Source organism: Sinohyriopsis cumingii, chromosome 18 (genome assembly GCF_028554795.1).
Source record: "Sinohyriopsis cumingii isolate HCF-2022 chromosome 18, ASM2855479v2, whole genome shotgun sequence".
NCBI classification, from domain to species: Eukaryota; Metazoa; Mollusca; class Bivalvia; order Unionida; family Unionidae; genus Sinohyriopsis; species Sinohyriopsis cumingii.
Genome location: NC_142978.1, coordinates 21,061,361 through 21,133,449, shown reverse-complemented (window position 1 = coordinate 21,133,449; position 72,089 = coordinate 21,061,361). Strand labels below are relative to the sequence as shown.

Sequence of the window (72,089 nt, the reverse complement as noted above, 5' to 3'; positions counted from 1 at the left end):
TTTCATGTCTCTACATTGGATCAGGCAACCTAAGGTCAGGTCTCTTTAGATATAATAATAATAATAATAATAATAATAATAATGAGGACTTTGTATAGAGCCTAATCTTTAGAAGCTCTAAGCGTTTTACAACATTAGACGACACCTATAAGATAAAAAACATACATAATGATATGATTACAAAAACAAAGACCATGAAATTAGAAAACATAAAAAACATGCTGAGAATATTTAAGATAGGAAACATTATTAGGTCTTTAAGTTTGTTCTTGCAGTCGAAATAAGTGAGTTTTGAGAGCACTCTTTAATAGGATCACTGTGTCTTTGTGTCTAAGTTCAGTGGGCAATTCATTCCACGTTGCTGGGCCCTGGTATGCAAAAGCACGCTGTCCATATGACTTTGTTTTCATAGTGGGAATAATGAGTATACGATTGTCAGAAGAGGAGCGTAAGTATCTTGCTGGTGTGTACACATGGGTGAGGTCAGATAGGTATGTTGGACTAGAGTCCGTCAGTGAAACGTAGCACAGAGAACAAATTTTGTGTTTGATTCTGGATCGAATGGATAGCCAGTGTAGGGTACAGAACAGCGGGGAGGTGTGCTCTGATCGTGTTACTCTAAGTATGATCCGAGCAGCTGTATTTTGAACATTTTGAAGTTTCTGGAGTAGATATTGAGATGAACCAGACAGAATTGAGTTACAATGTTCCAGTCTTGAAAGCACTAATGAAGACACAAGTGTATTAGTGACATCAACTGAAAGATATTTGCGAATGGAGCTGATGCGTCTCTGATCAAGATATGCAGCCTTGCATATGTTCATGACATGTTGGTGCAATGAGAGAGAACTGTCCAGAGTAACACCTAGGTTTCGTACTGATTGTGTGAATTTAATGTTGGTGTTGCTGATATTTATTGTTTGAGGTAAAGGATGTGAATGAGAAAGTCTTTGTATTGTGATCAGAATGGCCTCAGTTTTACCATCATTCATCTGCAGCTTGTTACATGTCATCCATGATTTCACATCAGAAATGTACCTCTCTACACCTTGGATGGTAGCATCAACTTCAGTTGGGTGGCTAGATTTGTATATTTGGGTCTCGCCAGCGTACAATTGGTGAGACACTGGATGATGATCTATGACACATGAGAACGGCTGAGTGTATAGAATGAAGAGAACAGGTCCAAGAACAGACCCCTGTGGAACACCACAACATAGTTCATCTGGGTTGGAGTGTATTCCATTTGCAGACACAATTTGTGTCCTGTTGACCAAGTAGGACTTCAATCACAGTAAGGCTGTATCATGAATGCCAAATTCATGCTGGAGACGGTGAAGTAATATATCATGGTCTATTGTGTCAAATGCTGCAGACAAATCAAGGAGGGTGAGGACTGTAATCTTTCCGCTATCCAACGCAGAGAGAATGTCATTAACTACTTTTAGAAGAGTAGTTTCAGTACTGTGGCAAGGGCGATATGCAGATTGTACATTGCTAAAAAGACTGTTTAAATTCAGATGAGATACAAGCTGGGATAGAACAACACTTTCTAAGATTTTTTTATATGAATGGGAGATTAGAAACTGGGCGGTAGTTCTTTAAATCGTTATGGTCTAGTGTTGGTTTCTTCAGCACAGACTTTACAATGGCAGGTTTGAAAAATGATGGGAATTCTCCGGATGAGAGAGAGGTATTAATAACATCAGTTAGTGAAGGCAATACTGGATCTAAGTACTCAAGCAGCAGTGATGTTGGAATTAGATCAGGTTCACATGACTTTGGTGCACTCTTCATCAGGATTGTACGTACTAAATCAATAGAGATAGGTTCAAATGCTGTTAATGGTTGCCGCTCAAATTCTGTATCCCAACTGTATGGTGACGACGAGTCAATTGAAATTGTGGTGTCAAGCTTATCTCTGATGGTTTGTACTTTGTCACGGAAGAAATTTGCAAACAAGTCCGGAAGGTCGACTGGAGAGAAGGTAGCTGGAAGTGGTGTAGATTTGTTCCTTGACATTAGCTTGTTAGTAATCTTGAAGAGCTCTTTGCAGCTGGAAATTTCCATGATCTTAGTAGTGTAGTGGGCTGATTTCGCTGCATGGACTATATTTGTGACATTCTTCTTAACGGCTTCATACATTTGCTTATGAATAGTGAGTCTGGTGGAAAGCCAAATCCTCTCAGCTTTACGGCGGTCTCTTTTAGCAGTGCGACGCTGGTCTCTAACACTGCTATACCATGGAGAGCACTTTTGAATTGATACTCTGCACTTGGTAGCTGGGTCATGTTTGTCGAGCAATGAACGCAGGCAGTTATCGAGTTGTTCTGCTGTAGGAGGTAAGCAAGTTGTTAGGTTTGCTTGGATGTCATGCATTAGTTTGGTTCTATTTATTATACGGAGGTTTCTCTTAGTAGCTGATAAAGGTGGAGGGTTAGGGACTGATACGTCAAGATGGCATATAATGCAGAGGTGATCTGATGCAAGTTCATGGGATACCAGGGAGGAACGTAGAATATTATCATCAGGTCTATGAAGAATCCAGTCTAAAATGTGACCATGTCTATGGGTGGGTTGGTTAACTGACTGTTTGAGTTTGAAACCATAGATGGAATCTAGGAGTTTTGATGTGTTTGGGTTTCCGGGACAGTCAAAGTGAAAGTTGAAATCTCCAAGCAGAATCAGGTTGCCACCTATCGAATTTCCATACTCCAGGAGATTCGGAAACTGCTCCAAAAAGAGAGATTCAGTCAGCTTGTTTTTTCTTCTAAGAGGAGTGCGGTATAGGCAGAAAAAATGGACTGACATTTGTTCCAGTGTGAGTGTGGTTTGGACTAGTTCAAACGATGTGTGCTCGAAATTGAATGTTGTGGTGTGGTTAAGACGTTTGATCATAGAGTTCTTTGTGATGACAGCAATTCCACCTCCGCGAGAGTTACGGGGGAACGACTTGATGGAGTAATCAGTGGTTGTCAGATCTGCACACTTGGGCTCATCGCCTGATGTTTTTAGCCATGTTTCTGTCAGGAAAAAGACGTCAATATTCTGGTCGTTGCTAAAATTAACTATTTCTGTGCGCTTTTCCGGTGGTCCTACTGGCTGGGCATTGAATAATGCAATACGCAGAAGTATGTCTTGGATAGTTGACACAAAGGATGAAGAATTAATAGGGATTTGAATTAGGTTATCTAAATTAACGGTCGAATTTTTAAATTAAGGGAGATAACTGGAATTCTTCTTCCTGTTCTACGCCGGCCAGCTTTGAAACAGCGTTTCTTTTTTCGCTTCTGTTTACATTTAGGTAATGATGAATGTAGCCCCGTTTCTTTTAGTCTAGAGCACAATGTAGTGTGGAGAGCCAAGGAGTGGTCATTTAAAGCAATTAATGAGGGTCCATCATAGCATAAACGGGTTGACTGGCGAGTATCACGTGATGGCGGTTTGTTAAATAACAAGTGAAGTTGTAGCAGTAGAGCAAGACAGCTGAGAAAAAGTCTAATTGTTCTCGTTTCCAAAACAAGGACATGAAGAAACACATACGAACTGAACAGCCAATACAGAATGAACACAATAACGTAGACGAAGACAGACAACAAGCACAAATATCATGAAAACGGCACAAACATCGGAACAGCTGCTTCAAGCCGGTTAAGCGATAGCGGTCATCTTGATCCATATATCAATATCTACCTCGGTTCATGTATTTTCAGTGTCCACCTTTGATCAAGCAACATTTTGAGTTTATCAAGGATCAGACACTTCCAGGTATCCACCCAATATCAGACATTTTCACGTGTCAACAGAGAACGAGACATCTTCAGCTGCCTACCTAGAATCAGGCCTGTTCAACAATTTGCATACGACCAGACATCCTCGGGTCTCTACCTATAATAGGCCTATTCGGGCATCTACCCAAGTTTAGGTATCTTCAGATGGTTCCCTATGATCAGTTATCTTCAGGTGTATACCTAAGATACAAGTATTTTATGTACTTACATAGGATCAGACACCATCACATGTCTATTTAAGATTAGGCATTTTCATGTGTCTTCATAGGATTAGACATCTTCATGTTTCTATCTAGTGTGACGTGCTTAGGCTCTAATAAACAGTAGGAGTGAAAACAACATTCTTTTTTAAAATTTAACAAATAATTTATATCCCTGAAATAAGTCTGTAAAAATTAAAAAAAGGAGAAGAACTTACGATTTAAAGAATCAAATCCAAAAATAATCCAAGAATAATCCACGAATTAAATTGCAAATGTCCTAGTAACAAATGTTCTAACAATTTCAAGTTCGAATCCTGATGGATAATCCAAGATTGATGACGATGACGTATACTGTAATCTGTACTGTGTTGTTTTGTACAGTTCCTTGTAGAAATACAAATAATGACAATCCGGTGTTGGAAATCCAAATTAAATCTGTAAGCAATGTCTTTCCAAAATTTCTGTGTGAGCACTCCTCAAAATATTTCCAGAGAAAAAAAGAATTAATCCTTTTAAAATCCAACTTATCTGAAGAAAATTATAATTCAAAATCTGGCTACAACAAAATAACTTGACATCAGTGTAAAAAGCCCAAACTCAGAAATCTTTCTATACTCATCTCTATTAAAACTAACAAATGCGCAATAATGGAAAAACCGGAATTGTGAAACACAGGGCCACGTGACCGTGTTTACATATAAAAAATAACGTACACAGAATATGGCCTTGATTAGACCAATGATTTTACTCCGAGAATAAAAATTTTAAAAAATTGGTTACATTTTAAATCATTACCTCGACAACAACCAGTCATTTTAAAATAAAAATAGAACTTATTTCCGTGGTTGCTACTAATTTTGAATAAGGTCAGGATCTAGGTCAACACCTGATGTTAACTTAAGAATGATTCAGGTCAACTGATTTTCTGGAAATATAACATCTCCAGTGAACAAAGTTACATTATAATAGCAAATAATAGAATAAAAAATGTAAACCTCACAAACGAACACTAGAAGTAGACCTCTTCATGTGTAAGCTGATGATCAGACATTTCCAAGTGACTGCCTATGATCATTCATTGTCGCGTTTCTGTTTAGTATCCGGTATCTTTGTGTGTCTATATAGGATCATATTCAGCCATTTTTTCAATATGACAACATAACAAAAGCAACATGTGTATCACACTTCAGGGCCATTCAGCAATAATAATAGCTATGTAGTCATTTGTTATTTGTCATATGCTTTACGCAGCACAAAGATATTAAAACCGCCTCATTAATGCACTAATAACATGAAATATATAATAAGAGCACACACATACAAATGTCAAACCAATTATTCAGATCTATTAGATGCTAACGATCGGCAAGAAGGAAAATTCACCTCCTTTCTTTAGGAGCTAGAATGAAATTAAATTTGATATATAGGTGAGCTAGAGTCGAAATAAATGATAACTTAGTAAATGATAACACAATAAATGATAACTCATTTGGGTCTCCTGTTGATCAATGACATTAATTATTTATCTAGTTTGTATAGTAAACTTTGTTCAAAGCATCGTCCAGAGATCTGCCCACTTTCTGAAACCGATAGAATGTATTGTTGTCGTAATAATTGACGTTTTGCCCTGCAGCATGTATTTAAAAGCTTCTGCACCTGTCAAGTCTCCAATTATAGTCGTATTGAAACCAACAAACATCAGAATCTTGATGAAAGCTTTGATACAGAAATAAACTGATGGCAGCAAAGGAGAGAGGTTCAAGATTTCTTTACGTACTAATCGATGCATACAGTATAGTGTCAACTTCCAATGCAAATATTATAGTGTCAACTTCAGAATTTATATTCGTAAATATCGAAATGAGACTTTTACACCTTTTTGTAAGCATTATCTTGTTGAAAAGAAAGGTCAGCTTTTGCAGAATTCATAGAGTGTGAACGATTGACGTTAGTACACGATGTTTACATGAACTCCAGGGCCAATACGTGGTCACATACGGCTTGGATATTACAACTGGAAAGTGATGTGTTTAACTTTTTTTATATTTTCTTTATAGATACAAACGGAGGGTTGAGTTTTAATGTCAAAGCTGGTAACATATCTATTATGTGCGCGTGCAAATCGAGTTCGCTAGATCTACTACCGGCTTGAAGACCAGGCTATAAGGACAAAACAGGTTTATATAGCGGCAAGGGTTGCACTTGTATAAGTGATAATTACACGTCATACCAAACAATACTTAGAGCGAGCTTTTTTTGTTTCTTCTCTTGAGACGTGTGAAATTTTTAATTAGTTAAATCATTCATTATTTTGTTATATCATGTTCGTTTTGATGTATTCCTGGTCCATTATAAAATAGCACATTTCTTATCGATTTATCTCGTTCGAGATGTGTTCAGTATGGAATTACTTCAAGAACGTATGTGTTGTTTGTAGTATATTTCATGGTAAATTCTGCAAGCTTCTGCCAGAGATAAAACCAGTGTACTGACCCATATCCATTGACCAAACATCGGTCACCTAAGAAAGTGACCTTAGAAAGTAAATTTTGTTGGTGCACGGTTCGTTAAGCAAGATTTCTCTCTCTCTCTCTCTCTCTCTCTCTCTCTCCAATATTTAAGCAAATGCTACTCCTCCTGGGATTGATATCAGGGATATATATACACACACACACAAGTCTGATGAAGCAATAAAGCTTAACCGGTCACACAATCTACGTACTGGTGTTGTTTATTTTATAATAACATAGTCTCTCTACCACTTCTCGAATATTATGTGAGCGATAATTTACCTGCTTAGGGAGGAACCCTCTCTGTACTGAGGACCACCATGAAAGGTCTTCATGCGACAGCTTGACATTGGTGAACATCCTAGCCGCAAATGGTTCTAAATGATGGCGCTTTTCTTCCGTTTTATTATGCGAGAGGTTCTAGGCATGCAAGAACCTAGAATTAAAACTACGTTATTTTCATTAGTACAAACACTGTCATCTCCAGGATTCAAAATTGTTAAAATAAATTTTGACAGAGAGAGAGAATATTCAAGAGTCAAATTGTATTTTGCGATAGCACCAATGAAGAAAATAAATGTCATGTTGTTTGTAGTTTGTCATAGATCTACTAAACTAACAAAATCATTTTGGATCCCACTGACATTTCTAAAATCGGTTGGAGAGAAGGTTTGGAGGTAAGAAGCAAAAATTGTTTGAACCTTACAAAGAGTAGCAAAGATTGTTTGAACCTTACAAAGAGTATCTATAAATGAATTTCGATTTCGACTAAAGTTTAAAATTATTTCTTGCCAACCCACCCTCCACGTCCCCATTCACCAATTCTTCCGTACTTGACTTTATTTTGAAATGATATAAAATCATTGCCAATATTATTTGATGAGAAAGTATATGGATTTCATCAATGTGGGAAACAATATTGGTAGATTTTACCTAAGCTTAAGTGATCATGTGCGAGGCATTTCGTCTGTTGTTTGTCTTTCAGTCTTCGCTATTCGCAGTAAGTCAAATATTCCTCAAATATTTCTCGACTCAATTTTGCAAAGTTTACGAAGAATATTGGGGAATCATGGACTCATCCGGTTTGGATAACACAGTGTTTAAAAGGGTGTGTTTCTTTTCGAAAGCGCTATCCAAATGTAGTATAAGACATCTTTTTAGAAAGCTATAGACTATTGTTCACAATAATTATGACCACGATTTTATACATAATGAATTAAAGTCATGTTCATGCATTTATGTCAATGTGCAGTCTCACATAGGAAAACAACAATTCTTCCATTAAAAATTCCAATAAAAATATTTTTAAACGTATTGTAACACGCTATTGGTCTCACAATATCTCACTACCGAACGTAACAAGCAATGGCGAACACTTGTGTGAGCCTGCCTTGACCTCAATGTTTCCGCTATTTTCAGAGATCTCAAGCCAGTATTATTTATTCACTGAAAGGTCACTAAGCGCTCATAATATCATAAATAATTTTTCTCTAATCTACAGACGATCTCACATTCACGAGTCTCTAATTTCACACATGCATTATTTTTCTTGCTTCAGATTGGTATATTTTTTCAGTATGTTTTTCAAGCCTCACACTGATATCGCATGCAACGCATTACGAATCACGACCCAAACACCTAGTTCACAGAATTATTTCTACCTTAAATGACATTCGAATATCCCAGGAATTCTTTACATTAAGAGAGTACAGACGGCACTTGTATTGAAACCATGAATTTATTTGTTTAAATCCGTAAATAAATATGCTCGATATGAATTTAACGGTAAGTCCATCTATCTTAATTCGTACAATGATCTTCTTTATATAAGTTTTACGAAATGTTTGAATTTGTCGTCTTGATTGTTATAGGAATCTAAGAATTTCATGCATTACTTTAGTTGATATGAGTTACGAGAATCCTGTTTGAATTCACCGATTTTTGATGATTTCATATATGCTAAAGACTTAAATGTGTGTATTCGCTGAAAATAACGTACTTAAATCATATAATGAATTTCATTCATTCATTTGTGTAACTGAGACGAGAACGGAACTGTTATGTCTCGTGTAATGTTAATGGGAATCAGTGATGAAATAGCCATTAGGAAGTACGTTAATCTCGTGAAACTATGTTTGTTTATGGTCTGCCATGTTTAGCTTGACCAGATAGCCTTTGGTCTGTTTGAATTCAGATAGAACGATATCTGACATAACGAGAGGGAAGTAATGACCTGTTCCCAGTAGGACAACTGGCATATGATGTAGGTTGGTTCTGTTTATTTTGAGAGGGGAAATAGCTCCACTGACGTATCCACTAAAGTAACAACTGACGTATCCACTGACCTACTTATCCAAGTATATACGTATCTACGTACTTACGTATCCACCTACCCATACAAAGTTTGAGGGCCGAAAAGAGGCGAGACAGAAGGGAAGTTGGAAAATGGGGAAAAAAGGCGGAAGGACCGAGAACAATCACCATAGTGAAGTTGAAGTGGACCGGAATAAGCGTTTTTTCGATTATATGATGAAATAATTATATCATTTAAAACAGATCGGCTATTTAGATAAATATACTTGTGATTTGTGTTTGAAATTCGGTGAAAGATTTGTTTAAAAAAGAAGTGAATCTTCCTAATGTATTATCACAGTTGTTTATGTAATTGATTAAATTTTTGTTTTTCCACATCATTCTTTTCTATATATTAGCTCACATCTCTATTTATTCCATCTATAATTTCCCACTTTATTTTAATATTTACTCGATCCAGGCAACAATACCGAGGGCGATCACCTTCTAGATAACGATAGTTAAATAAAGCGGACACATTGTAAGAAGGTACAACCTCATTATACCATACCACCAGTAGCACCGCTACCACGTATCGTGAGTACTGCACGTTATGATGTCCGCTCTTAATAACTGACTAATTACTCGGTTGGAAAAATAGTTTCCACATGGTCGATAACCCACAGTTTCAAAACTTTTACCTAAAATATTTGCATCAGCATGAGTGTTTATTAACTTTATTTACATTATCCGTAATTAGTAGTTAATATTCGTCAAATAATAGAGAGTGCCAATTTTCGTCGACATACCCTTCAAGACATCAACTGCTGCATACTCAATAAATCTCCTGGAATATTTCAGATTTCATTCTACAACGTTAATTTCCGATATTATGTTGGACCTTATGCCAACAAGTATTTATCACACATATGCAACATATACTCATTGTAAATAGGAACCTTTCAATGGAAACTGATCTTCGATACAGTGTTGGATGCCCTAAAATTAGACATGTAAAATGACAGAGTGGAAAATACATTGTCCTAAAATTAGACATGCAAATAACAAAGTGGAAAATACATTGTTCTAAAATTAGATATGTAAATGACACAGTGGAAAATACACGATTTATTGAAATACGGATCGTACGAAGAATAATACTCTGATATCAAAAACTTCATAAAAAGAATGAATACGGATAACAGCCCGAAGATTCTGTGATCTGTATATATGGTCTACTAAGATCTGGATTACAACATGCTTTGTCTTCTATCAAGTCACTTTCGTAAGCATTCTCTATAAAGAATACACCAATGAATGTTGCTTTCGATCCAATTACATCAGTGCTAGTTACTATTGATCTAAAGTACGTAAGTGTTTGTAGCTGTGGTGTAAATTACGCCAATGCTCGTTGTTGTGGAATTACACCAGTGCTTGTTGCTGTGGATCTAAATTACACCAATAATTGCTATTGTGGATCAAAATTACACCAGTGTTTGCTGCTGATTCTTGCATTTTCTCTTCGACACAAATCACTATTTTGTTGCTTTTCATTAAGTATGCTGAAAAGAATTATTAGGATCACCTCCTCCAAAAATAAGTAATTTAGTTGTGATGAGATAATGCATCCCTTTTTATTCTGTTAGGATGCTTACACATCGGATAGTATTTATATAAAATGGTACAAGATTTTCAAAAGGCAATAAAATTGGATAAGCCTAATCGTGGTTAGGGTGGAGGAGGTGGGTCCCTGGAATGATGTGATTAATGTAAACAGTTCTACATGAATGTAATAACTGTATTAAAACAGTAAAATATGAAGCGCTGTTTCTTAATCGTATATTTATATAGACGTGGCATGGGAGCAATATGGGAATCTGTAGTTATATCACCTCTTTTGACGGCAATTAAATCTGATTTTTCTCAAAAACATTTGGCGAATATGGGGACAGTGTTCTCTCATAGAAGTGTGACGACCACTAAGCCAGGTTTCTCTCAAAAGAATCTGACTACCACTTAGAAAGGTTTCTCTCATAAACATTTAAAGTGTTTCCCAATACATACCTGTCTGTAGTTCAGGCCCTATGGACTGTGTGATAATAATGACAACACAGTTTTCACGAGCTTACTGCTTCGTGTTGGCATTCCAGAAAATGGAAGCAAGTATTTGTTGATCAATTTACAATGGTTCAACATTTGCGCGTATACCTTCATGATTTTGCAGACATCGTGCTATAAAAACAAGGTTAATAATTAAAATTGTAAGATTATTCTAACTGTCCCTATTACATTTGACAATAATTGATCAACACTTCTCTGGTGGCAGAAGTAATTTGGAACATTCAATGATTTCTAACTTCTCACAATCAAGTTTGACTATTTTATTCTGAATATGATCTATTTTATGTAAGTATTGCGGAAGAAGCGTATCCAGCAAAACCTCTTAGAGAGAATCAAAGAAGCAAGAGAATCTTCCACTTGATAGGCATTCAACGTAAAGTGGAAGTCGTATTTATGACGATATGGAGACAAGGACAGGTCACGTCCCCTCTATATGCGTTGGTTCAACAATTAACATAGTCTTTCATATAAAAAAGATCGGCACCTATACTTATGAAAGGTTATTGTTTCATGTTCTCCAAATAAATCAGGACTCATGGCAAGGAAGAATATCAAACACCCAGCGTATATTTGTGCAGACCTAGAAATTACATCATGACCCTCAAAAAGGTTTTACTGTCGGTATTTATGTGGCACAATTTATTCTAAGTCGAGCTCCTGCCAAGGGCTTGGTGGAAACTCATATTAGCATGTTTTCATGTTTGCTGATTGTTTATTATAACTGCCTTCACTGTTGGTCTGACAGTTCAGTCTTGTTCTTGCAGAGCCCCGTTTCTTTGCCTAAAATCTCGCACTTAACGTCCTTATCCAGAAAGTGTTTGTTTGCCTATTATTCTTACCAAAAGTGAAAATCATGTAAATGTTTCTTGTTTTGAACGAAGGGTAATTGGGTTTTTCTTCATCAACATTGTCACATGATGAAAGTGGATGATTCTGGCATCATATACTGAGATCATAAGAATCACATCTGCCTCTTGCAAATTAATGCACACACTCTTAACAAGTGGAGGCCATATTGAACCATAGCTAAGTCTGTATTGAAACATATTGTTGACATTGTGATCTTACGTGCTGCTAAATGGCATGCTGCTAACATTTTTGCAAGATTATTATCGTATTTGTCGCAAACTGACTGGATTATTAGCATTTTTGCAAGATTGTTATCGTATTTGCCGCTAATTGACTGGATTATCAGAATATTAGCGTTTTTGCATTTGAACATACACTCGTCTTAAATAAGAAACCGTTCTACTTACGAATGATCTGCACATTGTAAAACAAACTTCACAACTGGACATGCACTTGAAAAAGTAGCAAAATGTCACTCTTTGTTTAAAGATATCTTAAAGATCAAGAATGTGAAATTCAGGTTAGTACAAAAGAATATACACAAATGGAAGTGCGACTATTCTTGATACAAACATATGTATTGAAATCATCATGGAAAACCCCAAACATGATAAAACATGATGGCTATGAAAACTACACATAGTTTTCAAACTAACTAATTAAGCAATTATTTATCAAACACAAAAAAATATATTCCTTGAGTTAATATGCACTAAGACTTGACGATTTAATGTTTTCTTGGAATTGAAAAATATAACTCTAATACTGGTATACCTGTGTTTATTACATAGTTCATATATGTACTTGATGACAACTACAGTTAAATATAATTATCCATTTTAAGTCTCTGTCAGTGCGCGAGCAAGTATACATGAGTGTGTGTAAGCTATTTTGTTTTAAAACATAATCTGTTATAATAATAATAATAATAATGAGGACTTTGTATACCGCCTAATCTTTAGAAGCTCTAAGTGCTTTACAGCATTAGACAACACCTACAGGATAAAAAAAAACAAAACATATCTAATGACATGATTACAAACACAAACACCATTAAATTAGAAGACATTGAAAAAATATGCTGAGAATGTTTAAGGTAGGAAACATTATTAGGTCTTTAAGTTTGTTCTTGCAGTCGAAATAAGTGAGTTTTGAGAGCACTCTTGAACGGGATCACTGTGTCTTTGTGTCTAGGTTCAGTGAGCAATCCACGTTGCTGGGCCCTGGTATGCAAAAGAACGCTGTCCATATGACTTTGTTTTCATAGTGGGAATAATGAGTATACGATTGTCAGAAGAGGAGCGTAAGTATCTTGCTGGTGTGTACACATGGGTGAGGTCGGATAGGTATGTTGGACTAGAGTCCGTCAGTGAAACGTAGCACAGAGAACAAATTTTGTGTTCGATTCTGGATCGAATGGATAGCCAGTGTAGGGTATAGAGCAGCGGGGAGGTATGCTCTGATCGTGGTACTCTAAGTATGATCCGAGCAGCTGTATTTTGAAGTTTTTTGAAGTTCTTGGAGTAGATATTGAGATGAACCAGACAGATCTGAGTTACAATAGTCCAGTCTTGAAAGTACTAATGAACACACGAGTGTTTTAGTGACATCAGCTGAAAGATATTTGCGAATGGAGCTGATGCGTCTCAGATCAAGATATGCAGCCGTGCATATGTGCATGGCATGTTGGTGCAATGTGAGAGTACTGTCCAGAGTAACACCTAGGTTTCGTTCTGATTGTGTGAATTTAATGTTGGTGTTGCTGATATTTATTGCTTGAGGTAAAGGATGTGGATGAGAAAGTCTTTGTGTTGTAATCAGAATGGCCTCAGTTTTATCATCATTCATATGCAGCTTGTTTCATGTCATCCATGATTTCACATCAGAAATGCACCTCTCTACACCTTGGATGGTAGCATCAACTTCAGTTGGGTGGCTAGATTTGTATATTTGGGTGTCATCCGCGTACAATTGGTGAGACACTGGATGATGATCTATGACACTTGAGAGCGACTGAGTGTACAGAATGATGAGAAAAGGTCCAAGAACAGACCCCTGTGGAACACCACAACATAGATCAACTGGGCTGGAGTGTATTCCATTTGCAGACACAATCTGTGTCCTGTTGACCAAGGAGGACTTGAACCACAGTAAGTCTGTATCTTGAATGCCAAATACATGCTGGAGACGGTGAAGTAATATATCATGGTCTATTGTGTCAAATGCTGCAGACAAATCAAGGAGGGTGAGGACTGTAATCTTTCCGCTATCCAAAGCAGAGAGAATGTCATTAACTACTTTCAGAAGAATAGTTTCAGTACTGTGGCAAGGGCGATACGCAGATTGTACATTGCTAAAAAGACTGTTTGAATTCAGATGAAATACAAGCTGGGATAGAACAATCTTTTTTAAGATTTCGCTATGAATGGGAGATTAGAAACTAGGCGGTAGTTCTTTAAATCGTTATGGTCTAGTGTTGGTTTCTTCAGCACAGGCTTTACAATGGCAGTTTTTGAAAAATGATGAGAATTCCCCTGATGAGAGAGAGGTATTAATAACATCAGTTAGTGAAGGCAATACTGGATCTAAGCACTCAAGCAGCAGTGATGTTGGAATTGGATCAAGTTCACATGACTTTGGTGCACTGTTCATCAGGATTGTATGTACGAAGACCATAGAGACAGGTTCAAATGCTGCTAATGGTTGTCGCTCAAATTCTGTATCCCAACTGTATGGTGACGACGAGTCAATTGAAATTGTGGTGTCAAGCTTATCTCTAATGGTCTGTACTTTGTCACCGAAGAAATTTGCAAACATGTCCGGAAGGTCGACTGGAGAGAAGGTAGTTGGAAGTGGTTTAGATTTGTTCCTTGACATTAGCTTGTTAGTAATTTCGAAGAGCTCTTTGCAGCTGGAACTTTTCATGATCTTAGTAGTGTAGTGGGCTGATTTCGCTGCATGGACTATATTTGTGACATTCTTCTTAGCTACTTCATAGATTTGCTTATGAATAGTGAGTCTGGTGGAAAGCCAAAGCCTTTCAGCTTTACGGCGGTCTCTTTTAGCTGTACTAAGCTGGTCCCTAACACTGCTATACCATGGAGAACACTTTTGAATTGATACTCTGCACTTGGTAGCTGGGTCATGTTTGTCGAGCAATGGACGCAGGCAGTTATCGAGTTGTTCTGCTGTAGGAGGTAAACAAGTTGTTAGGTTTTCTTGGATGTCATTCATTAGTTTGGTTCTATTTATCTACAGAGGATTCTCTTAGTAGCAGATAAAGGTGGAGGGTTAGGGACTGATACGTCAAGATGGCATATAAAGCAGAGGTGATCTGATGCAAATTCATGGGATAGCAGGGAGGACCGTAGAATGTTATCATCAGGTCTGTGAAGAATCCAGTCTAAAATGTGACCATGTTTATGGGTGGGTTGGTTACCTGACTGATTGAGGTTGAAAACATTAATGGAATCTATAAGTTTTGATGCGTTTGGGTTTCCGGGACAGTCTAAGTGAAAGTTGAAATCTCCAAGAATAATCAGGTTGCCACCTATCAAATTTCCATACTCCAGAAGATTCGAAAACTGCTCCAAAAAGAGAGATTCCGCCAGCTTGTTTTTTCTACTAGGAGGAGTGCGGTATAGGCAGAAAAAATGGACTGACCTTTGCTCCAGTGTGAGTGTGGTTTGGACTAGTTCAAACGATGTGTGATCGAAAATGAATGTTCTGGTGTGGTTAAGACGTTTGATCAAGGGGTTCATTGTGATGACAGCAATTCCACCACCGCGAGAGTTTCGGGGGTGGGGTGAGGACCAGGTCATAAATAGGTCTTTTGTGACCATACGTGTTATAATCGTTAAATAAAGATTGTTATCATTATTATCAGTAGTATATTATTATTATTATTATTAATCGTACAAAAGTTTGTTCTTGTCTAATCATTACCATCATCATCATTATAATGAAGGCAGCACTACATACCAAAAGACAACACAGGGAAATATCCTAGATTGGAACCAATTTGTATTATTTCACAACTGCAGGAATTCATGAAAACAATTATTACACAACAGGAAAAAGCCTTGTATATGTTTCAGAGTAACTAATTACCTTTTTGACATACACGCTGAAATACTTTTTCTTTGGGAAGGAGTTTCCTCGTCTGATCTTTTCATATCGTTGGAGTCAATACCCTCACTAACTTTAATTTTACCCGAAGGCTTATGTGTTGTTATATGATGTGTTATATCTTTACAATTAGTATTTCTGTGTTTCTCTTTGCTATTTGATTAGTACTTTTTTGGCCAATTGGTATGGTCTGTATAATCGGTGTTATATTTCACATTTCCAGTGATGTAGTCTTTGATTCGAAATCCTGTAGACTTGCGCCAAATCTGTTTCGTTCGAGCCATGGTAAAGGCTTGTATGAAATAACTAGACTTTCCGTTTGTTCTTGTCTAATCATTACCATCATCATTATTAAACGACGCAAGCACTACATACCAAAAGACAACACAGGAAAATATCCTAGATTGCAACCAATTTGTATTATTTCACAACGGCGGGAATACATTAAAAGAAAATCTGTACACAACAGGAAGAGGCCTTGTATATGTTTCAAAGTAACTAATTACCTTTTTGACATCCAATGCTGAAATACTTGTTTGAAATTAAAGATAAGAAATGGTGACTTTGTGATAAATATGAAATACGGGATAAGCATTTTCTATGTGTCCGGGCGTCTTCGTGTGACTACCTAAGGCCATATTCAACACGCTTCGAAGCCATGCAACAATTACAGTAAGAAGAAACCAATACTTAAAGTGACATAGGCTTTACACAGTAAACGGATACCTGACCGCCTCATTAATACACCAACATAATTCAATATACAGTACACACACACACACACACATTATTTATAGATATTGGAGGATAACAATCATGAAGGGCACTTTAGCTCTTCTTTTTAATTAACACAATTTAATTATATGTGACATGTTGCTGAGCGTGAGTCGAACAAAATGGTATCAGTTTCAGTACGTCTCGTGTTGATCAATGGCATTGATCGTTGCCCTTGTTCGCGTGGCAGACTTTGTCCAATATATCGTCCGCATACACTGGTCAACAGTGAAATCATTACTGACTTGAAAAGGCCCTAATCTGTAGTATTTTGGTGTGCTGAACACGAATATAACCGTGAAAAATTTGTATTGGCTCTCGTTTTGAAGATATTCATATACCTCATTTTCTATGTTTCACTGTGTAAATTTCTCCAGTAGGACTGCAGCAACATCCGGAATAATGATGTAACATTGCATAATACCATCATGCTCACATCATCCACAGTTGATTGCATCATTTTCTGATGCAATGCAATACTAATGCCATGCGGCTGCTGAAGTAAGTTGACATCAGCAGTGTACTATACATGTGTAGGCCTATTATACTAATGCCAGGCGGCTGCTGAAGCTGACGTAAGCAGTGTACTATATAAAGCCCAATCAGATAGGTTCAGCATTTAAAATATTTTAGACGTTGTGCGAGACAGTTCAAGCTACTGTTACATAAAACTTATTATTTTATCCATTTACATACAATAAAGAACAGTAATGCCTCGAAAGTGTGTTAATACCGCGGACAATTTTTGCTATATTTGTGGGGAAGTGACATTTGCCAACCAGAAGAAAAGTATCAATTCTCAAGTGAAGAAGGCATATCATCTTTACTTCGGATGCAAGGTTGGTGACCAAGACAAGCCTTGGGCTCCGCATATATGCTGTGCTACATGTACGACACAGCTTTCACAGTGGTTGAATTGCAAAAGGTCATCAATGCCGTTTGCAGTCCCAATGGTGTGGAGAGAGCCAAGCAACCACCTAAATGACTGTTACTTCTGCTTGGTTCCTCCTCTTTCCGGCGGAATAACGAAGCGAAAGAAGTCGAGAATAGTCTACCCAAACATTCCGTCTGCATTGAGACCAGTTCCACATGGTGAGGGACTTCCTATTCCAGAACCTCCAGCAGAATATTCTCTTGATTCATCTGACGAAGACAAAGGTGAGTCGACCTGTTCTTCTCCTGGTCCATCAGCATGCAGTGATCCAGATTTTCACTGTGGTGCATCATCAACCCCACACAGAATAACACAGGAAGAACTAAATGACCTGATTCGTGATTTGGACTTATCAAAGAACAAGGCAGAATTGCTAGGATCAAGACTCCAACAATGGAATCTTCTAGAAGAAGATGTCACAATTACTGCATATCGAAAGCGCCACCAGCAATTGGAGCCTTCCTTCAGAAAGGAAAGTAATCTGATATTCTGTTCCGATATTGAGGGCCTCATGAATGCTTTAAAAATCACTCATGACCCATAAGAATGGAGACTATTTGTGGACTCTTCGAAACTGAGTCTCAAGGCTGTGCTTTTGCACAATGGAAACATTCTTCCATCTATTCCAGTAGCGTATGCTGTCCACATGAAAGAGACATACGATAACTTAAGGCAGCTGGACACTCCTCAGAGATGCTCCCGAACAGCTGTACAAGAGACAGGCGAAGAAATCTAAGATGTAGTCAATGACTTGATTTTTTATAGGTAGGCTATTACAGTTGACCTTTTACTATTGGAATGCATTTCGTTATGTAAACATTAATTTCTTGCAGATTACAAAAAAACTAGAGCCAATTTTGCAATTTGACTGTCATATTCGTGTTCAGCACATAAAAATTGATAAGAATTGACTAATTTTATTTCAGTAACATGACTTTTGTAAAAATTTGTTGTCCAGTGATATCTGCCAGTTCTGAAAATAATCCTACATATCAAGTTTGCTTGTAATAATAGAGAATATTGATTGATATTTTGCCCAGCAGCATGTCTTCGCAAACTCCTGCATGATATATCTAGACTCCAATCCCAGTCAACTTGTGATCGCCATTCATGAATGTTTCAAACTAGAAAAAAAAATCCCAGAGAAGAATAGTTCAAGGTGTCTTTAAATAATAATGAAAGCATACATGATAGCGCCATCTTCAAAATGATATCCAGTAAACACGAAGACAAAATTTTGTGGACTTTTTTAAAAACATTACAATATTCATGGAGGGTAATATATTGGTCAGCAAACAATGAAAACACTAGCAGCTTGGCCGATTGATGGGTATATATGACTAAGATCTCACATCTGGACTGTGAAGTTTCCATCTGTTTTAATTTTCTTTTTTCAACCTATAGTATATTCAAACTACGAGTTGAGTTTTAAATTCAGAGCTGGTAACATATCTGGGATCTGCGCACGCAAATCGAGTTAGCTAGATTTACTACCACTTTAAGACCAAGCCAAAACCGATTTATATAGCGGCGAGTGTTGTACTTTAAGTAATAGTTACAGGTCATACCATACAATCCTGAGAGCAAGCATTTTTGGAATATTTAAGTTTGTGAAATTTGTAATTAATTATATCATTTATGACATTGTTATATAAATCTTTAATGTTCCATTTGATGTATTCCCGGTCCATTATAAAACAGCAAATCATTTAGTTCGAGATTTAAGTAGTTCGAGATATGTTCAGTATGGAATTGCTTCAAGAATTATGAGATTTTTGTATTATATTTCATGATAAAATTCTGTAAGCTTCTGAACGAATATAAAATCCCTTCACTGATACATACAGAGTGACCCAAACATCGGTCACGTGTTGAAGAAAGTGACATTAATAAAAAAAAAATCGACTTTTTGACAAGATTTTGTAAAAAAAAACGTTTAGATTTGTTAAAATCGCCTTATGTAACGCAGAAGCTAGAATTATTATTTTATAACACCAGAAAGGAAACTTATGTATTTATGCGCCATCTTATATTATTTGATACATATCTGACAATAACTGTAAATAATTTATAAAATATGGTTCTGTTCTTTTTACATGTCCTAAGATTCGTTCTCGTGTTATAATTATTTGTAATTATACACACTGATATTCGCTCTCGAGTTATAATTATTTGTAATTATACACAATGAGCAACATATTCCTCGCTAACGCCGTTCACGCGGTGTTATCAAATTTCGAGCCTCATGACTGTAAATTATGAAATGGAGTTCTTAAAAAAAATTCAGAAATATAAATTCTGCAGAACAGTTTTTTTAATATAAATATTTCTTTATTTTGTACATATCAGATACAAATTGAAGACTGATTAGTGACTCAACAGATCTTCATGGAAAAAACCGTGTATCGAATTTCGAAACAAAATGTCTGTAAATCTATTTGTATAAAACTGCCATGAAAAACAGATCAAGTGGTCCCCTAATCCAATAGTATTTGAGACATTGCCGGTAACATTTATCTTTAAAGTGACACTAAAGAAGAAATCGGAACGAAAAGGTGTAACAATATTTGTCCATTTTAAGAATTACAATGGCTTTAATCGATATTCTTTGCAATGATTCTAATTAACACCAATTTCGTGACGAGTCGTAATCAGTACCTATTGTAGAAAGCTCGGATAAGTTTTCATTGATATTATTAAAGCATTGAATTACGAACCATTCAAAGTCCATAAGGTGGTAATCCAATAGAGGGAGAAGAAGAAAAAAAACACACACAAAACAACGCATTTCTCGCAGTTACATTGTTAAGTAAATATTTTTATGATGGGCTAGATATGTCGCGGACTTAAACAAATTCCACAGTTTATGATTTTTGCTTTTCTTCTATCGTTTTTCTTGTCTTAAGTTTAAGTTTGACGAAACCAATTACATTTACAACCACCAGGAAACACGAGCACGTTGCTGACCGTTTAAGCATTGGAAGGTTTATAAAAGCCCCGTGCACTTTTTCTTTAGTTCTTTCAGACGATGGTGAAACTTAAAATTTTACAAAAGGATTTATTTATATTACGTTTTATTTTTTTTTATTGACGAAAGTATAGAATAATTAAAGTCAGATCTTAACTTTATGAAGAATATTACGTTTAAAATTTACTCTGATATATTGCCGCCTGCTTTTAATTTAACCATTGTTTTGTTACAAAACGGGACGAACAGTATAAAGCTTCAGTCTGGCTCTTTATGTTTAAACCTAATTTGAGATCTCTAAATGCCACATATATCAGGCTAGTCTCCATCAAATTGTTTCGGCAGCAATATGTCTATAAAATAAGCGTAGAAGGATGGTAAGAATAAATACAAAACAACTTCGTGTTCTGCTTAGAATCTATGGAAAGAACTCGTTCCGTATGGCGTAAAGATACATCTAGTCAGCCACGCTAAATTCAGACACGTACTTTTCGTGGATTCGAAACAATGGATTTTCTTCAGAAAACACAAACTAAAGAAAAAAGATCCTAAAGCTTCTCCGCAACTGGAGCTGCTGTGCTGAGGCTGAATTCAATTTTAAACTGTCATATTGACTTCGTGCTTCTTGTAAGTGCTTTTTTGGCATCGGTGCGAGAAATATGTTTATTTATTGCCTGGATCTCTGTTAAATTTTATTTTATTTTAGTAGTCATATAATTATGTTTTATAGCCAAGGTTCTAATAGGTTGACTTATTTACACCTTGGCGGATCGATTCGGTATTTCAGTGCTTCGGGTTTGTGAATTTCATTTCATTTAAAATAGCTCTAACATGTATCGTGGTCACTGTCAGCAACATAACGACCAATCAGTTGCCTCCACATTTTCGGCCGCGTTACAATTCGCCGATGTTCGCTAGTTAGCGTTTCATACTAAGGGAGGCAACTAGTGAAATCCGATAGATGTTGCCAGTGCAAAGGACTGAAATATCAGATCAATGGGCCTATGTGTAGATAGGTTAACATATTCGATCCTTGGCTAGTGAAGATATCATAAAGTATGTTTCTCTTTGGCAACATCCCCAGACCCACCCACTCTCTCTATCTCTCTCTCTCTCTCACTCTCTCTCTGAAGTCAACTAAAAGCTGGGGTTTATGTGCAAACATCTCGACGTGCATGTTACATCTTTATATATACAGATCACAAGTGGACACCACATGGCTTCCAAAAGACCAGCTGCATGACCATACAGGGGCAGGCCAATTAGCCTAGGGCAGACCGGCTGCATGATTACAACAGGTATTCAAGAACCAATTGAATATATATATATATATATATATATATATATATATATATATATATATATATATATATATATATATATAATATGTATGTGTGGGGGGTGGGGGTGGATGGATGGATGGATAGTACTGGACTTAGCGAGGTGGGGAAGGTGCGATCGAACCAGGCCCTCAAGCTAGGGCGGACTGACAATTTCGGAGTTTGTTTATAACAGATTATAATGAATGCAGATCATTTATAAATAAATTTGGTTTTGAAAACAAAACTGTATTTTTCTATGAATATTTCACACAATGTCGTCAATGATATAGAAATAAGATTTTGGGGGCCCGTTATAATCATTTCGAACCGGGCACCCACAGCCCTAAAACCACCGCTGCCACTGGTATTGAATATTAAAAAAAGAAATATGTAAATTTCCCATTTTGCCGATGAGCACGATGTCAGTTAGGAAGGCACATAAACTGAATTAGATACAAGTATACAGTGCTGATCACCAAATTTCTTCAGTGATATAAAAATTAGAGTTTGGGGACCCATTATCCTTATTTCGCAAAGGGCCCGCACAGCCCTAAAACCACACAGACACACACACGCGCACGCACGCATATACACACACATATGTGTGTATGTGTTCCCGAGTATATAAGTACTGTTTTCCGTCATGCCATGATATGCCTTGATGATTTTCCTTACTAAAGGTAAAGTAAAGTAAAAAAACCCAAGAAAACAAAACAAGTAAAACCAAACAAATTTAATGCCACAGGAGATGAATAGGCACCGTGTATAAACGAAGAAATTATTATCACAGAAATACGTATAGACATATATGGCAAATAGAAGCATCTTAGCGAGTCTTAACTTTTTTTAGAGGCGGTAGGTGGATCAGGATGGAGATGATGAATCTAAGCAGAGTTTCCTCATCAGGTACAAAATAACAAAATTCATCTGTATTAATTAAAATTTTGAAGACAAAAAACCAGCATAATATACTAAGAAGATTATTTTTGTTTTCTTAATGAAATATTGAATATTTTTTAAATTTTTAGTGTTATTAAAGTCAGAATTGAATTAAGTAACTTATTTGCCTTTGGCAAATTATTTTTGTACCATATTATAAAGCAAAACATGTATTAATTCAGAAGAAAAACGTCTTCTGTGATTAGGTCCTTGACATCTGGTTTCAACGTCATGAAAAGTCACAGATTATATCTACCTACCCAATTATAGGTTCGCATCCTGATGGTAGCAAGAAGCTATGCTTCTGAACACCTCTATTAGTATAACTTGAGGCTATGATGCTAAACAACGTGTCGTCTGTCGGATGATGACCTTCACCTTGTACATAGAGTGTTACACCCTGTAGAGGTAAAAGAGCCCTCTTAGAAAGAGACTGTAGCCTCCAAAGAGTTTCACTGTGCACCCAGAACCGCGCATAAGCATACTTACCCCTGTTACTCGATATTCCGAAGTTGGGCAATTTATTGTTACAATAATAATAATAATAATAATACTATTAGTATTATTATTATTGCCATTATTATTGTTTTTATTTCATGTTGTAATGTTGCATATTAAAGTAATTTATCACGGTCTTCTTCATTGTTTGTAATTAGGCATTCAAAGCGTTGAAGAGACTTCTCCCGTCTCCTCCCACTGTCAAAGAGATTGTTGCAGACTTTGAAGCAGGTTAGTACAGCGGTAGTAGTAGTAGTAGTGGTGGTTTTAGTTGTTGTTGCTAGTCTCGTAATATTAATATAAGAGAGAGTGTTGCAGACTTTGAAGCAGGTTAGTACATTAGTATAAGTAGTGAAGTTATGTGTTGTTGCTAGTCTCGTAATATTAATATAACGTATTTGTGTATTCTTCTCCAATTATTAGCCAATGAATTATATTGTGTATTTTTACCGATGACCTATTTTTCTTAATTCTAGCAAGCTGTAGCCATTTTATGCATTCGTATACCCTCTTTTCATGTTAGCTTTCGGTATTATTTCATTGCACCTTTAAATTAAACATAGTTGCTAACAATTGTTTATTTATATTACTTAACACACGCACAAACTTCTTCATCCTCATCACATTCTTTTTTATTTATTTAGGTATCGGGGGCCCCGAGTGACCGAGTGGTCTAAAGCGCTCACCATTACGGATCACTGCCATCTCACCTCTGTCTGCGTTGGTTCGAGTCGCGGGTTCGGCCTATGTTGGTATGTGAGAAAGCTTGCCAGTAGCTTCTCGTTGGTCGGTGGTTCTTTCCGGGGCTTTCCCGGGTTCTTCCTCCACCATTAATACTGGCCGCCATGTATAGCCTATCTGGTGCTGAAAGATGGCGTTAAACCCTAGAACAACAACAACAACATTTAGGTATCTGGCTAGCTTTCCGGCATGTGTATCCAGGAGTGCCTATCCACGGTTGTGCATTTCACTTGGGGCAAGCCATGTCGCAAAAACTGCAGGAATTGGGGTTGAGAACAACCTACATTCAAGAAAAGAGTGTTCATCAGTTTTGCAGGAAGGTAATAATTAATACCCGCACTCTAATGGATTTGCTAATTTGTATTTTGAATGATATCTTTGTCATTGGTTTGGTAACTTTTCATTGTATTATCTCCCATGTTTAAGGCTTCCTTATTTTTTTTATAACTTAATACACTGTATAGTGTGTTATCTTATTAAAAAATTTTCATTATGTATCTCTTTTTTCAGGTGATGATGCTACCATTTTTACCTGCAGAACATATACCTACTGTTTTTGCCTGTCTTAAGGAACAGTCCATGAAAATTCCCATCATACGGTTGGGTTGACTATGTGGAGTCAACCTTGATTACGAACACCACATTCTCGGTTGAATCATGGTCTGTGTTCAGAAAATATATTCAAACCAACAACGATGGAGAGGGTTGGCCTCGTAGGATCAACGCAAAAGCCGGCAAAGCCAATCTTCCTTTCCATGTGCTACTAAGACGAAGCCACTTCAGTTGTTACACAGATTCAACTGGTATCTGAAAAAAAGCTGAGAAGATACCAGAACAAAAACCATAAAAAAATGCAGGCCAGGATAATATCGGTGTGGAAAGAGTACTAGAACGGCGTTATCTCCTCCTCAAAATTATTGAAACGTTGCATCAGCATTTACGGTCCGACAACTGACTGACAAGGCAAATTAATTTCATTAATATGCAATGATTTTCAAATCTGAAAACAGAAATGCATATAGTAATTATGTTTTATTCATGTATGTAATAAAAGACTGGAATGTACAATTCGGAATAATGTTGTTAGTCTTTTGTTCTTTAAGAAACCTGTCTGAGCTAATATTTCGTCTTACTGAGACTTCTCCTTCAATCATTCATTGGATTGTAATTTTTACTGTTCTATTCTCAAAACAATATATGCCGTATTACATGGGATGCTGTATTATAAACGTTTCAGTACTAGCAGAATCAAAGCATGCATACTTTTCTTCGATTATTTAAATAATTAATTCAGTTTTAAAACACAGAAGTAATTATATGTAAAATGCAGTGCCAAGTTAATCTATCTCTCTCTCTTTGTCTCTCTCTCTCCGCAATTATTTATGTGCATTATATTTAGGAGGATAACAAAGTAAAATAGATTATGGCAAACAATGAAAACATATTTTCACTTGCCATGATAAATACTAATATTTATACTTAGTTCAAAACAGAGAGAATTTCAATTATGCCACTAACTTGTTAGTTTCTTGGGATCGGTGAAGTGTCCAAAACTTTGCACAAGTATGCTAATGCGTCCGGCAGTCTACCAAAAAATGGCTTGGCGGCCCGTTCAATACCTTTAAAAGCAGGCGACAAAAATAAAATTAACACCAGTATTGGTCCTTGGAGAAGTGTGTGTGTGTGTGCGTGTGTGTGTGTGTGTGATTTGGATTTTTAACGTAGCCTTAATAATTTTTCAGTCCTATTGCTACGAAGTCTGCATTGTGACAGTTGATAGTGATGTCTAGCACTGGGGCATCATGCCGCAGACATGTAGCATGATGTCCCACCCAGTCACATTATCCTGACACCAGGCCGACCAGTCCTAACACTAACCTCTTAATGTTGAACGCCAAGCGAGGCAGCTGTTAGTACCATTTTTATAAGCTTTTGGTATGACTCGGTCAGGGATCAAACCCACGACCTCCCGCATCCGAGGCGGATGCTCTAACCACTAAGCCAAGGAGCTGTCTCTTTGGAGAAGAGAAGCTTAATCAAGCAATACCGTTTTATCTGCATTCAGCTCCATTATTAAAAAATCGTAGAATTTCTAGTTGCTTTGAGAGGATAAACATTTATTTTAAAAAATTCAGTCACGTTAGTCATTACTAAAAAATACCAAGAAATATGACAAAGTTTGTTAATTTGAATGATAGAAAAAGAATGGACTTATTCAGTTATTTAAATATGGCCAACGTTTTCTTTTTCTTTTAATTGGCAATGTGAATTTTTATTAATTCTTTTTAGTACATAGATGCTATTATACAGTGAAAACAATACAATTGCTGTAATTTTTTACGATTGGTTGTTTTTTGGCCCGGATATGCTTTGCTCATGCAATTTTTAAGGTAGGAAAAAGATTAGGCCTAAAGAGGGAGCACTAATATGACAATACTTTATATCTGACCATGTAAATTAATCGGTGCGAAACGACCACCAACTTGGGTATGGAACGACCAGCACCTAGGGTACGAAACGACTAGCATCTTGGGTATGAAACGACCAGCACCTTGGGTACGAAACGACCAATTTTTCACTGGGTACGAAAAGACTTGGGTAGGGAATGACCATTTGCCACAATCTACTATATTTCAAACATGAAGCGTATTGTAAGTTAAAGCCTGGGTTTCTCGAATTAGATTAATGTGACAATGGTCCCTAATGGTTTTTTTTAGTACTGTTTTATATTTACTGCTTCAGTGATTTACAACTAGCCCTCTTAACGTATTAATACATTCGCTTAATGAGCAATAATACATTACCCTGACAAGGTGTCATTATGGCAGTGGATTAAATCTGAGAGTTGATTTTTTCCACCCTTACACCGGTTCCATATCGTATATGGACATAGAACACAATTAATTTTCTCTACATTTGTTTCTCAATACTGACTTTCAACTGTGTAACAATCAATACAAATCATATGTTAATCTAAAATACCTTCAAAGATGACTTCACGGTGAAGTTCTTGTCAAGGGCTGACCTGCATTTTTTTGAGAGGCTGGACTGTCAACAGAGCAGCATGTAAACAGAACAGATTTCACTTCCGGATCATCACCGAGGACTTCTTACTCACTGTGCACTGTCGCTGAAATACACAGGAAAAACCACACTCTGAGCTCATATTCTCAAGAATAAATAATTACCTTTAAATCCCTACCAAAAATGCATAAATCTAACTCTTATATCACCACCAAAATGAGATAGCAACAAATGTTCTAAAAATAGACTAGAAATACGGGTACTGAATTGGAAGTAGTAATTGTGACCTGATTCCTGACAGGCCCAATTTTTTATGCCAATTTTAGTCAAACTTTTATGTTTGCATGCCACACCTATTTCAACTTTATACATGAAGTCTTTTTGAATTTCCGTGCAAACAGAACATGTGACACCCGTCAGAAAGTTTGTAGTGCTCGTGTTCCACAGGGTGCAAGTTTTGGTCCAAGTGCTCGTGAGAAACCAAAACTAAATTTGCTATATCTTCCTTAATTGTAATAATTTTTCAATGCAGTAAAAATATAATTGCAATACAAGATAAGGCCTGTCTGAAAATATGTTTGAAATTTAAAAATATTGATAAATTGAATTTTAATGGCAATTTAAATAAACATTTAAATTTTAAAAACCAAGTTTTATTGAAAAATTAAATTTTCATACAAGTTTTAAAACTCAGTTTGACAAATTTTAGACAGCAAAGTTGACTTATGAATGTTATTTAAAACAAATTGTAGTTTGGGTCCGTACAACTGATAACATTTTTCTCAGGGGCAGTGAAGCAACATAGCTCATAGTGATTTTGGCAGCAAACCACAATATGCCTGTCCAGATGCATATAGGTGTACACACTAAAGACAGGTGCTATGTTCCACATTTATTGTGTCAGGTACTTAGGCAGTTCTTTGTGTAACTAATAGCATGCTCAGATTTAAGGTTCTGATGGGACCACTACCATGTTTTATAGCAAAAATCCATTCCATTTCAACTAAGAAAGGTGACAATGGGATAGGAAAATAGTTTCTAGGGAGGCTCAACCTTACTGAAAAACGGTGCTAATCTCTCTGATGAAGACCTAAGCCATGTCTTTGAGGTGTTATGTATCAGTGTGGTGATATCAACTAATCTTGGTCACTTATGGCAGTACACTGCACATGCCGTTATGAAACCTTGCTATCACTACTGGACTACTAGAGAGCTTCCAAGCTGATCCAACTCTAACACTTTGTTCCAGATACCAGGCTAGACCTGAAAAGATACAATATGTTTCACTTAATTCTAGAAAACAGTAAAATGTAGGTCCATGAAGTTGAAATGTGTTAGATATGGTTATTTCAAAATAACATTAAGGTTGCAAGCATGGGAAAAAATATTAAACTTGTCAGAGTGACACTCAGAAATGTAAAGCAATGGCCATGTATCAAAGTGATTGATTCAGCCTAAAAATATATGAGGTTCATAGAAGCATACTTAGCCATTTACAAGTTAAATAACTAATCAGGTAGACTATGTATCATGAAGTTTAAGGCAATGTTGGGGCGGTGAGGTTTGATCATTGGTGCAAACATTAGTACAAACCAGTATACAGGAAAGTCAAGTGACAATGTACTAAATTAAAATATATTACTATAAGCAATCTTATTCATCAGGGAAATAACAATTTTGGATATTGCAAGTGAATACAGCCAAATGTGGCCACACAGATCATCTATAGGTACCAATAAATCCTATATCATCAACTAAATGTGAAATTCTGGTCCCTAAAACTTGTAAACAATGTGGGACATATACAATGTACTTGTTAAGATCAAATGGGCAAACATAATTCAAATGATCTGTTTGAACATTTATAGTGTATTTTTAAGAGTGTTGGTTACCAATTATTAAGTTCATTGATTCAATGGAATCAGATATCAGCTGATGCTACAATACCGCACTCTGTCAAAGTACTAAATTGAAATATATTACCATACATAGGCATATTCATGATGAAAATAACATTTTGGCATATTTTCAGTGCATACAGCCAGAAATGTGCCTTACAGATTCACTACAGGTACAATGTCAGCCTATATGATTTACTGAATGTAAACTTTTGATCCCAAACATTCTAAAATGGATGGATATTTGTTCATGTGGGATATGTAACCATGTTAAGATCAGTTCTACAAAGTTAAATTCAAATAATCTGTTTGAATATTTTTTACGTAATGTTTAGAGTGTCAAATATTATTAGTAATTAATAATGCATAAAACAAGATGGATTATTAGAATTCCCATCACATCATATAGGCCACAATGCCGCACTAGACCAATCAATATCTTAACCAAACTGAACAATAAAATGGAAAGCTTTTTGTGTTCAACTTACATCATGTTGCTGTCTTCTTACATCCAAGGGTAAATATACCTGGGGGAAGCATATTTTATCCCTTTGACCTGTATTTCATTCTCAGACAGTTTAAAATGATTTAGTAGAGAACTTGAGTAGGTTCTAGTGTAAAGTTTTCATCTCTGTCCTCTCATTATATACCTTATAACTATGTTTATAAACAATTACTGAAGGCTATACAAGCAGATATGTGTTACTCAGGAAGTGACCCCATCATAAACACATAAATTAACTGCTTGGACCCCTAATAAATAATTTGAATGGCCAATACAAAATAGAATCTTGTCTTCGTGTATTTTAAATGAAGGTCTCATTTTGACTTACAAAGATATTTTCTCTGACAAACAGTGACAAATGTCCAACATTGCAGCTTGTATATGGTGTAGGAATATATACATGGTGATATCATTTAATATCATTCCAAGAAATATTACATATGTACGTTTTGGGGGGAATTTTTTAAATTTTTTTTAATTTCATTTAAATTTTTAAAATAAAAATTAACGTTTTATTTTTAATTTCATTCTCATATTTTCAAAGTCAATATACATAACGTATTCAAATATCAGGTGTCTATCATTATTAGTAAAGATTTTATACCAATTTAAACTGATCTCCAATACTGCACAATTCATTTTACTATATGTTCTCTACATTTGTTTCGCAATACTGACCTCTCCACTGTGTAACAATCAATAAAAATCATATGTTAATCTAAAATACCTTCAAAGATGACTTCACGGTGTGGGTTCGAGTCTCGGATTCAGCTAATGTGGGTATGTGAGAAAGCTTGCCAGTAGCTTCTCGTGGGTCGGTGGTTCTTTCGGAGGTTTTTCCGGGTTCTTCCTCCACCATTAATACTGGCCGCCATGTATAGCCTATCGTGTGCTGAAAAATGGCGTTAAACCATACAACAACAACAACAACGACTTCACGGTCAAGTTCTTGTCAAAGGTTGACCTGCATGTTTTTGAGAGGCTAGACTGTCAACATAGCAACATGTAAACAGTACACATATTTCACTTCCGGATCATCACCGAGGCCTTTCTACTCACTGTGCGCTGTCGCCGAAATACACACGAAAAAACCACACCCTGAGCTCATATTCTCAAGAATAAACAATTACCTTTAAATCCCTACCAAAAATGCATAAATCTAACTTTTTTCTATCACCACCAAAATGAATGAGGAACAAATGTTCTAAAAATAGACTTGAACTACGGATACTGAACTCGAAGTGACCTGACCATACAGTATGTATGTATACACTTTGCGTGTAAAGTACACTACTACGGCGAACACCGAGAAAATCAGGTAATATCCTACCTTTCTGCACTGACCCGTCTACTTTTAAAAACAAACCAATAATTATTGCTGCTGAAATATTGAGGATAAAATCAGACGTGAATTCCGCATCTTTAATGTAGGGTTACCATATTTGCAATGTAAAAAAGAAAACACTCCATAGAGAGGACAGTGGGTGTATATGTATCTATAAGATTTTATGACCGGAAGGTAAGGGAGGGAGAAGCGGATATTCGGTAACCCTATCTTGTTATATGCTGTCCAGCAGGGTTTGCACTGAAAGTATGGGGCTCGCTGAGTTCCGGGAGAGGTTAACTTAATATGTTTGATATGTATATTTTGTTATGCCATTACAATGACTGATATCAACTGTCCTATATAAAATAGTTGTGTTACGGAAAGAAAAAGAAAAAAAACTCTTTAGTCGACTTGGGAACTTGTATATGGGTTAGCACTTTGATCACTTACTTCTCCAATGTTAGTCCGAGATTCCTCTGACTCTTGTCACCCGATTTTTGATGTTTGGACATTATGTTGGAGTGTAGGGTCAGAGTCCATTCCTACCCCAACATAAATGTCCAAATGCAAAAAACGGGGCGGCAAGGGTCAGAGGAAACTCGGACTGCTCTAGTGTCTGCAATTTCGTGCCAGGGCGGGGTGTAGCTACGATTTCGTAGCTTCAACTTGATTTTTCTTTTAGGGGTACTAATATTAGTACTAGGGAGGGGTGGAGTAGCTACAATGGCATATCAGAACAGTACTGACTATATAGTTCCTGGAAAGTCTAGTTCACTAATCTTGAGTCACTGTCAGGAAATTAGGGCGGAGATGGAAGTGAGAGAGGTCCAGTGATGGTTTCTGAACAGGTATGTATTCTATGTACAGGGTTTAACGTCATATCAGCACAATACGTGGCTATATTGAGAGTTTAGATATCAAATAATGATCATGGAACAAAGAAAAGGTCACAAAAGGGTTAAATCCTAAAAATGCAGAGTCAAACTTTTTATTTAAATGAAGACTTCAGCTGGAACATTATCGGGATGCATGCAAGGCAGGGGCCCCTACAGAAATTTTGGGATGGGTGATGGAGGCAACCCCTCCCCAGAGACTTCACCTGTAAACATGTTTTGGCCTACATCCGTAAATCTTAATAGCTAACCATTATGTTTGCCACACCCCAAATAATTTTGCGGGTGCCCATGATACCAGAAAAAAGCTATATCCACTAGTCAGCTATTACAATATGCGGGATGGGTGGGGGTGCATTGGTCTTATTAAACATCCCTGAGCCCAGGTGTCTGAATAGGTCAGGTTAGTTATTGTGGTTATTTACTCTGTGGCTTTTTATACCGCCCACCCACCCCTAACTCGGTTTTGTTTCCTTGGGGGTTGTTTGCTTTTGTTTTTGCTTTTTAGAGTGTTAGTACAAAAAAAAGATAACAGCAAAAAATGTTGGAGGGATCAAAGGTGAAAATCATGGCTAAAACACAAAACCAACATCAATGTTATGGTTTGTTTTGTTGGAAGCATTTAACTGCCAACCGAAGCTAATGAGGTCAGTGTATAGGACAGCAGTTTCAAGCAGAAAGTTTCAATATACATTTTTGTTACAGGCAAAAATAATATTTGTAGTAATCCATTAGAAATATGTGTTAAGAGAAATTCAGTTTGATGGTTGGATTTTTTTGTGGGGGTTTGCTTCTTTGAATATTAGTACCAAAAATAAAAATGACAGAAAAAATGTTGGAGGGACCAAAGATTCAGGGTTAAAACATGTAGATCATCAATATTATGGTTTTGTTGTGTTGGAGACTTTTAACTGCCAACCAAAGCTAATGAGGTCAGTGTATAGGACATCAGTTTCAAGCAGAAAGTTTCAATATAAATCTGTTGCAGGAAATATGTGTTTACTTAAAGCTCATAGAATCACAATAAACAGAAATTAAATTTGATGGCTGGATGTTGCCAGTAGAAGTAGTACATAAACTACATTGTGTACTGTTTTGTAGGAGGGACACAGGCTGGCCTCTTTTTTTCAAAGCATCTTCAGCCTTATATATCAAACATGGCCAAGAAACTTTTAAGTTTGAACATTAATTGTTGAGGGTTTAGTGCGCAGTCTCTTAACTGGGGTTGAACATTAGTTTCATAGTTTATTCCACAGCTTTTACTGGGGTTGGTGGGTACGGCTATATTTTTCTTTTTGTAAAGTGAAATCTTTTGTTTGATTTATTGATAATATGATGCATGTACGAGTTCCCTGAAGACTTGATGGATAAGTCACAAGTAGATATTTGGCACATGATGCTGACTAGAATCAATTTATGGAGGAGACTTGTATAGTCATGATATATGTTCCTGAGTGACTAATATGTATAGTCATGATATATGTTCCTGAGTGACTAATATACAGGGACTCTTATTTGGTGGACTTGAACATCATATCCCATTTTGTTCTAAAACTTGGAGCTTGTTAAGATTTTTCTATATTTTCTTTCTGTGTTCATTTACTTTATTGTGAGGTAGATAGATTTAACCTCTGTAAAATGCCTGATTTGAGTTAATAGTTCCTTGGGTATGTTATTAAACTACACAATGAGCAGAATGGGACCATGCACTAATCCTTTGTGGATTACACAGATTATCTGCTTTGGTCTTCTTCACCGAAATGATTCATTCTTTCCTAAACTATTCAATCAACCAGCTGTAAAAGCAGTCAAGAAGAGAAGGAGAAGTTGACCTGGTGAGAAGGGCTGGATTGGAACAGGGTGGAGAGGGTGTACAGTGCTGACAGAAAAAAATGGTTTATTATTTTAATCACTTGTAGATTAAACTCACTTAGAAATAATTTGGAGAATGATATTAGATAAATTAATAACTCAGTTAATTAACTTGAATAGTTTTTATTTTAGGATTGTCTTTCAACTACTTCCATGTAGTAAGCTGCTTAGACTACATACCTAAACTACTATAATAATAATGGTTCGAGTGTTACTGGAGCTCAAAAATATTTCTTATATGATTGAGTACTTGCGCTCATATGACAGTGTAATTGGGTTGTCAATTGAGTTTTAAATAAACTCTCAATTTTGCAAACATGGCACCCAAATAGTTGAAAAAAACATTTACCCATATGGATACGGGTACAGGGATGATTTTATACGTTGCATGAACCTAAAGTATCATCTGTCAGTAAATTTTTTATCAACTTTATGTGAGTACAATCTAATGATTACCTTCATTATAGTTAGAGCAACTGCCTCAGATGCGGGAAGTCACATGTTCGAACCCTGGCCGAGACATACCAAAGACTTATTAAAAAAATGGTACTCACAGCTGCCTCGCTGGGTGCTCAGCATTAAGAGGTTAGTGTTAGGACTGGTCGGCCTGGTGTCAGGATAATGTGACTGGTTGGGACATCAAGCTACATGTCTGCGGCATGATGCCTCAGGTCTAGACATCACTATAAACTGCCACACTATAGACGTTGCAACGATATGACTGAAAAATTGTTAAAACTATGTTAAAAATCCATATCACACACACACACCTTTATGACAGAGACATTTTAATATGTAATCTCATAGTCACCTGCGTAACTGTGTGGAGAAAGAAACACAGATGTTGTGCAATATATTCGACGAGCTTAAAAACGCATACTTGTGGGTCAGTTGTTCTTTCTGGGGTTTTCCCGGGTTCTTCCTCCATTAATTATACTGCTCGCCATTTATAGCCTATCTTTTGCTGAAAAATATTCAGCCATACAGCAACAACAACAACATAGTATATGTTAGAAGTTTTTTGTGCTTAATTCTCCTCAAATACTTCCAATGTAAATAAAAAAATGTGGTTAAGGAGTGTTTCACATTGCATGTATCACCGCTCCGGTGGCCTAGTGGTTAGAGCATCTACCTCGGATGCAGGAGGTTGTGGGTTCGATCCCTAGCCGAGTCATACCCAAGACTTACAAAAATGGTACTAACAGCTGCCTTGCTTCTCGCTCAGCATTAAGAGGTTAATGTTAGGACTGGTCGGCCTGGTGTCAGGATAATGTGACTGGGAGAGACATCATGCTACATGTCTGCGGCATGATGCCCCAGTGCTAGACATCACTATATAACTGCCACATTGCGGACATCGTAGCGATATGACTGAAATTTGTTTAAAGCTACATTAAAAATCCAAATCACATCACACATCACATTGCATGTACAATGAATGTTCTACAAAGATCTAAAGACCAATCTTACAACTGTGTAGCTGTCAAAATGATCAAAATGGAAAATATCATTCACGTCGCATTACCCAGAAATGCTATTATTTGTCTTTCAGACTTAAGTAAGACAATGAATGGTAAGAGGTCTGCTTTGGCCTCTTATTGCGTTACTACTGTCCCAGTACAGCAAATTTGTATTTAGGATGCTATGAAAACATATTTAATTTATCTAAAGAAGCATTATTGATTTCAAGTAAAATTTACAGCCCAGTGATAGTCAATACATATTACATACCTAATGTATACAGCTAATTAAATATACTGTTTAGAATTATGTTTAAAAATGCTAAATGAATATAACTTGGAGTATCTTATATAAAATTTAAAAGAAAGTAATTCACTAATTTATGTTAACCTGTTTGATTTCAATTGTATTTTTGGAAATTACTTTACATAAACATTATGAAAAAACAACCAAAAACCTAGCTATCAAATTAAAAGAAACTATTAAACCAATTGATTCAAATATCATAACATGGAAAATACACTTAAACATGTTGTCTGACTGCTGCAGCAGATATCTATAGTGCCTTCTTTTCTATCATCAAAACAAAGATGTCTTTGGAAACAAAAACATTGTCTTTTATCTCCCACTTATGTTTGGGCTTCATTTTGCCCTACATTTGTTGACACCTCTTAACCCTTTCACAGCATGTCTTGCTATTTAGGACTTAGAAGTGACACCCTGTTTTTCTAAATATGTGTGTCTTCTATGTGTTTCCCTGTACACCCATGCATTGTTTGGTGTTTGTTTGAGATAAATAATAATATAAATACAGTGTAGTATATGAATTTTGCAGGTGTGCCTTTTGTTTTGCTCATCATATTTTTTTAGTTTCTTTATTCCATAAGCTTTGGGAATATTACGTACTCCCTTCCCTTGGCCTGGGCTGGTCTTGGGCCTGGTTTCCGTTTTCCCTTGACTTGGAGCATTGGTCTGTACTCCCCACCCCTTGGAATATTTTGTGCCACGGGTGGGTTTCCGTCCCTTTTCCCATTGGTTGTTAAGAATGCGTAGTGACTTTGCCAGAGTCATTTTGTCCTGTGATTGTAGTTTATGTGTATGTTTTGTTGTTTTTGTTTGTGTTGTTAAGAGGACTGGCGCTATCTTAGTCATATCATGTATTGGTCTTGATGCCCTATCTATTCCTAAAATAAAATTTTGTAACATATAAGCATTTAAGCCAAAAAGGGAAACAATAATATGTCTACTTGTTGTGGTCTGTATTGTGTGCGCTTGTATGCATTTCGGTTTATGTTTTATTGTGTCGTTGCAGTGTTGTTTTGAATTGTATTATGGAAGAGGCATTTTTTTTTCTTCTCCTATGAGTCTGGATTTCATTTTGAAAAATTTGCTAAGAGTTTCAGTTTGGGATTTGTATGGTGTTTTACTACAGCTGTGGGAGGCTCAAACTTACGATTCTGTTTTTCTGTTTTCCATGTATAAATTATTGAGTGTTTGGTCAGGTAAAGTCAGATAAGTAGGATGCAGTCATGGTGGTATGCGTTTGCTGTATAGCATTACTCTTGAGTGGGCACTCATGGCTTTATGCTATACATTATTGGGTTTTCGTCTGCATTCCTATTCAGGTAGCTATGAATGTAGCTTTATACTGACCTAATTGCCCCATGATGATAATGATGATGATGATTGTGAGACATGCCCATACCACTGCAGGTTTCACGATCATCAGGACATGCCAAGACAATCCTGCAAGGCACTGTACACGGAAAAAAAAAAAGAGGTGGGAAGATAACATTCGAGAGTGGACGGGCTTGACACTGAGTGACACACTGTAAAAGATGGAAAATCAAGAGGAATGGAGGAAGCTGGTTGTTAGGCTTTGTGCGGTACCCTAACGGTCTCCCAGACTACGGGACTGATGATGATGAATCGCCCCATAAATGGTTTTTACGTAGGGGGGGTGAGTTTATAGTCAGGTAGACAGTGCTGATGTACAGTGAAGGGATGTTATCAGCTAAACAGTGAGCTGGCAAAGAACTAATTAGCTCCCTGCTGCTTGTGTTTGTAATTTGATCCTATAGACAAGCCTGAAAGCCTAGGTGTATTTTCTGTGCTGGTGGAGGGGAGGGGGCAGAAGTGTAGGAGTGGGAATGCAGAGATCAACTCTCAACACATTAACCACTGGAGGTTTTTGTCATTTTTGCCAGAAATTCGAGTAATGAACACAATTTGAAAGCTATTTCTGAATACATCAAAATACATCAACTTCCAGGTGATTTTCCAACAACCTAATGCCCAGTTGTGTTAGAAACATCGTTTTTCATGGCTATTTGGCTCACACGTGAGCAGAAGGGTAAAAGTTAGAATTGTTTTTTTTTTTTTGTTTTTTTTGCTTAATGGAACCTTTTTCTTTTTGTATCGAGACCACTCTTTATTCCAAATGCCTTTCTTATCCTACTTTTTTGCAAAGGTTCATCTGTCTGTTTGCAGTTCATACCAGTCTGCCTTAGATGTGAGACCATAAAGTCTAAAATCCAGACACTAAATTGGATTCCAACCATTGGCAAACTTTGGGTGGAAAAAAATTGGGTCCGAAAAATGAGGTTTTTCCCTCAGTATTTTGTAGTGCAATAGAACTTCCAGATTATTTGGTATAATTGTTGAGCTACATCTGTCTACCTTTCTATAATACCAGCCACTTAGTGTTTCATACATGACCTTGATGCTACAGAGCTCAGCAGTAGGCTACTACCTCCTGCCACGTAAATCTGTCGCCAGGGATTAATGTGTTAAGTTCTGTTAATTCTGTTATCCGTATATTTCTTCTTCTCATATCCATAGTGTTGTATATGTAGTCAGTTGTTTTTTGTATACAATTTGGATTCAATAATATCCCTAGTGTATAGAAGCTGATTTGCATTGTAATATCCTATTGTATTTTGAATTTCATTTATAATTTTATTCCTATGTATTTCAGTATTTCATTCTTTTTGCATTTTAAAATAAGATGTTTTTTTGTATCTGGGCCATTTTTACATATTGGACAGGAGGGGAAGTTCTGCAGGATTTTCCTTTTGAAGGCATTTTCCCCTGTCCACCATGCATCGTGTTGATATAATAATAGTCTTGCTTGCTTTTTGTCTCTTTTATTTTAGTTTTTTCCCCATATGTGATCCCATTTAATAGTAGGATTGTTTATTCTACTTTATTTAACAAGTTTTTGTTTCTTGTTTCAAATAGGTACTGATATATATTTTCTTTTTCTGTATGTTTCCATATCTGTTTGTTTTCCCTATAAAGTTTTAGTGTATTAGTTATTCTGTAGATAGTTTAAATGTTTTTGGTGGACTTAGTACTTTAGTAATTTTATTGTTCCTATATATTTCCAGTTTGTTGTTGAAAAGAAATCCAAACCAGTATAAGTATTTGCCTTGCCATATATGTGCTGGGTGCTATTGTAGGTTTTGAAGGTGATCAATGTGGTTGGTCATTTGTTTAATCCTAAGGTCAGGGGTGTTTAGGTCCCTTTTATTTCCTTGTATTTGGAGAGTGTGTTTGGCAAGTTGATAGATTTTTTTTGTCTCCCCGTATGAAGTTATATATGAGGGTTTCTATTTGGTTTATAATAACGGCATTCAGTGTTGATGAATTCATACTCATACCATATGGAGGATTACAAATCAGTTTTGCTATTTGCACTTTTTCTATTACATTTTAGTGTCATTTTGCTGAACATGCTCACTTCTCTGGGGATGAACTTTCAGAAATGACTGGACAACTGATATCAGTTTGCCTTTAGCAGAGACCCAATTACTGGACTCAGGACATGAAGGCTGTCACATTTCAGCACTATCAGTATCAGTTTGCTGGAATCCAATGGACTATAATTGACTGTCATGATTATGAACTGACTATTCAAGGTTTCCTAATAAATGAATAATCTTGTGTTATGGTTGAAAAGAAGTCGGGAGCTGGAGTTTACTCCATTCTCCCCTCCTTAGTTGATAAGAAGCATACCCATCCTTGGTGCTGTACTCCTGTGTAGTATTATAAGGACCTAGCTCTGCTGTTATAATACATACATACATACATACATACATACATACATACACACACATACATACATACATACACACATGCATACATACATATATACACACAGACATACATACATACATACACACATACATACATACACACACATAGACATACATACATACATATATCCATTCATCCATACATACATACACACATACATACATACACACACACAGACATACATGCATACATACATACATCCATACATACATACATACATACATACTCGAAGATTTTGTCCATAATCTGTTATCATTTTTCTGTAGCACTGAAATGCTAGTCCAAAACTGTCATTTTTTTTAAGTATACCACTTAAGTATATACTTTTATTCATAGTCCATGCAACAATTTTGAGTGTTTCAAGAATGAAGGAAAGCATAACACAAAGCCTGTTTACATAAAGGAGAAAATTCAGGCTTGGTAACCATATTTAATTTCTTAATTACTTACAACAGAGGGAATGGTCTCTGTTGAGAAAAGATCAAAGTTACCAGCTGTTGATAGCATTTACAGCAAGTGTCAGAGAAGTGATTTTGCCTGGGATGGGACAACACCGGGGGGGGGGGGGCAGGGGGGGGGTTTGGCTGGACTAAATTTATAAATCTAACCTGAGTGAGATCTTATTTGTTGGAGTATCAAACAGTCATGACACTGTTGTGTGAATGGGTAATTCCATGGATAACAGTTATGAAACTCATAGTAATAATGTTTTAGAAACATCTTTAACGAACAATATTCTGTGTGGCAGGATGACATCTCCATAAATGCTGATGTTCTTGGGAGATCATCTATTGACAGATTGTAAGTTCTTTGCAAGGTCTCTCAGAACATCATGATGCTTTAGATACATCAGTGGCAGATGAATCTGGCACTTTGCAAGATGATAACATGACCAAGTAAGATGAAGTTGATGCATTTGGATTATCAGTAACTCCTACAATGACAGCTGATTCAAGCATTTGTTTTCTGGATATAGAATGAATACAGATGGTGTTTGTGTTAGTATGTGTGTCTGTTTTGGATTTTTAATGTAGCTTTAACAATTTTTCAGTCATATTACTAAGATGTCTGCAGTGGAACAGCTTATAGTGATGTCTAGCACTGGGGTATGATGCCACAGACATGTAGCATCATGTCCCACCCAATCACATTATCCTGACACTAGGTCAACCAGTCCCAGCACTAACCTCTTAATGCTGATCACCAAGCAAGGCAACTGCATGTACCATTTTTATAAGTTTTTGGTTTGACTTGGCCAGGGTTCGTACCAGCATCCAAGGTGGATGCTCTAACCACTAGGCCACTGATTACTCCTGGCAAACTGCACAGACCAAGATCTGCTGGTGCATTATGTTACAGATGATTTGGGTCTATGCAGTTAAAATTTGGACTCATAAGTGAAAATATATGGTACATAGTATCTTAAATGTCATGTACCAAAACATATATAGGCCTTAAATGCCATGTATTTTGAAGATTCTGTCTTTTCTACTTGTAATTAGTTGTAATATCTCTCTTACTTGATTCAGCTGTAGCAATTTATTTTATTATTTTACATGACTCTACAATATTCTATTTCTGATTCAAATTTGTTATCATTTGCATTTTTGACCAGGATGAAGAGTGTCAAAGGTCATGCGAAATAATGAGTTTTGTAGATCTAGGTATGAGTAGATTTTTTTAAGGTTCTTCTTGTGTCAGTATGTCGTTCGCCTGTTGGTATGCCCACATAAAAACAAATCAGAATTTTTTTATCAGTTTGTAGTTTTCAGTTCTAGTATGCATTTCAAGCCTAAAAAATGAGGAACGTGGACAAATCTTAATGCACATGATACATTTATCAACTTAACTGTTCATTTCATCATCATATAAAAATGGATGATGTCAGCTATTGTTGATATATTAACAGCTCTCAATAACTTCATTTAATTCCTGCAGTAGCCATATTTAGAAGGCTACAAGAAATAATAATAATAATAATAATGAGGACTTAGTACAGTGCCTAATATTTTTAATCTTTAGAGTATTAGTATTAGATTGTAGTGGTTCCAGCTGGTGGTGGTGTTGTGAAGTTGTACCTTCTTACAAGGTGTCCGTTTTATTTGGCTATCTGTGACATTTGCACGCATTGGGGTGGGGTTCTTCCAATATAATTTAATTAAATTATGATGGAAGTTCCACCCTGGCTCGTGAGGTTAGAAAGTTAAATTAGTGACGAGGTAGATTTACAGCTCTGAGCCCCCAGTCAGCTATGCCGACAGCTAAATTATAAGAACATGAAGATGAAATTCAATCAATAAAAATTTAATAAATTCGATAATTTAAAAATGATAACTTCCAATCACTCGTCTATCCCTCGACCAAGGGACAGCCTAATTCATCCCGTGATTTACAGTGTGAATTCGATTTTCCCCCGTCCTTGCATCTACTCATCTCTTTCTTTCCTGCTAATTCCTTCCTTCCTTCCGTTCTTCTAACTCCTCCTTTGTCTCCGTTTCCCTCTCTACTATCTCCTCCTCCAATTTCGCTCCCAAACTTCAACTTCTCCTTTCTTCTCCTTTCCTCCGTCTCTCTGAGACTACGGGACCAAACTGTAACTGGTCTGTCCCTCAAAGCTTCCTTATTTGAAGCTCTCTGTACTTAGAATTTCCTGCTCTAAGATTTTCCCGCCAATAACGAATGGCTATTCGGAGTTACGCTAACCTCCACTCTGGGTAATTTCTCTTAGCGAACTAATTCTTGCCGGAAGATGCGGAGATATCATTCTACCCAAATCAAGGTCTCTCCCCATCTCGATTCTGATTGGGTGGCGCTGTGATCCTGTCCAATCGTCTTAGCGGCCAGTTCAACCCGTCTGTCTGTCTGCAGGGAAAAGAAGTTAAGACACTCCCACTTCTTCAGGCAACTTCTTTTGATCTTGGACAACATTTCCACACCTAGGTGATAATTGGCTATCTGTGACTTCGCAACTCCGAGGTCCCGCTCTCCATTTCTAACCACGGCAATCTTACGTAATGGATTAGTGGTAGCCTGCAGCAATGTTTAACATCAAACAATGGCTTGTCAGAATTACTTTGATTATACATGTTTCAACTGGGCTACTCTGGGTTGGGGTAAACATGACACTATCATTATCTAGAGGGTGGTTGCCCTCAGTATTTTTGATAGAGTAAATATTAACATAAAGTGTGAAATTATAGATGGAATAAATAGAGATCTGAATAGAATGACACGAGCCCCCCGTATATGGAAAAACACAAATTAATCAGTTACATCAGCAATTGTGACAATACATTACATTAGGAAGATACACTTCTTTTTTAAATATATCTTTCACCGAATTTCAAACACAAATATATTTATCTAAATATCCGATCTGTTTTAAATGATAGAATTAGTTCATCATATAACCAAGTGAATGACTGAAGTCATTTCCTTGTACAACTTCATAACCTGCTTTTTCTGGTCCACTCCAACTTCAGTGTGGTTCCTCTAGGTCCTTTCGCTTTGTCCCTTTTCCAACCTCCCTACTGTCTTGCCTCCTTTCAGCCCTCAACTGTTGTGTGGTTAGGTGGATACGTAAGTCCTATGTCACGTGTTAGGCTCCAATAAACAGTAACACAAGATAGAGTGAAAACAACAAACTTTGAAAAAATACAATAATTTATATCCCTGGAACATTTTTGTAAAAATGAAGAAATAAGAACATACGGTTTTGTAGAATCAAAACCAAAACTAATCCAAAAATTTTAAGTCCTAATAACAAAATGTTCTACTGATTTCAAGCTCGAATCCCAACGAAGAATCCAAGATGGAAGACGATGATGTTTGGTGAAATCTATAGTGTTGAATTCTACAGTTCCTTGTAGAAGCAAGAACTATCACTCCGGTTTCTGATAGCTGAATACATTTTTATTTTAAAAGACTGTCCTTGTTCAACAATACTACATGAGCACACGTATTTTCCAGAAAAATAACAGAATTAATTCTTTTGAATCCAAGTAATTTGAAATAATTCCAATCCAAGTAATTTGAAATAACTCCGAACAGCACAACATACAACTTCCAGTGTAACAGCACAGCTTCTACTGAGAATAATTCTCAGAAACCAAGGTTATATAGTCTTCTAAAATGGAAACAAAGGGTCACGTGATCATGTTCTCAAAGCTCATAGAAATTACTTGTTAAAGGTCACGTACACCCAGTATTACCCTGACGAAAACCAATCATTTTTCTCTAAGAAATATAAGATAAAAAACTTGTTTACATCTTAAACACGAAGTCCCACAATGACCTTGTTTACGTGGTTGCTACAAATTATGAATCAAGGTCAGGATTTAGATCAACACCTGGTGTTTATAAAACAAACAGTCAAGGTCAAGCTATTTTGTGAAAAAAGTATCATCTCTAGTGAATCAATTTAAATTACAATATCATGTAATGAAAAATAAATAAAAGTTAAAACTGACAAACAATTAAATTGAAATAAAGGTATATTAAAATCAGATATAATTAAATCAAATATAAATCAGAGTAAGTACATGTATGTAGATACTTGGACAAGTAGGTACATGGATACGTCCGTGGAGCTATTTCCCCTTGTGCTTTCAAGCTTTGTTCGCTTCACCACCAAAATTGTGTCCGTTGACTTTCCAGACATCCCGTCCCTTTGACAAATTCTTTATGTGAGAATTTCTTTCAGATTTACTCTTTAGTCCCTTATATTTTCATTCCTCCAGGAAAAACATAGATTGACTAGACTTTTTCGATGAGGGCAATTTAACCCCAAGAATTTTTGTGTGGGAACCACGTCCCTTATTTAGCGTAACCAATCAGGATTAAATATATTTACCACCCATTATAACTAGGTGTGAAAATTGTGGTCAGCATAACTTATAGAATTCCAAACAACAGATCTGGAAAAACTCGGCTTCTGATAGTTCCGATAGAAAATCGATGGTAACCTTCCCTTTTCTAGTCGTCTATTGGTTAAGTAGACGAAGGCTTAAATAATAATCACTTCCTCTCCCGATACAGACATTAGAAATCATTGCAGTATAGCGATTTAACAAACACCTGTCTCCATAAATCTAATTAATTGTTCTCAGGCCCAAATTAATGTGTTCTTCATAGATCGACAGAAATTTGCATCCTTACATAGATAACACATACAAATATATATAACAAGTACGTTAAAAAAATATATAAATGCCATAAATTTACAAAACAAAAACATGCTGAAAATAATTAAGGAAGTAAATTTTATTAACCCTGGTAGTGTGGGAGGCAAATATATTTATGGGGGCTGGGGGGGGGGAGTGGTCTAAAGTGCTCTCCATTACGGATCATTGCCATCTCACCTCTGTCAGCATATGTTTGAGTCTCGGATTCAGCCAATGTGGGTATGTGAGAAAGCTTGCCAGTAGCTTCTTGTGGGTCGGTGGCTCTTTCTAGGGTTTTCCCGGCTTCTTCCCTCGCCATTAATACTGGCCGCCATGTGTAGTCTATCGTGTGCTGAAAATGGCATTAAACCCAACAACAACAACAACAACAGCAGTATATTTATAGTCAAACGTCACCTAGCTCTGTGTGCGGATACCATAGTTTTATGGCACAGGACAGTGACATCTACGGATGTCCAATCTAGGCCAATCATTAATCGTGTGCTAATAATAGCAGGGAGATAGCATATGTAATTGTCCCGATAATCATGGCTCTGCATCACTGTAACATAACATCAGTGAAACAAATATTCAAACAAACTTATTTGCCCAGGAAAGTATGTGGACATTGATGTCAACAATATGGTGGCTGTTAAGTTGTTGTTGTTGTTGTTGGGTTTAACGCCATTTTTCAGCACGCGATTGGCTATACATGGCGGCCAGTATTAATGGTGGAGGAAGAACCCGGGAAAACCCGGGAAAGAACCACCGACCCACGAGAAGCTACTGGCAAGCTTCCTCACATACCCACATTAGCCGAATCCGAGACTCGAACCCACGCAGACAGCGGTGAGATGGCAGTGATCCGTAACGAAGAACGCTTTAGACCACTCGGCCACTCGGGGCCCGGCTGTTAAGTAGTTACAGTATCGCAACTGTCCCATACACAGCTGGCGCTGATTACTGCATATATGTATGGGATAGTCCAAATTAGAATGAAGATTGTTAGGGCTTTGTGTGGAGGAATAAATAGCAATACGCAGAGTTTTCCAAATTTTGAGAATTAATTTCACGTGTTGATATGAAAGTGCTGACACTGTCGGGTGTTGATATATAAGTGCATTGACATGGTCATCCCATTCAGTAACAACTTTCAAGTTACACTAAATCGAGCTTAAACTATATAGTAGCTTAAGTTTATCAACGAGCGTGTCATGTGCAGAGCCTTTTCTTTTGTTGGGTGATAGATTGTATCATCAAGAATGAGAACTGTTCGAGCTTGAAAGGGACCAATCTTTCATTGTAAAGGGGGTGGGGGGGGGCGATTGTCGACTCCGACATATTCCTTCATTGCCTATCATTTAAATAAAGCACAATATTTCTATCGCATTATAAAGTTCATTTTGCTCTGCTTCTCTCTCTCTCTCTCTCTCTCTCTCTCTCTCTCTCTCTCTCTCTCTCTCAACAATCAAGTTGAAAAAGAAATGGACGAGAGATAAAGAGAAAGAGAGATTCAGTTAATTTAATTCACTCTTACGACAGCAGTGTGAAATGTGACTTTGGAATCCAATAATCAAGACATTCATCCCATGACTGAACTTTCTTTTTTCCTTGTCAGTTCGTTTTGTCTCGTTTTAACAGAGCTAGTTTCCGAGGTAGGCCAATGAACATAAAAAGCTCGATCTCTTGCATTTTTTCCTCAAATGTTTGTCAACGCAGAAGTTACGATCTGTTAAGATTGTTGCTAAGAAATTTTATTTCAAATATTTTTGGCAAGTTGCAATTATTAATTATCATTGGAAACCTCACAACTCTTGCCCTATAATTTATAATCAAAGAGAAATATTTGTTAATTTTCGGTAATAATGACTTTCAGGCTTCTCAAATGTACAGCTCCACTCAAAAGAGTACCTGGTAACCATTATCACTCGCAATCACGTGTACTGGACACAAGAGCACCCCAGGGTTTCAAACTCCATTTCTGTGTTCATACTGTTTTTTTACTTCTGCCTCACTTGGCGGTAAAGGTCAAAGAACTAACTTGGCAGCTCAATGGCATTTTTTGGCAGTTTCATTACCATATATAACCGAAAATTTGTACACTACTCTATTGTGTCGCTAGAAGACCAAAATTAATGGCTGTGATAATATTGCGCTGACTGATGATAGCGCATTCAAATCATTCAGATGTAGACACTACAATGTAAAAGAATTAAATACATCTGTTTGGTAGGCCACTGACAGTTGTAGAAAATGAATAATTTAAAAAAAAGAGGATCCGAAAGGACCCAAAACATACAATAGAAAGGAAAAAACAACAAATACATTGAGAATGCGCTCAGGCACAACCCATAAAAGTTGCCCCCCCCCCATAAATTTTTAATTAAATATATATATATATATATATATATATATATATATATATATATATATATATATATATATATACGAGAAATTGCACTGGCACAACCCATACAAGCTACCCCCAAAAATACTTAATTAAGGAAAACAAACAAAAATTAAAAACTGTAATGAATAGCATTCACCTTGAACAAATACACTAAGCCTACGGGTACAACAACAGTTAGGAAGGTGCGCTAAACTCTAATGGTCTGAAAAGATCAGAAGAGGGATGCCCGACCCCCCCCCCTCATATATAAAAAGAAATATTTTTAAAAGGTTTCCCAAAACAATCCTGAAAATCATTCGTGCATCTAACTGAGCTGGCTTAGCCCAGTACATGAAGTGCTTAGAATCATTCATATATATATATATATATATATATATATATATATATATATATATATATATATATATATACTAAACATAATCTTCTCTTTCTCTTTGGGCTTGCAGTATTTGTGTTTTATAGCGTCTAAAATATGTTTATGTTACCCTCAATCTGGTTTTGATGCTGCTGAAATCGTATCTTGTTTTGTTTAATATTTATGGCAGTATTTAGCTCTAGCTGAAAGCTGTTGTTGTGTTTAACGCTATTTTTCAGCACACGATAGGCTTATACATGGCGGCCAGCATAAATGGTGGAGGAAGAAACCGGGAAAACCTCGGAAAGAACCACCGACCCACGAGAAGCTACTGGCAAGCTCATTCGCATGCCAACATTGGCCGAATCCAAGATTCGAACGGATGCAGACAGAAGTGAGATGGCAGTGATCCGTAACCACGGGGCCCCCTGAAAACTGTCAAAGACTTTCTAAATTGTTGTTATACCTAACAATGCTGCTCATATCTTCTCTTTCTCTTAGGGCTTGCAGTGTTTGTGTTTGTACAGCGTCTAAAATCTGTTTATGTTGTCCTCAATCTGGTTTTGATGCTGCTGAAATCGTATCTTGTTTTCTTTAATATTTATGGCAATATTTAGCTCTAGTTGAATGCTCTCAAATGACTTTCTCAATTGCTGTTATACCTAACAATGCTGCTTATTGTTTTCATCACCGTCATTGTGCAATAAAATATTCATCACCACAATAAGAATAATCAGTTTAATATTTGAAATCTGAACTATGTTGCAAAACCTTTTCATTAGAGTCATGATACTAGAATTGAATTTCTCAAGTAGTTTTGTTTTAACAGTGTCTTGAACAGTTGAAACAAACCGTATAAATACATGGTATATTTGTACTCGTGATTTAAATAAAAGTGTAATAGGGGTGCAAACCTTGACAACTACAGAAAGAGCAAGACAATACATTATGGTCACCATTTTGTTCCCATATTTTGTAAGTTAAGTCCAAAATATGCTACTTTGTCATGATGTAGAGTTCTCACATTGAGGTACAAAACACAGTTACCTCCCTCTCCAAAGAGCATTACATACAACACTAACTGATATGTGGAAAAGAAAGAAAATATAATGAAGCTAATGCATACAAATTATTTAAATACACACAAAGAAGCAGAAAAGTATAATAGATGTGGCTGACTGCACCAATACAAATTATCAGCTTTCCTTAAGGGGGCAGGGGCCAGTTTATATGTACAAATTTAATGTCGCAATCAGCGACCTAGTCTAAAAGAATCATAAAAAATCAAATACACATGTGAGGTCAAAAAGGTCCATATTTTATGGATGCCTATATTAAAACAAAGCATACGAATATTATCCACTTGACCAAAGAAGTCAATGGCAGTTCAAAGCAGAATAAGTTTAAGCACCCCAATCCCAAATTTCTACCTGCAGTTTTCATGTCCGAAGGTCATTTTTGACACCATGTGATGCTCACAGTGCAAACACAAGCCCCTTTTCTAGATGACATTTGTGCAAAACAGTGTGTACTAAACAGGTTGATGTAATTGACAATAGTTGTCATCCAAGCCGTTTCGTGATATTCTACTTGCCCCAAACCCATGTGTTTACTGCTATGGGAGGCTAACTCTTCTTCCTAGCCGACTATTGGTATTTCACTATCAACATACTGCAGAGTAACTATGGAAGGCGTACATGCCTGACATCATTTTCAAGAACAACACAAGCCTGAAACACCTAGCTTACAAATATATCCGTATCTTTAAATAGTACAAAATAATAGCTGAAGAAGTCACACCATAGCCTTTAGTTAAGAAATTTGCCAGGAGCCAATTTACGAAACTGGACCCTGCCACCCTATCAGTGGCTGAAAAAATGGCGTTAGAAACATACCAGCTCAGTCTTCTAGCAAACTTTTGTTGTTTAGAAATAAAAGTTTATCAATCACTTTTTCTCATCAGCATTAACCAGCTTATTCTGAAATAATAGCCTACTTTTGCTTTAGAACTAGTCAGTGAATTGGCTCAATCTCTTACCCCACTTTGGTGTGTGTCATTAATTGCTAATTATTTCGTTAAAGAAATATTTAAATTCTGTCACAATGTGATACATATCTTTTTTTATCCAATTCTGTATATACAGTAATGATGATGGAGAATATTAAACTTGTTTTTGACTGTCAAATTAGTTCCAGTCTTTGCTGTTATTGTTTGCATTCAAAGCTAATGCACCAAATAATGGTATGCGACGTTCATATACCACTGTTCTCTTTTGCAAGTAAATAAATTTGCAAGTAAAACTAACTGTTGTCACCCACACTGTCCGGTTTAAATGATTCTGTCAAGTGGGTTGCGTCCTGTGTCGGTGACATTTTAATGTTTTTACCATATATATTTTATCTACTTGTTTTTTTATATTTATTTGGAAGAGCTTATTTTCCTAAAGTTTGTTTTTATTTTTTATTGTTTATTTTATCTTTGCGCTTTTAAAACTCAACTGTTAACACTTTTTAACCAGTTTGTGTTGTGCTGAACCAAGGCATACGAATGGCCATGCATTGAACGTCTTAAAAGGATTCCTGTATACCTAGTTTTCGGTTTTGACGAGTTTCACTAAATAAGTTCAAGTAGCCTATACTAATGAATTAACAAATATGCATTCTCTAATAGTAGCAGTTTACACGATAAATTATAATTTTACCCATCGTTAGGTAAAAAGGAGAAAGTAAATTTGAATAGACTGGACATTGTCCATCCATTATTTCCATTTGCATATTAATTGGTCAATCCATTATTTCCATTGGCCTATTAATTGGTCCATCCATTATTTATATTTGCCTATTGATTGGTCCATCCATTATTTATATTTGCCTATTAATTGGTCCATCCATTATTTCCATTGGCCTATTAATTGGTCCATCCATTATTTATATTTGCCTATTAATTGGTCCATCCATTATTTATATTTGCATATGAATTGGTTTATGGTTGTGACTATGTATGTGTCTTCAGATGCATTACTAAATTCGTACACTTTCATTCTTTTAGAAAATGTATATATATTTATACACAGCTTTTGTTATTATGTTATTTTAATTGTAAAATAAAGCTCATCGATATAAAATTTAAAATAATGCCTTTAAAGAACCCTCTTGAAATACTTGCAGAAAAAGTCAACGTTCTATCAAGTTAACATTTACTTCTTCAGACATAATTATTATTATTATTATTATTATTATTATTATTATCTCCTTTAGAGGTCTACGGCAGTGTGTCAAACACATTTACTACAATTTTGATTACAAAATTAAATTTTAGAATGTTTTGTCCCCCGCCTTTTCACGAGCAGGAAATATTGTCGGTGTCTCAATCAGTCCGTTACGCTTTTGTTTTCGCAATATTAAATTTTATTATATTAAATTGTTTTTAGATTAATGGATAAAACTTGGTGTTCTCGTACATCGTAAGTGGAAGGGGTGTGGCGAATATCATTGCGAGTTTTGTCTTCAAGGTCACTGTTCACGATTGAAACCACGCGCGCATACACACACACATGCATAATTTCATTTACGCTCCATATATCTGAACCAATTTTGAAATCAAGGAATGAAACTTAGCATTTTTGTATAGGATCCTATTTTCAAGTTTCATATCACGACTCAAGCCACTCCGGTTGCGTAGAGGTTAGATCGTCCGCCTCGGATGCGGGAGTACAAAGGCACTAACAACTGCATAGCCAGGCCCTCTGCATTACGAGGTCAGTGTTAGAACTGGTCGGTTTGGTGTCGGGACAATGTAACTGGGTAGGACATCATGCTACATGTCTGCGGCATGATGCTTTAGTGCTAGTTATCCCTATAAACTGCCACACTGCAGACATTGCAGTGATATGACGTAAAAACTTGTTAAAAGCTATGTTAAAAAATCCAAATTACACACTCACGCTCATGTCAAGACTCAGTATTTAATATTTCTCTCATACTTTTCAAACCTGTAATTTTATAGCTGTTCCAGAACAAATGATGACATATGTGCATACTTTTACATCACACTTAGAATTATCACATTGTAGATACTTTTCAGGGTGAAGTCACGGTTCCGTAAGTTATGTTTTCCTTCACACTTTCCATTCCGCTCTATAACGATGGTTCTGTTGGAGTTTAATTGATGAAATTGAAACTCAGTATAGTTTTACTTCATCATTAGAAGTGGTGTCGCCTACCAGATTGTGGATCATGTCAGGTTCAAGGTCAGTGTTAATGTTATGAGATTTCCGTCGCATTTAACATTCGATCGATGACTTCACATCTGTTATAGATAAAGTGCTCAAACTTGGTATAATCATTCAAACGTGTTTTGTGTACAATATTTGTGGACCTATCTTGACGACCAAGGTCATGGCTTGAAGACCAAGGTGATCACACGTTACCTCCCTCTCCATATCTTTGGAACCCCTTCAACTTTACCGATGAAACCTTGTATGCGTATGCTTTATCATTAGAAAGCGTCTTCTCGTATACTACATAGAGGGTGGTATGCTCAAGGTCATGGTCGTAAGTCAGCATTTATTATTTTCTATCAACTTTTTTCTTTTCTGTAATTTAAACGCCATTTGAAATTAGAAAATGAGATTTGGTACTCTTATATATCATCATAAATAAACATGTCGAATACTACATTGGGTGTCTTATAGTCTAACTCAAAGGCATGGGTCTTAGAGCCATTTGAGAATGATTGATGGAACTTAACAATATCTTCCACGTAACTCATTGTGGGTCATATCTTAAATGTTTACGTCACAGGCAAATAGTTTTGGTTTTAATAGCGTTTTCCCATAGGCTCAGCAGCTTATGAGCCGTTTAAGATAAAATGAATGAAATTTGGCATACCTGTATATTGTCAGTTGAAGGTTTTCTCAATTTCATATTTCAGGTTCTAACTTTAACGTCAAGGTCACAGGTTACTCTATATCGTAACAGCTGTACGAAGTTCAGGTATGAACTATATAGTACTCTTATGTTTCTCAGTTTCTTGTCATCTCGTATATCATAGTGCAGGTTTTATTAATCAAGATGATGATCGCCGTGCAGCCAACATCCATTTTGTCCACTTGTAGTCTGATGTTGTTTGAGATGAGGCAAACAAATTTTCTACTTTCTACATCAACCTTGATGTCTCTACATGTGTGTCCCCAGTTGCACTGCTGTTTTTCATTGTACACGTTTGGTGACTGCACCACACTAGGTGGCGGATAAAAATTAACTAAATTTTCTTATTTTAATTAAACCTTTAATAGTTTCGGTCGGTTGGTGTTGGTTGGTACCTAGGGGAGATGACACTTTTTCGAATTGGACAATAATTAAAAAGCATCAGGATTTGTGAATCATCGACATGTCTTTTGTTATATAGTATGGAAAGCCCCTCTTAACACTGATCAATGCCTTTAAATTTTAAATTATATTAACTTTAAATCATTGAAAATAACTTTTAACGTTCATAGTTGGTGATGTTAGCATGTTTTTGTTATGGAATAAACTGGAGAACCCGGAAAAGATTATCCACTAACTTTTACGTATGTCAGCGTCTGGACTCAAAACCGGTACAGAAGACGTGAAAAAACGATTACCATTACGAAAGGTTGAATATGATAAAGGAGTATGATGTCAGGTCAGAATTTGTGACACGATTCATTCTTTAATTTTTAATTACGAATTTCAGATGATGATTTGGTTCACCATTGGTTGTTGTGTTGCCTTCTATATTATACACTGGCTCTTTCGGAAAATTCCTGTACGGAAATACTCCAGCAAATATGTCGTCATAACCGGATGTGATAGTGGCTTCGGTCACATGCTTGCTAAGCGCATGGACCATATGGATTTCCACGTGTTTGCTGGTTGTCTTACAGAAAAGGGAGCCACAGAGTTGCGAAAGACTTGCTCGAACAGACTGATTACTCTGGATTTAGATGTAACAAGCGCTGTCAGCATCCAGAAGGCTTTTAAGCTGGTTAAATCAAGCCTTCCATCAGATTCAGGTAAAGGTTTTAGACTGTCATGTTAATTTAGTTTTCTTCTTCTTCTTCACTTAACCTGACCGCAGCGGTGGCCTAGTTGGTTAGTGCGACCGCCTCCGATGTAGGAGGTCGCGGGTTCGAACCCCGGTCGAGTCATACCAAAGACTTAAAATAAAAATGGTATTAGCAGCTGCCTCACTTACAGCTCAGCATTAAGAATTAGTGTCAGGACTGGTTATTGTGACTTTGTGGACATGATGCCACATCTGCAGCATGATGCTCCAGTGCTAGAGACCGCTCCGGTTGCCCAGTGGTTATAGCGTCTGAGTCGGATTCGGGAGGTCGCGGGTTCGAAGTCGCGCCGAGTCCTACCAAAGACTTTTAAAAATGGTACATACAGCTGCCTCATCAGGCGCTCAGCATTAAGAGCTTAGAGATTGGACTGGTCGACTTGGTGTCAGGATAATGTTACTGGGTGGGACATCATGCTACATGACTGCGGCATGATGCCCCAGTGCACTATATACTACCACACTGCAGACACAGGGATATGATTGAAAAATTGTTAAAGCTACGTTAAAAATCGAAATAACACACACACACACACACACACACACACACAATCCAGTGGTACACATCACCAGATACTGCCACACTGAAGTTCACTGACTTCACAATGATTAGTTAAATTGTGTAAATGGCATTTCATATGTAGAATTATGACGATATAGTTGTAAATGAACCGTGTCAACACACCATTTACAGTGTATATTCTAAATACGTGTTTCTTTGGTAGCGTCAATAGTCCTTTGTCAATCTAGGAATGCAGTTAAGGTAGTGAATATAAGATTCGTTCCTGACTTATCTGTGTAAATTAAATGTCTACAGTGAACCATCTGTTTCACATGTGTAACCATTTTGTAAGACGTTTTACTGTGTTAGTGTTAATGAATGTTTCAAATATAGTAATACTAATTAGTATACTAATTTGCAACTTTTATCGCACATGCAAAAAAGTATTGTGAAGATATTTAGCGATAAACTTTGTTATTAAAACATGTTTTCTTGTTAGATGTAATACTTCTATTTTAATTGGTCAATTCCATGTATATTGCAACCAACGTAATCGTAGTCTAAAACACAAAGACAAAGATGTTCTTAAATATCCAACCGTTTCTTTCACTTTTAATAAGAAAACAAAACTTATGTGAAAAAATGATGCCATTAAAAAATCAAATGCAGAAGATGTTATTTATTATAATAGCATACGAGTCCAATGGGTCTAAAACGCTCGCCTTTACAGATATCTGACATCTCACCTCTGTCCGCTTGGGTTCAGTTCTCTGGCTTGGCCATTTTAGGTCTGTGACTAAGCTTTGCTTGTAGCTTCCCGTGGGTCAGTGCTTCTTTTCGGGGTTTTACCGAATTCTTCCTTCACCAGATATACTGGTCACCATTACCTATTGCATATATATATATATATATATATATATATATATATATATATATATATATATATATATATCGCAACTAACGCGTTCAGATTGTTTATATTACAGTAACGATACTCTTAATGTGTTAGAATTAAACACTATCGCATCAAAAATGCAGCGTGGTTTGAACGCGTTAGGTGTATACTGTAACACGATATATGCAAGTTCTACCGCGTTAGTTGTATACTGTAACACGATATATGCATGTTCTACCGCGTTAGATGTATACTGTAACACGATAAATGCATGTTCTACCGCGTTAGATATATACTGTAACACGATATATGCAAGTTCTACTGCGTTAGTTGAAAATTCTTACACGTTAAAGAGCATACTTCATTAAAATCTGAGCTGACAATATAGTGTAGGTTATAATTAGTACAATTAGTTATGTCTTTGTTTTAAGGAATTTGGTGCCTTGTAAACAACGCGGGAATTGCAGGTGAGGTTGGTCAAGTCGAGTGGTTGACAAGGGCTGACTATGATCAAGTCATGGCGGTCAATGCATTTGGGATGGTTGATGTCACTAAAGCATTTCTTCCCCTCATCCGAAGAGCACGTGGTCGAATAGTCAACATGGCGAGCGTCATGGGACGATTTCCGGCAGCTACGGCCTCTTACGTGATGTCAAAATTTGCAGTGGAAGGATACTCTGCTGTACTGAGGTAATATTGTTATTAGAACGGTTAAAGTTATTGGCTGTTGTTGTTGTTGTTGTTGTCGTAGGGTTTAACGCCATTTTTCAGCACACGATAGGCTATACATTGCAGCCACTATTAACGGTGGAGGAAGATCTAGGGAAAACCCCGGAAAGAACCACCGACCCACGAGAAGCTACTGGCAAGCTTTCTCACATACCCACATTGGCTGAATCTGAGATTCGAACCCACGCAGACAGAGGTGAGATGGCAGTGATCAGTAACGGAGACCGCTTTAGACCACTCGGCCACTCGGGGCCCCGTTAAAGTTACTGGTGAGAGAGAGAACTTTTAGTCATGCCACCGCCATACTCTGAGAGGTTGTGGGAGGGTGGCATGTAGTGTTATCCACAACAGTCCATTCTGTCCGGTCTCTCATGAAATTTGTTTACACTCAATAGCGTTTGAAAGAGTTAGTGGATCAAAGCCATATTTATTTTGAAGCTTTGTATAAGGGGATCTGTTATTCGCTTTTCAGATTGTTTGACAAAATGCTGCTGATCTTTTGCCCCCCATAGACTTGGAACTTCTCCCATGCGTATTAAGCCAACCCTTCGTAAGTTGCATCGATTGTGTTGGGCCACCCTTAGCGTATGGGGTATACTTTTAGTTTTGGCAGGGTTTGAATTGTAGAAGTGGGAGACTTAGTTAGCTTACACTAGCCATCTAGCTCTATTAAGAACGTAAGATATATTATGTAAACCAGTAATAAAGGGGACACGGACCAACTCGGGTACAGACATAATGCCCCTCCCCGAAGAAATGAAAGATAAACCTTAATCCCCTCCCCCAGTCTAAGTTTAGCTTTATATACCAATCAGTGGTCTAAAGCGCTCTCCGTTACGGATCACTGCCATCTCACCTCTGTCTGCATGGGTTTGAGTCTCGGATTCGGCTAATGTGGGTATGTGAGAAAGCTTGCCAGTAGCTTCTCGTGGGCCGGTGGTTTTTTCTGGGGTTTTCCCAGGTTCTTCCTTCACCGTTAATACTGGCCGCCATGTATAGCCTATCGTGTGCTGAAAAATGGCGTAAAACCCTACAACAACAACAACAATATCAATCAGTACAAATATACATCTTTGTAAGTCGGCTTGGATTCTTTGAAACTTATTTTCGGCTTCCCATGAGTAGATAAATGATGTATTTTGTACGGATTAGATGGTTAGATATTAATAGACAAGGAGATTAAGATGACTGTGATCCTTTAGATCTAACGACGAATTGCACCGCATGTTCTTTGTCATCTCGATGTCATTAGTACAGAGTTTACGGTTTTTGACCATTATCGTTATAATTTTGTATGTACTTACAAGCTAAACCGTTATCGGTAAATAGTAGCTGCCAGTATTTTCTCATAAACTTTAGAATAATATTATTAGATAAATGTGAACTTCCATAATTAACTTAAATATGAAAAATATTGATGATACATCAGATTTCGGCTTTTATCCATTGGGTGTAAGTGCTTTAAAGCTAGGCCATAATTGTATTGATTAAAGATGGAATTCCATATTAAAATTAATGTGTGGTATATTGGTGATGTGTCACATTGATTCTTTTCCCCTCTTATACCGTTTTAAAACAGACCATTATATTTGGGACGGTTTGAAAGGTTAAAAACTTAGAATTGGAAGAGGATTATGTGCTATTTTTTTCATTTTTTCTGTGGGGATTTTTTTAATGGGTGGATTTTGTCCTGTGAGAAGATTGTCCTACACGCGGATCAACTAAATCCTCCGAGCCCACTGGACCCCTCTCCCGACTTTGATTTTGAATTCAGCAGGTTCTGAGGCTAGGGTGGCGCCTCGCACAACAGTAAATGGTGTTAAAAGTAAAGCATTAACGTATACAGGAATTTACCATGTTGAGTAATTGGAGTTAGTCAGTGGAAGCATCCAAAAGGCAAATAATTTTGATTGTACAACATGTTTCGACTTTATTGTCACAAACTTTATAAAGAAAACAATGAAAAACCAAAATGTTTTGTACGTCTTTAAAATTCCACTTGTCAAAGTTTAAAATGAAAATGTGAGAGGAACTTACAGTAATATTAATTAATTCCAAACTAATCACTATAACTTTCTATAAAAGTCCTAAATGAATGAAAAGTTCCTTTTGAAGTTCAAAACCGGAAATGTACATTTTCTCCAAGAACCGTGATGTTTCAAGATGACATTGTCCAGAATTCCTTCGAATAATTTATAACAGTTCCAGAATAATATTATAGTCCAAATAACAAGCATTTTTTCTATTTTCACTGAACAGTTCAAGCTCATGTGTTTTTCCTCTCGAATACTATCGAAGTACAACAGAAAACACGTCTGTAGACTTACAAAAGGAACACAAGAAATATGAATACTCTATAATCGGAATGAAACTGATTGCTCGGTTTTTATTTTATGTACACTGCTCATTGCCACTATATTTTGCAATAGACACCACGTGACAGAATACACTGTTCATTTTACGTCCAAGTAGCCTATTCAGGAAGCTCGAAAAACAGCAAGACATATATACAGATATACACCACAATTTTGAATTAAAAAAATAGATGTGTGTGTGTGTGTGTCAAATACACAATAGAGCATAATTTATATATATGGATAGATGATAGTTTCACAATATTAGACATTATCTTCTCTACGGATTTAAGTCACAAGATAAATCAAAAATATGACAGTAAGTTAAATGACATAAATATACTATCGACTCAGTTTTCAAAGGGAATTCTTACCTCCTATGAGAAATTATTGTGATAAAATCACTTGCTTTACCAAAATTAAATCTCTTATTACGTTTTCCAAATCCTCCAGAATGGTTTATAAAAGACAAATTAAATAGTTTAATCTAAAATTATTTACAGAAAGGTTCTGTTTTCACGATGAAAATAAAATGAATCAGTATAAGTTATGAAGAAGGGGAACTTGCAATGCCTGACTTAAATTTTGTTATTTGGTCTCTAAAATATCCTAGTCAGAAAAATACTTACTATATATATATATATATATATATATATATATATATATATATATATATATATATATATATATATACAGAGAGAGAGAGAGAGAGAGAGAGAGAGAGAGAGAGAGAGAGAGAGAACGGAACTTAATAGGCTGGGAACTAGTAGTGGATATGTTACTAGAGTCATATAAGCGCTTAGAATAACATTAACGGGTTACTGAAGAGTCCTAGAGTTCATATTATCTAAGGAATATTCTACTATACATATATATATATATATATATATATATATATATATATATATATATATATATATATATATATATATATATATACTTACCAAAAGTACCAAATGGAGTAAAGTGATGCTTCACTGTTTTAATTTTTTAAGGAATTTAACAAGTTTAGTATCAATTATGTAGAAAGGACCATATAAGTTGTCGATAATATATTTCGGAAGGACGCTTTTCTTTCTTATAACTTATAATTTAAAAGTTTATTCCAACGTTTTATTTCAGATTTTCTTAATGAAGCACTAATATACAGTAAAAATATTAAGGTCGAAGGGTCTTTACTTTTTAGTAATGCATGGTTTGAAAAAGGTTTACAATTTATTAACTATAATATTGAGAGTAATGGACAATTCCTTTAATTTCCAAAAGGAAATGAAATATATAATGTTGGCACTAACATTCTACAACATGCAGAAATCTGCTGTGAAATCATATATAAATAGATTATCTATCGAATCCCGATCAGAGAAACCATGATTTAAAAAAGACTTTGAAACTAACAAAGGATTCATGAATATTTACAGTATCTTGGTGAAAGACCCATAAATATGAGAAACTAAAGCACTAATTAAATAGAAAATAGAATTTAATTTGCCAAACCAGTTGAATTGTCAAGGCATTTTGCCTTAACATACAAAATTACGAAAGATTCGAATCTAATTTCATTTCAGTATAAATTACTGCATAGAGTTCTTGCAGCAACTCATTTCTGGAAACAACTGGAATAAACAAAAAAATGTTAAAGTTCTTTTTGTATGGATTTACAAGAGACATTAATTCATCGCTTTTAGGACTGTGCAACTGTAAAAGAATTTTGTAATGACTTAAACCAGTCCATTATAAACAAGACTTTTCACTTACACTTGCCTACATTTTCGCTTACTCTTGTCTACCTTTTCACTTACAGGAATTATAATTTTCGGTATGTTAGAAGCAGGCAATGCAATTAAATTTTTGTTGCTGATATCTAAGAGAGACATGTATAATATGCGACATAAAAGAAGACCTTCGTTCCTACCATTGCTTTAAAAATGTTTAAAATGTACTACATTTGTGAGATGGAATTAGCCAAAAGAAACAATGAACTGGAATTTTTAGAAATTGAATTGCACATGTTTATTAATTTATTCGTATAGTACAGTCCGTTGCTCTCTGTTGTTTTCAATGTTTACCTATGAAAATCAGTTGATGCATCTACACAATCTTGGAATATCTCTTGGTTATAGTTTGTGCAGATAATCTTTAACAGGATTTATAAGATTTATCTGTATACCTATTATATACTTATATTCTTACAATTCTCTTGTATCTTATTCTCTTCTGCTCCACACTTTCTTCTCTTTTCTTTCTTACTTTTTATAGTGTTTTCTTTCATCAGGCTATTCTCTTTTCTTCTTATACGTTTTCCCCGTTCTAACAACTTAAATCCTGTCTGTTTGATGCCTTTACAAAGAAGACAAGACGTGTAAAAAAAAGTAATTGTAAGGTAACCCATGGGATGACACATTTAAAAAAAGTGATTTGATCTAATTCCGTACGTAAAACAATGCCATTATAGACCAGAAAATTTAATAATAATGGAATTATATCTTGCTATTGTTATACATGGAGAAGATAGTAAAGAAAATATTACTCGTGTGAATTTTGTAGCGGGATAGGGTAAAATAGCTATATATATATATATATATATATATATATATATATATATATATATATATATATATATATATACACACACACACACACACACACACGCTGCAAGGTATTTTGGCGCCATAGGCGAACCATTTACCCATAACCCCCCTCTGACCGCATCGCTTATGCTAAGCTGCTCATTTGTATTAATACATGTTTGCTTGACAATTTATTAATTTCGTTATTTAGTCTACATATTTAATGATAATAAATGAATAACCTGGAAGTGTACTTGGTTCTTGGAGGCGCCCCCAGTCTTGACATCCTAGGCGGCCGCCTATTTTGCCTACTACGTTCAACCACCTCTCTCTCTCTCTCGATATATATATATATATATATATATATATATATATATATATATATATATATATATATATATATATATATATATATATATAAACTATCGTACAGGTTTGATTTTCTATCCTTTGATAGCATTATTGGTGATCAGTATGATTTTGCCTAGTATTATCAAGCATTCTCCTATTGAAACCATGCAAAGCACTATCCATTGTGTTTGCTGCATATTTTTTTTTCTCTCTCTCTATCCGATGGGACCTGTATGAAAACGAGATGTCTTAAGTCTGTTTTCACATAGTAGGGAAGGTCATACAGATTGATGAACCAAGGAAGACTCGTATATGACTCCAGTCGTTTCTCTATCCTTGGTTTAACTCCGTCACCGACTTATTTTCACTTAGACAGTTTTACGTTTGAATGTCAAAGATGATAATCTTACGGTTCTTGTAGTAATAGGAGGAGGAGAAGTAGCAACATCAGTTTAAAATATGCAATTTTTATTCCGTAGGTATCAGATGAGACCATTTGGAGTAAGCGTCCACGTGATTGAGCCAGGTTTCTTCCAGACTGGTATTACTAGTAATGAACTGATCAGAAAGGATTTGGAAAACAAGTATGCCCGACTGGAACCGGAAATACAACAAGCTTATGGTCAGAAATATAAGGACACACGTAAGAAATTCCGAATGAATAATAACGTAAGGTGGTAGGAAATATTTGTATCCCATGTACATTGGAAACATTAAAGGTTCAATTTACTTCGTACTGTAACTTACTGTAAACATTCTGATTATCTGTCATAACTACAACAAATGTGTCATAAATGCGGTAAATATGGCTCATATTTCAGACTCGGTTTAAGTCAACACTAACGAAAGGGATTGAGTAAATAGATCATCTTTAAAACTGACTTATTTGCTAAACACCTTATAGTTCACTTATTAATGAATTCGTTTCAGTTTCAACAACCCATTCCCGAAAGTCCTGTTGTTTTAAATAGTAAATATTCTTATTATCACGTCTGCGCGAGAAGATGCGATGTTAACTAAAACAGGGTGGAAACTCAGCGTGAGAATAAGTGGCATGGTGAAAATGCTGTGTATTTTCTTCATCCAGTTTTAAAACACACACACACACACACACACACACATATATATATATATATATATATATATATATATATATATATATATAAAGGATTCACTAAGTTTACAAATTTTATTAACTTGTCTGGGGCAAGCTGAACTGGAAAATTGAACTTGCCCTTTGAAAGTTTGATCTTGCCGCAAACATAATGTCCTTGCATGAGTAAAACGAAAAGAATATGTATAGTATATTTTAAAGAAAATCATCGTCACATTTATTGAAACTTTTGTATGTAGATTAGAGTCAGAACAGAGTTGCATGTAGAGTTGCAAGAGCAAAAGCAGACATGTACATGTATATAGACAGATAAAGGGATAGGTAGTAAAGATTTCGGAAATGGATGCATGTTTGAGAGAGAGAGACGGGCTCGAACAATTTTTTTATACCCACAACTCAAGGATTTATAAACATTTATTTTATCAGTTTACTTAAAAGTTATGTAGTCACCTTCAAATCGACATGCATCAAAATATTGAAGAATCCCACTTTTGAGAATGATGTGGTAACCCTTACTTTTGTCCATTTAATTGTTTACCAATCAGTCTGTATGGAGTATCCTGTTATTATTGCGTAAACAACATTTTATAAACGGCTCCTGTGGGTACTATATTTTCCTAACATCACGCCTAGAACGAAATCCTCCTGGTAGTTAATCGTCAGAGACTATTGCCTTTTATTTCTAAATACACACCCTTCAAAGAAATCTGATGAGTTGTACTTTTAGCAGTTAACATCTACTGGCGACATGCATCAAATCAATCTTATGAAAAGCCGATTATTTAGAGTTGGCAATCTGACAAACTGCCCGAGACTTACGGACTGGAAAGTCGGCTAATTCCTGATAGGTATAAATATTACAATTACAATGTAATTGATTATTTAAAACGTAAGTATTTATTCCTTGTTTGTTAAAACTTGTTTTAAATTGTAAATATTGTTATTATCACGTCTGCGCGAGAAGATGCGGTGATATCGGAAAGAGAGAATAAGCGGCACAGTGAGGAAGCAATTGGCAACGAAGGCAGCTCGTAAGAGCGCACTCTGAGGGTTGATGTATACGTTTTGTTACAGCCTTTTTTGTGCCTTTCGCTTACTATTTCATTTTTATTGTCATCATTTCCATTTTTCTTTTTTTTCATTTTGCAAATTTTGATTTTGTCAGTTGCAGAATATTTAGTCCGTACCTGACCTTTTGATTTGCCACTTCTGAAATTTTTAAATTTCAATTTCGTGTTCTTTTTTTCATTTTTTGTTAATTTGTAATTTTTGTAGCTTGGTTAGCTGCAGAAATCTGCACCTGACCTTTTGATTTTGCCATTTCAACAAAGTTTAGTGGTGAGAGATCCATTGAGTTAAGTTCACTTCATTTTATCAGTAAGCTCTATTCGCATACATTCGGTGCACAGGATTATCTCCACATCAAGTAGTATGGATAACATACCAAAACAAATCATGTACAAAGGAGCAAAATTAGAGGAATATTTTTGCAGTAAGGATAGAAATAGGGATAGGGAAGAGAATATTTAGTTGCAGACCACCCTAAAGGTTGTCAACTTCTGGACTTCAGGACAGTGAATGACTGCCCCCGACAGTCAGATATTCTAACTGCCCTAAAACTGAAGGGAATAGCAGTAGACAAGATTGAAGGGATACAAAATGGTGGAAAAAACAAGTTTGTGATCTGCCCAAAAGATTTTGACTCTCCCGTGGTAGGCTTTGACGAGCTAGAAGTCAAAGGACTAAAAGCTACGGTATCGAACGCACCTTCAATAATACGAGAGGTTGAACCAAAAACAAATTCAACACAAATTAAAAGTACCAGTTAAAGCCGAAACAATGGCCGTGGTATGGGGCTATCCAACCGTCAAAACAGACGTGAGAATACAATAGCCAAAGACGATTCGGTGAAGATACCCACATTCTTCTATGTGCTAGGTTTCTTATTGAAATCCTGATACAGAGGATGTGAGATAGAAAGGGCATGCCCTAGATGTAAAGAAAACAGGCCATGTACCAAGGGACCGTAAGGAACACTACGTACCTCGCACATATGCTGAAACAGCACTAGCAGTAGGACCCACACAAATGGAAATCTCCTTGGCACTTATTGAACAGGTAAGCCCATCTGAGGCTATACATGTTCAGGAAGTCCACGTTGAGGCAAAAAAATGACCAAGAAACCAATGACCAAAACTGTGTCCATGATGGGACCTACCAAATGACCACAACTAAAATTTTTGACACAACAGACGCAAACAGCGTTTAAGCCCAAAGTGACACAATGGGAGCTCTGGCGATGAAAGACCTCGAATGGGAAGACTTTGCCACCCCATGAAAACCTTTCAAGTCTGTGCCCTTTGAAAAAGAAGTGGGCATTTTAAAAACAAACCCCTACTACCTCCTCCATGTGGAAGAGGAGGAGGAGGAAACTCAAGGACACCAAACTAAAGATGGGCCTGTCGATCTGATAGGGCTGAAACCCCTCACATCGACACCGGCCCAAAAGAAAAGAAAACTGACAAATTCATCCCAGAGCCCCTCCCTTGAAGAGGAAATGAGTGGGGATGAGCTTGTCATAAACAAAGCCCAACAAACCATCATTCCGCCGGTTAGAACAATGATCATGACTAGACAAAACAAAAACAATAAGCAAGCAAATGACACGGACAAAGACAATGACAAGATCAATGATTTGGTAAAAGACGATTTGGAATTGAGCGCGGACGAAACAGAAATGAAATTGATTCCAGCTCAATAACTGAAGAAATAACAAAGGGGAAAAATCAGAGATTTAAAGAAGATCTGGAAATAGACCAGAGCTTTCCAAAAATATACGAATAATTTGACTCTAGACAACCTATATATATATATATATATTCTAACACAATTTTGAATAGGAAAATTTTATTAAGTGTTGCGGCACCTGGTAAATTTAGCAGAAATGGAGGGACTATACTTCCAAATTGGGATAAACAAAGAAAAAGTAGACATACTAACCAAGAAACGAACGTTGACGTGATTTTGCTGCAGGAAACTCATAATGGGATTATACCGTAATTAAAATACCTTTTTGAAGTCCAACTAAATTCAGTAGTTATTTCTAGTGATTACAATAATGAAGACACCAGAGGAGGGGTGGCTATAAAAATAAGCAGGGCTTAAGTTGGGAATTAATGGATGTAGGAGAATTTTGTAAGGGATACTAATTACATATTAAGATATATCATTGGCCAATAACCACCGTATACTTTCCAGCTAACAGAAGTAAAAAAAAATACAAACAAGCTTTTATTGAAAACTTATTCAACTATTTGTTAAATATTCCAACGGAAAATTTGATTTTAGGGGGATATTTTAACTGGGTAGGTGACGAAATTGATACGACCACTGACTTAACAGTGAATGATAAACTTTTTAAATCTGAAATGTTAAACCTATTTAACAAACCTTTTATATGATATGTATAGGAGATTAAATCTATTCGACGCGAACACGTATAAATGCAAACATGGACAGGGAAGCAGGATATATAGATTTTACGGAACAAGTTTCAATCCATTGATGCATAAAAACGCTATAATATCTGATTTTAAATTATCTGATCACAAAATGGTTTATATTGAATTAAAAATTAGGAATAGGTGTAATTGGGGTCCAAGACAATGAAAATTAAACAACAGAATTTTAAACGATGCAGAATTTGTGGATATAATAACAAATGTAATTGAAGTTTTTAAAAATGATCGAATTGTGGACATAATAAAACAATGGGATATTGTAAAAGACACAATAAAAAAGAAAGCAGTCCAGTATTCTAATACAAGGGCAGAAAAACTAAAGAAAGATAAAAGCCAGCTAAAAATAACCTTTGATATAACAACATATGAGGAAGATAGGAATTGCACACAAAAAATGAAATCGAAGAAGAAGAAACTCAAGGGAAAATAATCAGGGCAGGGAAATTTACCGAAATATATTTTTAAAAACGCCTATAGCTTATACAAACGGGAAAGGAGGGGGGAAAATATTAGATAAAATTAGAGTTGGAAATGTAACATATACAGGAAAATCCGATATCCTAAATAGTATCTACTTATTTTATAAAAATCCATATACAACACAAAATATTGATCCTGACACAATCGACAACTACCTAAATGAAGTCGAATGTGAGATGATATCAAAAGAACATATGTGATGATGTCATCTCCAATGAAGAAATATCAAAAAATATTGCTGCACTTACAAAGAAGAAATCACCAGGGAAAGACTGTCTCGCGCAGAATTCTATCAAAAATAATACGGTAAGCTAAGGCCGATCCTAAATGCTTTGTACAATAATATTTTCTTAAGCAAAGGGAAACAGATGTCAAAATCAATGCGAGAGGGAATCATAACAATTATTTGTATGGGGAAGGGTGATAGAGAGGATATTAAAAACTGGAGACCAATTTCGCTTTTAAACACAGATTACAAAATTTTAAGCAGAATATTAACCAATAGAGTAAAGACTGGATTAGGAAAAATCATAAATGTAAAAAATGAAAAGGGCGGGACATATAAAGTAACATTTAAATATAAAAACAATAATTGATTATATAAACGAAACATGATCGAAAGGTGCCATGGTACTTTTCGATCAAGAAAAGGCTTTTGACCGATTAGAACACAACTATATACAAAAAGTACTTGAAAAATTTGGATTCGGGAGAAATTTCCGTAAGTGGACTGAAATCCTCTACACGGTAATAACTTCACGTGTGCAGGTAAATGGGAAATACACGAAAGAAATTGATATCCAAAGATCAGTGAAGCAAGGATGCCCACTGTCAATGCTATTATACGCAATAGCAATTGAAATTGTAAGCCACAAAATCCGAAATAACACAAATACAGGGTATTCAAATTCCTAATCTCAAAGAAGAATTTAAAATGCTCCAACATGCTGATGATTGCACCAACTTTATAAGAGATGCTAAATATTAAGTTTATTCACAGGAAGAATTTGAAAATTTCATCTGGTTCCAAGATAAATCATGATAAAACCGCAATACCAAAAATAGGTAACTGGCTCGGAAACCACAAAGTATACCTCAGCACCTCCAGAGAGATAAAGTGAAAGCTCATGGAGTTTTCTTTGGTAAAAATAATGAACTAGAGAACTATAAACACTTAGTAAAAAAGATTAAAGACAATGCAGATATCTGGGCTCTAACGCCACTATGCATCATGGAGCGTGCACAAGTAGCAAAAACGTATCTTTACTCAAATATAAACTACACCATTAAATCAATTGATATGGAAAATAAACGTCTGAATAAAATCGATAAAGACATAATAGACTACATATGGAGTTATAAAATGCACTACATTATTAAAGAAACATTATATAGAGAAAATAATAGAGGGGGACAGGGGATCCCCAGCCCTCTATTATTAAAGGTTTCAAATATAATTAATAGATTAAAAAAGTACAACCTGAACCCAAAACAGCTTGGGAGGCATTATATATCTACTGGTTTGGTTTCACAATGAGAAACAGACCGGAGATATATAGGAATAACAACCTTACCAAAAAAACTAGAAGTTCCAAGACGATTTAGATATATAAAAGAAATATTTTTAAAGTATAGGAATATAATAGTACTATGGCAACTAGACACAAAGAACACTTACGAATGGATAAGAGAAGACATAACTAAAAAATTAAAATGTATAGTAGAACAGGATAACTGGGGGATAAACTGGACTCAAACTTGGGCAAATTCGGCAAAAATAAGGTCTTTAAAATCACAAAGTCTAATTTTTAAATATGCACACAACGCCTGGCGCACGGGCAAAGAAGCTGTTAGACTTTACATGATTAGAACAATACCTAAATGTCCGCTATGCAAAATAGCAAACTTTACCAAACTACATGCGATAGCCCACTGTGACAAAACTAAAAGTAATACTTTAATGATAATCATGGAAATATGCCAAAAATACAAATATCATAGAAACAATATCTTATATTTAGATGTAAAATATGAAAATAAGATAATTTTAAAAATAATAGATTACATTATTAAAGTTATGCTATCCTGTGGTCAAGGTAATAACAATAATAAAGTAGTTGAAGGACTCCTACTATACCGGGGGGATGGGAAGGGGGCTTCGGTTTACCGCCCATGTAGGGGTACGTTCCGTCAAGTACGGGCTGGAGCCCCAGTTTGATCTCTCTCCTCACGCTTAAAAAAAATGTTTTAATAAAATTTTCTAATATAAAAAGCAACAGCCACACTTCCTAGTATTGGATTTTAAAAAATAATTTAAAATCTTAAGTTTTAATACGTATATAAATAAATGACCTCGGAATTGCGTTTTCAAAGTTTACCAACTTTATTTTAAAACATTCTAGAATTTTTTTAGCAAATGACATTAAGTTTTCGAGACTGACCGGATGCTGCTTCTTTAAGCAGTGTTTGGGTTTTGTAACAATATGATCATATACTATTGAATCACAGTTACCTCCGGATTTTGCAAAACAATACACAAACTAAAAATCTGTCAATTCTTTATAATTTATAATTCAAATAAATTACAACATTAAATGTAAAGTGTTACGGGGGGGGGGGGAGTGTTGAACGGGAACGGGGGATGGGAGGAAAGGCTTCGGTTTGCTACCCACTAGGGGTGTGCCACCGCCAGAGCGCGGGCTGGAGCCCCCACCTCATCCCTCAACTCGGACATACGGTTCCAACTCTCCTTGAACATAACTAAACTTCTTAAAAATTTTAAGAATCTTAGTATTCCCTTTTTTCTTCTTTTTTCTCTCTCTCTCTCTCTCTCTCTCTCTCTCTCTCTCCAACACTCTTAAGATATAAAGGGTAACTCAATAGCATAGGACTAACAAAATACAAAATATAAAATTTTTAGTATTAGGAGGGAAACAGGGGACCTTCAAACAGGGGACGATGTATAGACGTCGCGAGGCTGTCACAAGGCGCTACGCGAAGTGGACAGGCCTGCGAAAGAGTATCAGAAAAACCCACATGAAGCAAATAATACAACAAAAACACGTGGACTAATAAGTTATCCTCTATTAACCAGCTAACAAGTCTACAAACCATTTGTAAACTTCTTTTAGATTATAAATTAAATAATAGAGAGGAGGCCTAGCTCGAATCGGGAGAAACACAAATATATAAAGTGCGGACCCCGACTAGAATACAGCCTGCCTCATTTTCGAAATAGACTTTCATGCGAGAAACGCCACACCATAGCCACTCACATAAAACACTAGGTTTTATTTTAATTTCAACTTGAAGTACACCGTTCATCTTGCCGAAATTCTAAATTGCAGTTAATTTAAAAAATAACTAAATTTATACCAGGACAAACAAATGAATTTGAAAAGTCTATATAAACATTTATACTAAGACAACTGGGAAAAATTTGACATAGTTTTGCTGTTCCTACTTACAGACTATATAGCATACACACACCATATATTTATATATTAGCATACACGGCACATAGGAGATCCTTGGCAAAAATCACTAAAAATCAAAGATAGGAAATCTGAAAATGAGAATGAGATGCATGTTTCAGACTACTACCCATTAGAAAACACCAGGACTCAATAAATACCCCGTCAAAATTTAGCTATAAACAAATTTTTTTATCAAAATTCTTTAAAAAAGAATTAAAACAAGCACACAAATCTTGGGGAATACAAGAATACATGAAAACACTTTATTATTATTTTTTTTTGTTTGTTAAGTAGTGGCGGCATCTGTCTGGTCGCCCCCCCCCCCAAAAAAAAAAAACAAAAGAAGTAGCGAGTCAGATCTTCACATTTACCACAGGATGGCAATGACGCATACAGTGATAAAAGAAAATGTAGCGAGGTATGCAGAATAAGAATGCGCTACATAATAATGGTAAATATTGGCGTTGATACTTGTCGCGAGATCTTTAGGTATAAAACTAGCAGAAAATAGAACATTAGGAAATGAACATTAACGCTTGTCGGTAAATGAGCTCGCACAAAGATACTATAGTTTACCCATACCGCCGACGTTCATTAAACTTTAATAAATCCTCTCAAAATTTCGTTGATCTGCCCTCGGGCTAGTGCCATGCATATTTGAGCTTGTCCAAAGAAAATTTGAGCTTGTCGTAGAGTTGCACTTTAATTAGTTTGAAAATTTTAACATTCTTGTAAAAGAACATATTTTATCTACTGCAAATAAAATCAATCTCTCTCTCTCTCTCTCTGACGTTTTATTGACCATTTAAGTAAAGTGACAGTTGTTTTCTTCGTTTCAGTAATAACGAGAGCAACACATTTTCTTAAGCTGTTAAACTCACCGAACGTGCACAAAGTTGTGGATGCCTATACACATGCGATAACTGCTAGATTTCCAAAGACCCGCTACACGGTTGGATGGGATGCTAATCTGTTTTTCCGTCCACTTTCTCTTTTACCTGACTGGGTTGCCGATGTTATGTTTGGTGCTCACTTATTAAAACCCAATTCAGTATGACGAAAGTGATATTCATGGTGGGTATTTCATTCGCCCGTTTCATGTGTTGGTACGATTTTGTAATTGTCGTATTCATGTTAGAAATTTGAATAGCTCGTGTCACGTGTTCGTACGAGTTTGTTGTTGTCATATTCATGTTAGAAATTTCAATAGTGTGTGTCACGTGTTCGTACGATTTTATAGTTGTCATATTCGTGTTAGAAATTTTAATAGCCTCTGTCACGTGTTCGTACGAGTTTTTAGTTGTTACATTCATGTTAGAAATTGTAATAACCCGTATTACGTGTTCGTACGAGTATATTGTTGTCATATTCTTGTTAGAAATTTTATTAGCCTGTTTTATGTCTTGCCACGAATTTGTAGTATAAAAATAAAGAATAAACATTAAGCGATTCCTTCCAGTTCTTTCTGTTCCTGCCATGTAATAAATGGGTTTTAACCATGTATTGTGATTTCCATTCCATCTTACAAAAGACGTCATGTATGTTACACGAACCGAACCACATTGCATGGAACCGGCATAGGTAAACAATAATGATCGATTGGCTTGTGGAATTAAAACGACTGATTTCCGCTTGTGTCACAAAAGTAGCTATCTCATAATAATTGAAAATAGACCGATTATGCAAGACATGCACAACAAATAACTTGTGTAAAATCATCATAAATACAAGTCAGCTTTATATTTCTGTTTCTGAAATTCTAAGACTGTGAGTGCTGACGTATAACTAGTTATATATTATTGGATTCTTAGGGTGTGTAGAGTCATAATGGTATTTACCTTTGCTTCCACTTATTATGGCCTTATAAAATGTGATATTCCATTATCATTTAACTTATCACTGTTGAATTATTCATTGATGCCATTTTTTGGGATGACTTGGCACTTTTGAACTCGGTGGATAATATTTGCTTGAATTGTACTCTTAAAAGTTTCATGGATTCTTTAAACTAAAAATTCCATTATTCGAATATTGTGCTTGTTATTATCTAAAAGGAACGTTGGGAGGTGGAGGGGGGTCAAGTCATTTCATGGAAAGTAGGTGTTTATGGTTTATTTGCCTGAGACTTTAAAGATCAAGCCACGCTATGCCTACATCGCGAATACCTGTCCAAACTTGTGTCAGACGGTGTTTTCAGTTCTGTCGAAACGTCAATACCGTTACATCGTGAAATCGTACAATCTTCAAGAAACGCCTGGCCTTACTTGTTTTGCCTTATTTTCCAAGAAATTCAGAACAAGGAATTTTATATGTTTAATACTGTGGCTCTAGTAATGAAATAGATCATTAGTAACTTGTATGGGTCAAATGTCGAGACAACGACTTCTGTTAGAATTCTTAAATGAAGCTGATATCAAGGCTATACGGGCTAAAGAGGCGACAGCATTTTCGATCAATGTCATCTAATGTGCAGTTTGAGAGAATACCACGTTCTTGGGTAACACAAATGCGATTCGACCAGTACTGATAAGTTGTGCTGGCTGTTGGCTCACCGTGTTCAACAAGAGAGTAACTGTTCTGAAATATATTCAGCTAAGATATTCATTGTTATTAATAATTAAATATTTTATGGTAATATTAATGACGATGAACTGTTAAGTATACGACCGAAAGGACAGATCGTAGACCTTACATTGATTTAACGCAGTCTAGCTTGAGCGCTGGTCAATGTTTCCATGCTAGCGGCTTGGATATATTTTGTATATGCAGTTACGTGTACATTTGGTGAAAATCTGAGATGAGATCATTACCTATAGGTGGAAGTATAGTTACCTTGTCCCAGAAAGTAACCGGTACATGTCAGTAGTCCATATTGATATATAACTGTAAATTGCATACATCCAGAAAAGTACAATGCCTAGTATATAATAATGT

At 36.0% G+C, this 72,089-nt stretch overlaps 1 protein-coding gene and 2 long non-coding RNA genes across 7 annotated transcripts; 2 read left to right on the top strand and 1 right to left on the bottom strand.

Annotated features, from left to right (window-relative positions):
* Positions 1-22,610: 22,610 nt before the first annotated feature.
* Positions 22,611-30,742, bottom strand: LOC149776193 (uncharacterized). 2 transcript variants are annotated; one of them, XR_016416248.1, is made up of 4 exons: positions 30,628-30,742; positions 28,153-28,357; positions 27,096-27,200; positions 22,611-25,689 (listed from the first exon to the last, which is right to left on the bottom strand). It is a non-coding gene; the product is annotated as an uncharacterized LOC149776193 (long non-coding RNA). The 2 variants fall into 2 exon arrangements; XR_016416247.1 differs by lacking the exon at positions 30,628-30,742 and adding an exon at positions 30,225-30,603.
* On the top strand, positions 24,293-24,717 carry LOC149776194 (uncharacterized). Its single transcript, XR_016416246.1, has 2 exons — positions 24,293-24,390; positions 24,581-24,717. It is a non-coding gene; the product is annotated as an uncharacterized LOC149776194 (long non-coding RNA).
* Positions 30,722-70,600, top strand: LOC149776192 (retinol dehydrogenase 5-like). Of its 4 annotated transcripts, none has more exons than XM_089942515.1 (6): positions 30,725-30,815; positions 52,009-52,070; positions 52,795-53,113; positions 54,992-55,250; positions 61,044-61,207; positions 69,995-70,600. In XM_089942515.1, exons 3-6 carry the CDS (start codon positions 52,795-52,797, stop codon positions 70,210-70,212), a joined length of 960 nt encoding a protein of 319 aa, XP_089798641.1. In that variant the 5' UTR covers positions 30,725-30,815; positions 52,009-52,070; the 3' UTR covers positions 70,213-70,600. The 4 variants fall into 4 exon arrangements, with proteins under 4 accessions (XP_089798643.1, XP_089798641.1, XP_089798642.1 ...); XM_089942516.1 differs by lacking the exon at positions 30,725-30,815 and adding an exon at positions 31,044-31,116; XM_089942517.1 differs by lacking the exon at positions 52,009-52,070 and having other exon boundaries at positions 30,722-30,815.
* The last annotated feature ends 1,489 nt before the right edge of the window (positions 70,601-72,089 follow it).

Bases quoted from the DNA above. Each gene is read 5' to 3' on its own strand.
- LOC149776192 (XM_089942517.1), top strand. From the start codon at position 52,795: ATGATGATTTGGTTCACCATTGGTTGTTGTGTTGCCTTCTATATTATA. The intron at 55,251-61,043 runs GTAATATTGTTA...TTTATTCCGTAG, and splicing joins GGATACTCTGCTGTACTGAG to GTATCAGATGAGACCATTTG. The intron at 61,208-69,994 runs GTAAGAAATTCC...TCTTCGTTTCAG, and splicing joins TCAGAAATATAAGGACACAC to TAATAACGAGAGCAACACAT.